The sequence below is a fragment of the Conger conger genome, chromosome 11, assembly GCF_963514075.1.
Source record: "Conger conger chromosome 11, fConCon1.1, whole genome shotgun sequence".
Taxonomy (NCBI): domain Eukaryota; kingdom Metazoa; phylum Chordata; class Actinopteri; order Anguilliformes; family Congridae; genus Conger; species Conger conger.
The window spans coordinates 43,345,187-43,417,275 of NC_083770.1; the positions used below are offsets into that span (position 1 = coordinate 43,345,187).

At 45.1% G+C, this 72,089-nt stretch overlaps 3 protein-coding genes across 5 annotated transcripts in view; 1 reads left to right on the forward strand and 2 right to left on the reverse strand.

Moving 5' to 3' along the window:
• Window positions 1–26,682: 26,682 nt before the first annotated feature.
• Window positions 26,683–31,542, forward strand: LOC133139971 (nucleus accumbens-associated protein 2). The gene is made up of 6 exons (XM_061259462.1): window positions 26,683–27,484; window positions 29,004–29,180; window positions 29,781–29,886; window positions 30,166–30,263; window positions 30,850–31,226; window positions 31,447–31,542. Exons 1-6 carry the CDS (start codon window positions 26,683–26,685, stop codon window positions 31,540–31,542), a joined length of 1,656 nt encoding a protein of 551 aa, XP_061115446.1.
• Window positions 31,543–40,332: 8,790 nt separating this feature from the next.
• Window positions 40,333–55,133, reverse strand: LOC133139972 (solute carrier family 53 member 1-like). Its single transcript, XM_061259463.1, has 15 exons — window positions 55,065–55,133; window positions 53,076–53,127; window positions 51,531–51,584; window positions 50,225–50,320; window positions 49,421–49,638; window positions 48,865–49,014; window positions 47,744–47,824; window positions 47,498–47,579; window positions 46,777–46,964; window positions 46,127–46,306; window positions 43,627–43,795; window positions 42,804–42,983; window positions 42,301–42,458; window positions 41,203–41,339; window positions 40,333–40,546 (listed from the first exon to the last, which is right to left on the reverse strand). Exons 1-15 carry the CDS (start codon window positions 55,131–55,133, stop codon window positions 40,333–40,335), a joined length of 2,028 nt encoding a protein of 675 aa, XP_061115447.1.
• Window positions 55,134–64,735: 9,602 nt separating this feature from the next.
• fam78aa (family with sequence similarity 78 member Aa) overlaps window positions 64,736–72,089 on the reverse strand; it is an 18,495-nt gene continuing 11,141 nt past the window's right edge. For all 3 annotated transcript variants that reach the window (XM_061261129.1, XM_061261128.1, XM_061261130.1), the window contains one exon: window positions 64,736–70,080. In XM_061261129.1, coding sequence (XP_061117113.1) covers window positions 69,555–70,080 — 526 coding nt within the window. In that variant the 3' untranslated portion in view covers window positions 64,736–69,554. The remainder of the gene's footprint in view (window positions 70,081–72,089) is intronic.

Genomic DNA, 72,089 nt, shown 5'->3' on the forward strand with positions numbered 1-72,089 from the left:
GCACCAGGCTGGGAAGCCTGAATCTGCAATAGGTAAGCAGCTTGGTGTGAAGAAATCAACTGTGGGATTACAGGCCTCTCACCTTTTTAAGTGGGAGAACTTGCACAGTTGGTGGCTGACTAAATACTTTTTTGCCCCACTGTATATGTCAAAGCACTTTCCCGCATACAGCCAAATTTTCTGTTTTCAAACATGGCATTTTTTTAAACATACATTAATTCATATAATTATAATCATTATTATATTTTCAAAGTCCATATACTATAGTATACTGTATGTATTTACAATAATGTAGTATATTCAGGTTCCATAAGGGTTTCATAGCTTGGATAAACCTGAATATACACTGCCATCTTGTGGTTGTAGGTTTCAGAAGCACAATAGTATCAACACAAAGGCATGCCCATGTTTTCTTTCTGGACTAATGTGAGTGGAACTACAACCTTTAATAGAGAAGCACCTGTGTGTGTGAAGGACATCTCAATAAGTGAAGATGGCATATTTGACAGAGAGCCTTGGCTGAATTTAGAGGATGATGTTTTTTATGTTCCTGCACAGGAACCCTATAATGAAGAGTAGGCATTTAGAACTACTAACCTTTGGAAGAGAAGAACCTGTACGTGTGTGAAGGACATCTCGATAAGTGAAGATAGCATATTTGACAGAGAGCTTTGGCTGAACTTAGAGGATGAGGTTTTTTATGTTTGTGCACTGGGATGAGGAGTGAGTAGGCATTTAAAACTACTACCTTTAATAGAGAGGCACCTGTACGCTTGTGTGAAGGACATCTTGATAAGTGAAGATGGCGTATTTGACAGAGAGCTTTGGCTGAACTTAGAGGATGATGTTTTTTATGCACAGGGATGAGGAGTGAGGAGGCATTTCGCTCACATTCAGAGAGAGCCGGGGGCGGGAGAGGCTGAGGGTGTTCTCGTGAGGAGCTCCTCCTGGTTTAATCACTATCAGTGAGCTGCCCTCCGTCTCTATGGCCAGTCCAGTCATCCGTCACCACTCGCCGGCGAATTATTGCGCCATTAAGTAAATTAGTAAAAAGCCATCATAATCCCACAGCAAGTGAATGTGGATCATTTATTTAGCCCCAGTGACAGCTTTACACATGTTTGATTAAAGTGTTGAAAGGTTTGTTTTTCTTATTTTGCATAATATACCTTTAAATTTAGCAGTGCGAGTAGGTGCGCCGTTAACAGCTGTAATAAACTCTTTTTAAAAATGCCTATGTTTATGATTTATCCACACTCTGCCATCTGGCCAGCGGGCCAGGACCGGCCACACGACTCAGCCGCAACATAAATCCCAGTGGAGAAGGTTGTCTGGACAGCTGGAGAAGTTTGAGAGGCGAACCTCTCGAGAAATGTAACAGGGCAAACTCCCTCTGCGCAGTGCAGAACAGTTAGATATGAACAGGGTGCAGTACTGTGGTATGCACTCTCAGTTTAAATATGATGATTTTTTGCTTGTTGGTTGTGTATCACTGGCTGAAACCTAACCACAAACTAAATTATTGAAGGTGAAGTTATGTCCAACCCAAGTAATGGCTAGGCAAAATTATTACCAACCCAAAGTTATGACCGACCCAAGTTGGCTGACATTAGACCTGGGGAGTCTTTCCGGCACAGGTTAGCAATATATTTTCCAGGACACGGAATTAGAGTCTCAGACTACGTGGGGTTTGCTTCTAAAGCCGTGTTCTGTCTCCGTGCCACTCTATTTCCATGTTTCTGCTGAATTGGAGGATTCAATTTGCTCACATCACAGACCATTGAGCCCTATGACCGTCCTGTCATTTCAGACCATTACAGCCGTGATTCGGTGCTCAGACTGTGAGAGGCGAAGCAGGCTGAGGTTGACAAACGCACGTCGGAAAGCCTCTCCTACCTTGGAAAGATTTGAATTTTCTGACAGGTCATAAGAGATGCTTCAATTTCTGACTGGGGAACGGTTTTCAAGGGAAGTGCAATCAGCAAACAGCAGTCTTCCCGTTAAGAGCTAATACACATCAATGCCATTAAACTGCTTTATGTGTTTCTGGCATTTGTTCTTCTACCTCAAATTCACTGGTGCCAGGTTTTGATAAAGAATACTCCCTATAGTTTCATACATCAACAGGCAGGGCAACATTTGCTCCATGCTACTGTCATGTTTCCGGTGAGTCGCATTCTCTTTCAGTCAGATAAGAGAATTGTATCTCTCTGTGCAACTCATCCCCTAGACATGCTGAATTTTGGAGGAAGATCTACCGTCCAGAGCCTGCGATCATCAAAATGTTACCTCCAACCACAAGTGGCTGAGTCCGTTCTGCTGCTGAAAAAATGTTTTATACACTAATGGCATTTGGTAGACACTCTTATCCAGAGCGACATACAGTTGATTAGATTAAGCAGGAGACAATCCTCCCCTGGAGTCCCCTGGACTGTGCGGATCTTATTGTGGCTACACCGGGATTCGAATCACCAACCTTGCGGGTCCCAGTCATGTACCTTAACCACGACGCTACAGACCGCCCTGCATCTTCTCTGCTTTCCACCCTACAATTACACCTTCAATTAAAAAAGCAACATGACTCACTGAAAAGAGTCGCACAATGACTCTTTCAGCGCACTTATCCCTGGTTATGGGTATGCACTTTGCACTTTGATGTACGTTGCTCTGTATAAATGTCTGCCAAATGCCGTTAATGTAATGTAATGTACTGTGATCCAACCTCTCTCTGTAACTGTTAATTCTTCTTCCCATTGGAACAAAGTGGTCAAATAAATATGAGGATTGCCTGCCCTCCTTTAAAAAAAACGAATAAAATTGTTTAGTTGATGTATATATATCCATATATTGGAGTTAAACAGGATGCAATTTCCCCATTTAACCCTTGTGTAATCTTAACATTCTGCATACTTCCCTTGTCCTAAAAATGACCCGCTTTCACTCAACCCCAAAAATAAAGCAGCATAATCAAATTTTTTAAATCACAAATTTGAAGTTGGAAAAGGGATCATTTAGGGGGTTTTCTGTGCTGTTAAACATAGTGGCGGGTCATTTTTTACCCTTAAGACAGCACAAGGGTAAACAAGGGTAAGCTTGGTGGAAATGCGGGAACTCAGAGCAGCAGTGTGAGAGACAGAAGACGTTCGGGAGCTTCATCGCTGTCACGCAGGGCTGCTGGAAGCCTGGCTTTTTCAACTAAAAGACGCAATTCCTGAAGAAAAAGCGCCATTGTAGCGAAGCACTCAAAAAATTACGCAACACTGCCACCGACTGGCCGACTGAAGTTATGACAATAATGTCTTCCTGAGCAAGCCTGTTCAGGACTGATTTCACGAGGGAAAGGGTGAAGTTTGAGTTGTATACTGAGCTGTATTTGCTTTAGACTTTTCCCCACCCATTCCACACATTCCACATGGTAAGAGACAAGGGGTCTGTTCCACAAAGCAGGATTGCTGTGTTAGCTGGATAACTGCACAATGCAAAATCTGGAACAGCTCTTTTACTACTTTATGTTCCAGGTTTGGATGGTTGGTTGGTTTTACTATAACTGCAGTTATCTAGTTAACTCAGTAATCCTGCTTTGTGAAACAGGCCCCTGATCTCCTACTCTTGTACGATAATGTTTTACACAGTGTATGAAATAAACTAAACATTGGGACTCAGCTCATCAAAGTGATTTGAGGAACAATAACTAGTTTCGCATATCATTATAATTGTATCAAATAGTTACTTGCTTCACCTGTCTTTTTAGTTGTATGCATACTGTGTATATTTGTCAATTATAATTGTAACAAGATAATGAATGTTATGAGAATTCAGAGATAATTACTATAATGTGATCCAGTGGGTAACATTAGGATAAGTAAATTAAACATGTAATTCTCAACCTAAAAAAAGTGTTCAGGTCAACATTTTCAAGCGTGTCGTTTACACTTTTTAAGTCTCCATTCTACCCATGGTAAATGGTTGGCATTTATATAGTGCCTTTATCCAAGCGCTGTACAATTGATGCTTCTCATTCACCCATTCATACACACACTCACGCACCAACAGCGATTGGCTGCCATGCAAGGCACCGACCAGCTCGTCAGGAGCATTTAGGGGTTAGGTGTCTTGCTCTGGGACACTTTGACACAGCCCAGGCGGGGATCGAACCAGCAACCCTCCGACTGCCAGACGACTGCTCTTACTGCCTGAGCCATGTCGCCCCTCCATTTTTAACATCTATCCAGGATGATATCACTGGCACTAACACCGGCTGCTTATTTCGGTGTTATCTCTTCAGATAAGTGTGTTTTCCTGGCACGGTGAAACACACAGCTGTGTTGAGAAGGGGGAGGGTGGGGTCAACAGCGAGGACAACCCACATCCTGTGGGCTTGATTTCATACTCCTGTCTGTAATCCTCTCCCTGCGGGCGTGGATCTTCCAGAGAACCAGCTGCTCTGTACCAATTACAGCAGCCTCAGCCTTTAGCTGAACTCCCATTGGATGCTCAGCTTCATCTGTCTGCCTCTCCTGTTCACCTGCAGCCTGAGAATGCCCTCCCTCAGGCTGGAGCCACCAGACTTCTCCTGCCTGCAGCAGGTTGCCATGAGCAACTGTCCGTCACCCTGTTGCCGGGACACGTCGCCTGGGTTTAAACCACCAGCAGAAGCCCCTAATCTGGTCCTGTGATACCACAGAGTTCCTGCAAGCCTGCACTGTGACCAGTAGTGGGTGCTGTGGTTCACGTATGTTTGCGGCAGGATGTGTTCTGCATCGCTAAACCCCTGGCACGACCGCTTGATCGAAGGTATCGTAGGGCAGGGACAGCAGGTGTTAGTCCAACATCCCCTTGAGGTCCAGGTTAAAATTAAGCATATGGCGGTGCAAAATTTATCGAGGGGGTTGTATCAACCAGACTGAGGCTCTGTTGGGTCATAGCTTTACTGCCGATGGTGGCTCAAAGCCAGATGAGCATTTACATTGAACAGATGCTACTGCCCACAGTGACTTACTGCACGAGGAGGTGCATCTAACAAGGATGAAAAAATGTAAATGCATGCCCTCGGAAATCACTTTTTAAAGTCACACATTCCATTTTGTACACTGGAAAAAGTTCCATTATAAGTTTCGGTATACATATTATTTAGTTTGCTTTGTATAGACTGTAGTGTATGTATTCCTTGACTGTGATTTTTTCCCCTAAAACTTTGAATGCATGTATCTAAATTACATCTTTCTGTTGTGCTTTGCACACTGCTTGTGTGCAGGGAGCCAAACTGAAGGCCGTTTGTTTCATTGATTAACGGCCGATTCATTCATTCAGTGGTTGATTAAAAACAGACCTGTGCAAACCATAGCAGGCTGCGGTTGCTATAAACCATGTTGATCAGAAGAACACACCTCTGCTGCGGTCACAGCTGTGCACGTGTGCCAGGCATCGGTGCACTTAGCATGGGCTTTAATCATCGTGTCAGCCTGGAGCTGCTAGCCAAATGATCATTTATACATACCGCAGTTGTGAGGATGTGAATTACATTTCCCCGGTATTCACCCCGTCCCAGGGTGTTTGAGGATATGGTCGGGTGAGATGGAGTCTTTCAGACTAATGTTGAAAGTTTATAGATACAGTGCAGTAGCCAGTCAAAGGCTAGGAAGCACTGTAGTGTGTAGGTTTCTGGAAGAAAAATGAGTTCACACTGAGAGGCATTAAAATAGTATAATTTCAAAAAGAATTATATATAATTTAAAAAAAAACATGACAGTGTTACCAACCCTACTCTGCTCCTTTTGGGATGTCGATAGAATTGGGCCAATGCATAGTTGTTTCCCCCTCTCCAAAAAAGCTCTGTTGGAATAATCAGTATCTATCTGTTTGGCACTCACTCCAGCATACACTGGCCCACTGTGTTTCGAGTCCAGCTTATGTGTACAGAGTACAGTAGCACATCCTGCAAATGATTCTCATTACCCTTCACCCTGTGTCCCTGCCTTCAGATATTAACTGTCACTGGCCTGCTCATTTCCGCCAATCATGGCTTCTAAGTTTGTGCGATGAAAATGAATGATAATGATAACATGCAGCTCTGAAGTAATGTGTCTGAGTGAAAATGTTGTGTTTTGAAAAAAGCTGGGTAGAAGTCATTCGGTGTCTAGAAAAGGCCAATGTTACTTACCTGAAAAATACATATTTTGGGCTTAATGTATGGGTTTTAGAGTTTGTTTTTAATGCATGTGGGTGTATTTCCTGTCAGAATATGAGTGTAAGTAATGTACTGACTGGGACTTTTATATACAGTCACCATAGAAACAGTGAAGTGCATTCTTCTCTCCTGCATCATCATTGTCTGGGTCTGCTGTTTTGATTAGCCCAAAACACCGACCATACATCAAGCTCTATTGAAGCTTTGGGTCCATAATCGTCAGGCTCACTGTCCCTCATGACACTGGATAGGTGACTACCACCTTTGAATTAGAAATACAGTGCACACCATATTATGCCAACTATGCATTGCTGCAAACTAGGGCTGAGCAATGGTTTGAGGTCAAAAGATGTACATGAGATTACAGATCTGAGCATTGCAGAGAGCCCGGAATGTCCTGATAAAGAACAAAACCGCTGACGTATTGAGCAACAGACATCGAACAGGTTGACCAAGGAAACAACAGCAGTTGATGACAGAAACATTGTGATCTCCACTGGGCAGGGGTGAAGGTGTTTCAATCAACCGTTCGAAGAAGACTTAAAGAGCAACAATATAGAAGCTATACCACAAGATGCAAATCACTCATCAGTAGTATATGTAAAGTAAAATACCTCCATTCTGAATTATTGTGTTGATTACCAAAAATTTAATAATTTTTGTATCAGATGCAAATTTTGAGTTTATTACTTCAATAGCATTTCATTGCTTACAGTGTGTTGAATTAAATATATTGCATCCATATATTTTAGAGTAATAAAGTAAAAATACCATAATATTCTATAGACCAAATATAAAATATTCCTGAAGGGAATTATACCAGTGTGTTGGTTGGGGTCGGGGTCGGGGGTTGGCAGAAGAAAGATTACCCTCCACCAGCCCAACTTATCGCAGCATCAGACACTGGAGGTCTCCCACCCACGAGGCGCCCATGTCCACAGCAGCTTCTGCTGGCACGACTGCAGACTCTATGTCATCTCATTTCATACTTTGGCAGCCAGGCACTACCTCATTCTGATAAAGTAGCACTACATTCTGCTATTGACATAATATGGGTCTACTTTTTGATATGCAGTGGCATGATATCTCATGTTGGTGGGCGGCTTGTAGTGTAGTGGTTAAGGTACATGACTGGGACATGCAAGGTCGGTGGTTCAATCCCCAGTGTAGCCACAATAAGATCTGCACAGCCGCTGGGCCCTTGAGCAAGGCCCTTAACCCTGCATTGCTCCAGTGGAGGATTGTCTCCTGATCAGTCTAATCAATTGTACATTGCTCTGGATAAGAGCATCTGCCAAATGCCATGAATGTAATGTAATGTAATGTAATGTAAAATGGTGAACTTTTGTGTTTGTAACCAGTGTTCACTTTATTCTGATCAAGGGATGCCAACTGAGGACACAGAGCGTGTGGATCACCTGGACAACATGTGCTCTACATGTGACAACACAACTTGAAAACATAACGTGCAACATGGAACATTTTCATTTTAATAATGTGGAAAGTGGTGAACAGGTGAACCACATGTAATTATATTATGTGGATTTAATGTGTTTGTGTGTAAGGGTGTACCTGTGCCTATAGTGCCGTTTTGGTGCAAGTGCAATGACTTTCCAAAAACAAAAAGTGTTTCTTTAAAAGTCGAAGCAATGCCTTACGAGCGGCACTCACTTCCTGTAGAGAGAGAGAGAGAGAGAGAGAGAGAGAGAGAGAGAGAGAGAGAGAGAGAGAGAGAGAGAGAGAGAGAGAGCGAAAGAGAGAGAGCCAACAAGAGTAGCGTCCTGGGAAATTCAGACTCCACAACTTCGCATGACTGCATCCGAAGAAATATCGGAACGCCAAGGACAGGAGCTGTTTGCTTTTATGGAGGAAAGACATAACGGGTAATTCCAGAACTGCATTACGTTCTGCCGTGTGCATTCACTATAGTTTAATTGTATGCTGATATGGTGACTGAATAATACAGGCTTTATATTTAAAGCATATGAATGAGATTGTTGAAAATTTCTATATATCATTTGTTTAGCGAGGAATAAGCGCAGCCCATTGTTCTTTGGATTAGGTATGCTCTGCGGTGTTTTCTCGCTTGACATTGATTTGGTAAACCAACTTTATTCGAGACCATAAAAAGCGCCGTGGATGAATTAAAATATGGGTAGCGATGTTTTGTAATCTGTAAAGAAGCGATATTGTGATTTATCGATTGGTTTATTTTCATGAAGGTGAAACGAATTGCCGTTTTACGTTTTAGACTAATGCACCCCTACTGTCGCTCACAAGTTCATGGAAACGTCAACCTCCACACGATCTCTGTCCTGCACATAGTCTAAGCACTACCCATAGGCATATGCACGCAGACACAAATAGCGGAGATAATCTCAAAATCAGTGCACCGACGACAAAGCCATTTTAACGAGCAAAAATATTTGCAATACATTATAAAGTTAACTTAATCTCTTCGTCGAACTGGAAGGAAGAGTGCTATTGTGCGCCTTGCTCTAAGTAACCTGCAATGCTGCATCCCGATTGTCCCAAGGATGGGTTTAGGCGGATCGCTTGTCTCGGGGAACACTGAGCCACCAAATGTAATGTAAAGTGAAATATGGTTGTAGTCCTATTCCAAGATAAGCTAATGCATGAAACAAGGTATGCAAGGTATCACTGGAAAATACTTGAGCACATAGAAGACAGTGCCAAATTCGTACAGGTATATGGAGAAAATAAAGCACAATTAATTTGGAACATTTTTACCTTAAAGGTTTTATAAGGTGTACAATGTCCGAAGCCCTGGACAAACTGAAACTATAATTGGTATAAATGATATCAGTGTACTTACAGTAACAATAATCAGTAATGTATTTCTTTATCAGAACTTGAAATATATTGGCTTGAATATGGTAGTTGAGACAGGGTAGCCTATGCCAGCATTATTTAGCCTTCAGGCAAGTTCAATTCAGGTGATTAAAGTGCACGACTCTGAGTAGACAGACTCAGGCTCAAAACTTGCAAATATTGTTGTAATTATTCATTCCTTTCTCCTTTCACACTGAGAGTGACATGCAAATAGCTTCATTTTTATATCAATTGTCTTCTGAGATCCTCTTCAATGGGATTATACTTCACATCTGGATCCTCTAGCTGCAGAAATGCCTTTCGCAGCTCCAAAGTCATTCTAATTGTGCATTTAAGTTTTAAATTATTTACACCGGCGATCCACACTCTTCTTCTGTGCTTTAGTGAGGAATTTGCTGTGTGGATTCAGGGGGCTGAAAGGAGAAAAGGATGGAAAGATAGCCAGGGAAGTCTCCAGAAGCTGGAGGGAGCCTGGGGAGGTATGCTCATGTGTGTCCTGGAGGGATGGATGGGTCTTTGTGTGGCCTGGATTGACAAAGAGTCTGAGTCTGGGATGAGTCATGCAGGAGCACATGAAGATCAGTGACTCAGCTTTTCTGTGGGGAACAGACCCTTTGTGAAAGTGCCTGTGCTCCAGATTCACAGGTTTAATTCATGAAGGTAAATAATTAGGCTACAAGTATACGCTCTCTTAAAGAGAATGAATGAAATGTATGTTATTTTATTTTGGTTCATAATTAAATGCCACACCATGGTCTCGTTCGAGCTTTGGAAAAAGGTCAGAAATGATTTTCCAAAGGTGCGAATTGATCGTATCTGTTCTGTTGTAGGAGAGCGTATTGCCATTTTAATATGTATGCATCTGCTTCTGTATACAGTGGTGTGCAAAGATTTGAGCATCCTTGGTCAAAAAGCCTATTACAATGAATATGTAAGTGAACAGAAGCGAACCTGACTTCAAAATGAAAGTTAAACATGACGCATTTCTTCAAATTTTAAAGCAAAATTACTTCTTTTTTTTTACAGTTTCAAAATAATTTTAAAAAAGGGAAAAAAGGCCCTGTGCAAAAGTTTGGGAACCCTGTCAGTTAGTAGTTCGTAACTCCTCCTCAGGCAAATATAACAGCTCAGCTAACAGTCTTGCAATTCTGCGCTCCGTGCATGTTGTGAGGACAGGAGGGAATGCAGACAGGGAACAGCTCCATGCATGTTGTGAGGACAGGAGGGAATGCAGACAGGGAAAAGCCCCATGCATGTTGTGAGGACAGGAGGGAATGCAGACAGGGAAAAGCCCCATGCATGTTGTGAGGACAGGAGGGAATGCAGACAGGGAACAGCTCCATGCATGTTGTGAGGACAGGAGGGAATGCAGACAGGGAAAAGCCCCATGCATGTTGTGAGGACAGGAAGGAATGCAGACAGGGAACAGCCCCATGCATGTTCTAAGGACAGGAGGGAATGCAGACAGGGAAAAGCCCCATGCATGTTGTGAGGACAGGAGGGAATGCAGACAGGGAACAGCCCCAGTCCTGGAGCCTGGTGTGCAGCTGCATTCTCAGTTCTGCTGTGATCAGTTTCTCTCTCCCCTCCGTTTCATTATCACTGGGTTTCTGAATCTCTCTCTCTCCCTGTCTGTCCTTCTCTCTCTCACACGCACACACAAACATGCACACGCATGCCCGCGGCAAGATAAGTGTGCGCATACAGCTACACAGTCACACACGTATTAACTCACATGTTTGTGCACGCATGAGCACACACATGGATGCGTACGTGCAAGCACGCGCGCACACACACACACACAAACACACACACACACACACACGCATTCACACTAGCAGTCAAGCACCCTCACTTGTTCTCAGATGCCTGCAGCATCTGGCTCGAGTCTATGGAAAGTGAAAAAAACAGTGTAAGGTCTTGAGCTGATTGTCAATTTGCTTAGCGCTAGACAGGCATGCTTTGCATAACAAATCTGGCGGTAACTCTGACGATTCCCTCTGCTTCCTTACTGGTCGGTGTACCGTATCTCCCCCTCTAACCACTAGTTACTGGCTGGCACCCTGGCCTGGTCGCTGTCCCATTGACAGTGTGCAGGCAGGCAGAATGGGAGGAGCCATACAGCCTGGCATGGGGGGGGGGGGGGGGGGGGGGGGAGTTTTTATAAGAATTCAAACATTCACTGTCACCCCTGTATCATTGTGCTGCAACCTCATTCAGGGGCAATATTGTATTGTTGTAATTCACTTCAGTCATGAATAGCATTTTAGTTATGCAAATAATGTTGAAAAAGTATTGCAAGTTAAGTTTTGTTTAAATACTCATTTAATATAATTTGCCTTTTTTAATTTAGGGATTGATTGGCTGTTTTCTTTCCACTGCTACAAGCTATTTATTAATGTCGATTTATATTAATTTACAGCCTTTATCGTTCCTTCCTCCTTTGTTATGCTCATGCGTCAAATTCTCTCTCACCCTTTCAACTGCTTGTTCAAAGAGGAGCGTCGCTTATGCAAAGGATGCGTATGTGTCCTTCACTGAAGGATGTTAATGAGGGCAGATCAAAATCATGTCATTCATGTCTTAAACAATGTGACCATTCCTTGTCCTGGCAGCCAGTTAGAACCTCCGCAGTCCCCAGGAGATGCGGAGACTAGGGTGGGAGGAAGGCTGCAGCTCCAGAGTGTTCAGACACAGCCAGAGCACCAGCAGGCTAAGCCTTTTCCCGGAACTTTAAATGTCTAGCCTCTCCTTCTGTCTGAAGTGCCGGGGCAGAAGTAACAGTATTGCCATGGAAACAGCCTTTAGAGAAGTGTGCGCGAGCCGAGGACAGACAGGGAGGCTTGTGGGATAGGGCTCACCTCTGAGCTCTGACCCCCCCCCCCTCCGTGTACCTCCCGACACGCCGCTGTCTGTTCTGGTCCCGCGCCCTCAGTCTGCGCGTGTCTAATCCCGGCCGGAGCTCGTGCCCCTCTGCCAGGGCGCGGGGCCACACGAGGACAGGCCCTGCGTGTGAGACGTGTAAACAGGGCCGCCTCGTTGGCCACCTTCCCATATCCAGACCCCGGGGGAACCGCCAGGCGATGGTTTAGGGAGTGCGGTTCCGCAGCCTCAATGTCACGCTTTCCTGTTCCCTGGAGTACGGCTCTCGTGCTTTCGTGCATCAGGAAATATTCGGCTGTGTAAACGAATGAGATGTATGTAATGCACTTGCTCTGGGGTTGTTTCTTGCACTATATTTAGTGCCTTTGTCTTTTCTCCCTCTATCTATTTCTCTCTCTCTCTCCTTATTTCCCCTCACCCTATAAGTGTGCCTTATTATCAGTCAGACAGTCTAAGAGATTCAGGATAACCTCAAAGGCACGGCGATGTAAAGTACATTATTGCCACTGTAGCACCACCAATTGAAAAGTAGAACATGAACAATACAGTAACATCAAACAACAATGAGAAAGCTTCACACTGCAGCGTGCAGAAACAGATTGGCAGATGTTTCCCCCCCCCATCCTCTTCTCAGCTCAAGATGGTGTGGAAGTCTGGCACAGCGATTCCCCTACATGGGGTTAATCTCTCTCTGCTGCCTGATGTTCACAGTGAATGTGCTTTTTTTCAAGTGTGCTCCTTGTTAAAATCCAGAGTTTAGTTTTATCGCTGATGGAAGGTTCTGATGATGTGAAACTTAATGTTTGTGAGTTTTTTAAAGTTTGCCCAATTTCCAATGTGTTATAATTTTTTATTCTTTTATTGATAGTTTTGGGGAATTTTTCATTAGTGTAGTGCTTTATATCTTTAGATCTTGGCATAAATCTCTTCCCTGCTTTAATGTGAGAAGAGATTCAGCCTCCCCGTGGAAAACAATGGCTGACGACAAGTTTTGTTTCTTCCCTGAAAATACGACGGCTAGACGCATGACATTGGTCTCATGTAAGGTTTCATTTAAATGTGTTGCTAAATGTCACACAGAATTAGGCAGACTCACAATAAAGCGACAGTTAAGGTTTTATCACCACCCACCCTGCTAAGCTTCTGCTCTAGCTTCTCCCTCACAGGGCTGGTGTTAAGTCTGTTCTCTTCTCACAATCTCATTCTCCTCCTTGGTATCGCATTCGTTTTATTTTTTATTGTTTTAGACGAGTAGCCAGCGGGAAATGTGTCACGCCAGCGGGTTTACAAGAATATTAATAATCTGTGAGCATAGTTCTCGCAGGTGTGCCATTACCTGGTGTGCCATTTCGGTGTGCATTTAATTTTTAAAATCTAGACCACTTCATATTCTGTCATTATATGCACGCAGTGCACTCTTGAGTATGGATCAGCGTGTTGGTTCCTAATCTGTGACTTGCCTTAGTCTGGCCCCTTGAACAGGTCTCCCGTCTCTTGAACAGGTGAAATACTCTTGGCGGACATAATTTTTGTTGGTTTGGCTCGGTACTCCAGCACATTGGATTCGAAGTGAGACAATGAATATGAGGTTAAAGCACAGACAGCCGGCTTTAATTTGAGGGTATTTGTTTCCATATTTGGTGATCTGTAAGAATTACAGCCCTTTTATTTGTAGACCCTCCGTTTTTGGGGACCATAAGTAATTGGACAGATTAATGTAATTAATGTGAATGTGAAGTCGTCATATGTAGTACCGAGTACTTAGTTGCAAATCCTTTGCATTCAGTGCTCTGCCAGACCTTTGCTGCAGTCATCTTCTGTTCCTGTTTCTTTCTGGGGATTTTTGCCATGAGGCTCGTATTCAGGATCTGAAACACATGTTCAGTTGTATTCTGATTTAGCCAGTCAAGAACCCAAAATCTTTTTGGCCACGACAAACTAAATTTGGTTGGATCTGACCAGGCAAGACATTGATGTACACTTCAGAATTCATCCTGTTGCTGCTGTCAGCAGTCACGTAACCAATAAAGAGAAGTTCCAGTGGCAGCCAAATATGCCCAAGCCATAACACTGCCTCCACCATGCTTCACAGACGAGGGTGTCCTTTGGATCATGAGCAGTTCCTTTCTTATTCCACACTTTGGTACAGGTTACACCCGCACTGTGAGTTGAATTCTCAAGCGGAAATGCGTGAATGTTACAATCATGTTGTTGATTTATTTTGGGTGGTGTGGCCTCACGCGGTGGTCAGGGGCATGTGCCCACACGGGGTCCGGGAGGGATGGGGAAGTTGTGGCGACAGTGGGAGAGGGTCACGACGCCACGTTCATTATTATTTCCTGTTTCCTGTGGGCAGGCGGTGTGTGAACCACTGCAGAACAAGCAGAGAAATCCACCCGGGGTGCCATTTGAATTCTGGCGGTCATTTGAGGCTATGGCTGTGTTTGTGGTATTTAATTAAGATCAAAGAATAATGTCAAGTTCAAGTTTGCTTGAATATTTTCGTACTTTTTTTTGCCGGGTGTTTTATCTTTGGTGCTTCTCTGTGATAAGCACAAGTTACAGTTGAAAATAAGTTCAAATACGGGGTGTCTCTACTCTGCCACATATTGCTCTTTCAGTTGCAAAGTAACAGTAAATATTCCCTCCCTTACTCCCTGTTAACAACAGTGCCCACATACCCATGTACATACACATACAGGCAGTGACTCTGTGACACATGAACACACTATATAAACAATAAACCTTCAAACAATATAAAACAGGAGGCAGCAACATAGCCGGGCCAAATGGGGGTATTACTTATTCTGTAAATTTTCACAGTTTAGTTTCTTTTTCTGTACTGTTTGTACAGACCGGTACCCTTCCACCCACTGAGGTCTGTCTCGTATACAATATTTCCCATCTGGTGTACAAACATGATTCATGGTGCATCTTTTTTCTGCTTGAAGTAGCAGGATAAAGAGCCACTATCACTGCTGAGCAGCTTCAAGAGGAAAAAGACTGCATGTTGCCTGGCAGAGGACTCGTGACTAACACACGACTGCACTACACAACCAGGGGGGAAAGGTTGTGCAAGGATAGTTCAGATTAACCTTGTGAATGCACTGAAAACATGGGACCTTCGCATAGCGAATAATCAAGAAAGGGATGTCAATAATCTCTGTAAGTGTGTATGGCAGAGCTAAGCAAAGAGACAGACAGACAGAAAGAGAGAGCGAGAGAGAGAGAGAGAGAGAGAGAGAGAATGCACATGTATACACTGGAGAGTGGGGAACAGATTGAGTCAGCTACAGACAGTGATGGTGCCACCTAGAGTTGGAATTGGTGGTACCGAATTTGTGCGTGAACGTGTCTGTGGGCGTTTGTGGTGCGCAGGTCGATCCAAAACACACGGGTACGCTTAGGACCAGTTTCATAAGCAAAGAAATAGACTTGCTAAGGCTAAACTTTTACTGGTGGCTGACCCATTCAAATGCATCACAGCTAAAAGTGGCCTGGAAACAGCCTTACATGGTTAAAGAGACTTCAAAGCAGCACCTCATCCGTTTCCAAAAATTATGGAAGGATTTGCCAAATTATCTCCTACAGATAAAATCAACCACTTCTTATATCTCAGATACATTTTGAAGGCAGAAGTTTTTCTATTTTTGATTAGCAAATCCCCTCTTTCTTTAGCCAGGGTTTAGCTTCTTGAATTTTTTATTATAAATGGATGCAAATGTACCCTTAAATTGCAGTTTGATGAGTTAATTCACACTTCACGTTTAGTTCATTGCCATCGCTGAGCTCATCAAGTTGTATTTTGTGAGAAAACAATTAACACTTGCAAGTACGACTGTGGATTGAATCCATTTGTTTCCTCATGACAGAGACATTTGCGGCAGCGAAGGTGCATGACTGGGACCTGGAAGTGTGGCGGTTCAAGCCCCGGTGTAGCCACAATAAGAGCCGCACTGCTACTGGGCCCTCAAGCCCACATTGCTCCAGGGGCGATTGTCCCCTGCTTAGTCTAATCGGCTGAAAGCTGCTTTGGTTAAAAACGACAGCTAAATAACAAGTTATTGTATTATTTGGCAGAATCAGAAATGGTGATGAGACTTGATATGAGCAACAGGAGACTTATTATCTATTTTCAGCCTCTGGGCTAGTCTGGTGTTGGGGACTGACACACCCGCCAAAAATTGCATTGCACAGGAAGGGGTTTACATATTCTGTGCAGCAGTAAATGCAGAAAAAGGCAGCGGGTTGCCCTATTTCATGAAGCAGGATTACTATGTTAGCCGGATAAGTGCACTGAGTAAAACCCAGAACCCTCCCAAATCCAGAACATTGGCCAATGTAAAAAGAGCCGTTCCGGGTTTTACTCACGCGCAGTTACTGTGTCCTGCTAACTCCGTGATCTGCTTTGTGAAGTACTCACCCGGATCCTCAAACCAGTAAAATAAGAAGTAAAGCCAAGCAATGATCTGAAGGCAAGCCAGCCAAAACAACGTGATCAGGACAATAATTTAAATTTTCAATTGGTGGAGGAGTTTTAGAGGAAGAGAAGAACATATGGACTGATGCGGACATAATTTGACCACATTATCATTTGGCTATTATTTAGGGTCTACTACTGCTTGAGCTTAGATGATAGCCCAGTTAGATACGTTTTATCTGCATGTTGTGATTGGTAGGGTGCATATGCTAACCCCGTACCTTTGTAGAAAACCAAATTGATTTTCCTGGAATAAACATCAACAGCATGTGCAAATCGAAACTTTAACCCCTTAGGTATCGCCCCTTTTCTTGACACAAGCTTAAAAATGACATACCAAAAGTAAAATAGTTACTATTCTTGAAGCATTTTGAGTACAGGCATAATCCTGGTCGCTTCTGAAGGATAACCCTTTGGGGCTTGTTTTCCAAGAGTCAGAAATATTACTGAAACAAAGTTACAGGGGCTGAAACACGGTGAATGTGGAAGTTTGTTTTTCTTACTGATTTTCTGTTTTTGACTGGATACAGATTATTGTAGCTGTGACTTGTGTGCTTAGAAACACAATGGAGCCAAGTCACAACACTGGACAAATTTAAGGGGTTATCATTTAAGGGGTTAAACATAATTTGTTAGCCACCAATCACGTCATTATAAGTCGGGCTAGCCCTGATAGGGGAGGCTTCGGTCTCATTGTTTTATCATTGAAAAGCTACATGGGATTTGCAGTGTACAGCACAAACGCAAATGCCACTACAACCACAAATGAGAATCTTACATATTGCCACTTTACTGAAAGAAAAAAAAATGGTAGTACACAGACCCGCCATCCTGTTGTCGAAATAATTATAATAATGATAATAATAACAATAATACTAATATTACATATACAATGATACATACCCCATATACCATGCAGTACACGTGTAATTTTTCACTTGTTTACCGAGTATCTTTCCCATTCTCTCACTCTCTCTCTGCAGTTGTGCTGACTCATGTAGGAAGTGGAGAGCCGTGTCCTTTAAAGGCATAGCGCTGCAGGATTATAAATTCCCTTTTTATGGTGTTGAGTGGCAGGGGTGTACAGTAGAAGTTCCCCGCTCTACCCCCCCCCCACCCCTGTGTGGAGCACACTTCGCCTGGAGAGAACTGCCACTGACAGGCCGACTGCAGACACTGTGGGGCTGAGTTTGTCCTGCTGTCCCCCGCCGACCCCCGACCCCTGACCCCTGACCCCCCCCGGCCCCTGGGGAGGCATGCCCCACCAGGCCTGGCTGCTCTGGTCCTGATACAGAGAGTCTGTCAAGGCCTGATTTAAATGAGGGAAGTCATTTACATTGAAATATGAAATATTCAATATTAGTAGAGGATGTGAGTCTTGCGGTTTTGTGTGTGTGTGTGTGTGTGTGTGTGTGTTCGCGCGCGTGAGTGAGTACACTTTGAAAATGGAGCCAGTGACAGTAAATTGCATATGAGACTTCAGTCCCCATACTTTCTATTTAAATCACTCATTGTGTTATTTTTTTATATAATTATTCATTATAATACAGCAGTGGGTTCTGACATCGCAATTTAAATTGGCTGAGAGACATTCAAAGCAGTGGCTTATCACATGATGTGTCACTCCTAACTTAGCAAAACCAAACTGATTTGCTTAACTCTGCCTTTGGCCTTGTGCCAGCGAATGCATTTCACAGCAAATAATAATTATTAACCCTTGTGTCTATTCTGCCACTATGTTTAACAGCTCAGACAACCCCCTAAATTATCTTTTTTCAATTTGATGACAAAGTTTGTGATGAGTGACAAGTGGTTTCTTCATGCAAAATAGAATGAATGTCAATAAAATTCTATTAAAATGCTTTCTTTTAGGGGTTTAGTGAAGGCCCTTTTTGGTAATTTTTTACCCTTAGGACAAGGGTAATTCTTTACCCTTAGGACAAGGGGAGTATACAGAATGTTGACTACACAAGAGTTAAACGAAAAATTATTATTATTAGGGCGGCCTGTAGCATAGTAATTCTAATAATATTATTTACAGACAATCTAATTGAGAGAGCCTTTCATTTATATTGTATGTTGGTATTAAAAAGTATCTTCTTCAATCTATAGCTTCTTTCAATCTATAGCAATTCCTGGTAGCCATTTCACTACACCATAATTCAAACCTGCAATCATTTGGTCAGGACAAATATTTTAACCACTATTTGATAATTATACCCAAATGGCTGCACATAGAGTTAAATGCAAGATGATTGGGCCAGTGCATAATTTCTGCTGTTTCATACACATTAAAAAAGAACAGTACAGACTGTCAGCTTTAATTTGAGGGCATTTGAATCCATATCAGGAGATTCTTGTGACTGCCGCCCTTTTTATTTCTAGTCCCCCCATTTGTTGTTGAAAAGTGAAAGGAGTTGATTTCAGGGCTGTGTCTGAAATTGGTCACTATTCACTGTATGGTGCACTATTTACAGAATCGGCCATTTTGTAGGGTGTCTGATGGAAGTAGAGGCATACCCAAAACATTGGGTGTGTCAAAATCAAGAACACACTGGCGAGCTGACAATGGCAAGACTTTGCCATAAAGTCCTGGAACAGTCTTGTGGACAAATGACAGATGAGTCCTGAGCATTAACCTGTGCCATAGCGATGGAAATGTGGAGAATTAAAGGAGAAATCGAGGAAAAGAGAATGCTCACGATCTGTTAGATTTGGCTCCGGAAGCAGATTCTCAGCCCCTCCCGCTGGTGGAGAGGACACACGTGCCTGGGTTGCGTTCACTAACCAGCCCAGGTGCTTAAAGTGTGCTCGTTTCCACAGTACGGGGCCAAGGCCGGGAGATCACTCAGAGAGAGACAGGTTGCATGGTGGAGGTTTAGTTCATTTTGTTTATCCTTCAGCTCATTTCACAGAAGGGAGAAGACGGTCGGCTGAAAAGTGAATCTTTTGTCTTTTTTATTTTGGTCTATTGTGTTCGTTTATTATTTTTGCCCGGAACCCGTGGGAATCCGAAAACTTTATATTATTTATTTTGTGTTGGTTTTGGCGCTCTCTCTCTCCATGTGACAAACCACAACAGCGAGAATCCCGCAGTTACACTCCCAGGGAAGTCACACAGCATGTGAGCCAAAGCACCCCCCCCCCCCCCCCCAATTGCTGGCTGCATCCAAAATCAAACACTATACACTGCTCACTATATCACTATACACTCTAACACTGAGCACTTTATTAAGAACAACTGTGCACTACTTATTCATGCGATTATCTAATCAGCCAATCATGTGGCAGCAGTGCAGTGCATAAAGTCATGCAGATGCGGGTCAGGAGTTCAGTTACTGTTCATATCAACCAAGAGAATGGGGGTGAAAATGTGATCTCAGTGATTTCTACCGTGGCATGATTGTTGGTGCCAGACGGGCTGATTTGAGTGTGTCTGTGATCTCCTGGGATGGCGCTTGTTTAGATCATGCGGGCGGTCGTGCTGCTCTTTCTCCAGCTGCTCCTGGCGCTCCGATTCTGCCTCCTGATCAGCCCACAGCTCCTCCAAATCCAACATCTCACATGGGCAGCCGGGTCTTTCTTCGTTATGCTGTCTGGTACTTAGTTATACTGCCACAGCTGGGGTTTTGACTCATTGTGGCGACCCTAAAACTCATTCCGGGGACGCATCATTTAGGTGGTAAAAATCGCCCTCTTTATGCCAGGTTTCAGTTAAACAAACTATATTTGGGTGGTCAGCGGTTATAAAATCATCTACAAAAGCCAGTTTGTTAGATAACGGCCGAGTGTTAACAAACACAATACGAGCAGTACTTGCAGGGGCGGTGATGTCCACACGTTTACACGACGGTAGCAACAGACTGTGATATACACCTCGAGGTAAGCGATAGGTAAGCGATGCATGCGACATTATGGAATTGATTTTGGGATTACAGTTTGGGTTCAAGCTGTAGCCAATGGCGAGAGACCCTGTGCAAATGTTTTCATCTATAGGGGATCCCATTTTTGCAATGTTGGGCGGAGTGTCAGGAAGCGAGCAGCATGGAGAAGGAAGCCGTGGTAGTACCTGCAGCCGAGCCCAGCTGAAGGCAAAAGATTGAAACCGGGGCGGGGGGCAGGAGGTGTATGTATAAAAAAAAAGCTGTCATTCCTACAGATCATATATAAATACCCTGAAATTGAAGCCTTATGCTCTGCACCATAATCTCATATTCATTGTTTTATTTCAAATACAATTGAAAATTGTGTCACCGTCCCAGTAATTCTGCATTTAACTAGTATCTAGCTCTCGCATTTAGCTCTAGATCTGAAACTGCTGCGTCTCTTGGGCCAGCGACCTGTCGTGACCCCTGAGTACGATCATATCAGAAGAGTACTCACACAGACACACACTGTGTTTAATACTCTTTATGTTCAGCCCAGGCGTGCCTAGCGGTTGAGATTCCGTCACACCCATCACAATGCTGAGCATGTTCTGATTTGCTGCATCGCTATGAATATTCATACGCGTTTCGCGGTCGTTGTCGGCGAGCTTTCTCACCGCAGTTTCCTTCTGTGCGCGGCTGCTATTCCCACGCTGCGCCGTGTCTACAGACGAGGGAAGGGAAGAGACGAGGCGTGCCCGCGTGTCTTAAAGGGGTAAAAATTCTGATGAAATCTCTTCACGTATTGGACACTGCTGCCCAGCCCTGAGAGAGAGCTGTCTGCTCCCTGCCTCTGTCCGTCTATAAAATGAAACAGGTTCTCACACTGTTCCTCTCACCCGCTCCTGGCCCCTCTGCCCCTTTGAGCAGAGGAGAGTTGCTGTTGCAGGCTGCAGTAGGCTGCAGACAGTTTGATACTCCCCCTCCCCTCCCCAAATAATCCACAAAGTTTTTATTTGGCTTTTCTTTCCAGGCAGTTTTTTTTTTTTTTTTCTTTCAGTGAAGAGAGCAGAAAGTATGCTGATGCAGTCTGGATAATTCGCCTCAGGTCTGGATGCTGGAGGCGGTTTTTGTTCTTGGGGCGGGCGAGGAAGGGCGAGAGAGAGGGGGTTCACCTTGAGGTGCGCTTTGGGGCGCGCGCCAGGATCGAACCTCCGACCAAAACAGAAATTAATGTTTCATCCAGGGTATCAGATTCGCTCTCTTTATTTATTTATGTTGGTCTCTCCGTGAGCCTGAGACGGTGACTGCCGCATTGCGCGGGCCGGCGGGCCTGTAACCCAACCTGCACTGGAGGAGAGGTGGGTCTGAGGGCCCAGCCAGCCCTGGTGCCTTCGTCCCCAAGCGCATAAATAGTGCTCACCCTGAGTTGACTTTTCTCGCTTTAACTGGCTTTAAGAGCTGCCTGTTAGAGCAGCCGATTGTCCAGTTACTTTTGGTCCCATAAAATTATGGACATGGGGGCTTTGTATAAATGGGGCTGTAATTCCTACACACTTCACCCATGGTTGTGAAAAACCATCAAAATTTCGGTTTTTATTTCGACTTTTTGTTTGCTGGAGTACAGAGCGAAAACAACAATGTCACTGTCCAAATACTTATGGACTGCACTGTACATCCAAGACGCGTCACTGCAGAAGATAGGGGGCAGGGTCTCTCTCAGCCCTGATCTGACACTGATGTGATCCTGAGCATGGCCAGAATAAGCCAGGTGATGAGACCGAGTGTTTACTGTGGAATGATGGATTTGATTGTCGTCCTTGACGTGTCTAGATGGCACAGACCAAGAAATCCAGTCTCAGATCTCATTCTGAATGGCAGGATGGTGGAATGTGGTTCCATTACATTACATTACATTAATAGCATTTGGCAGACAATGTACAGTTGATTAGACTAAGCAGGAGACAATCCTCCCCTGGAGCAATGCAGGGTTGAGGGCCTTGCTCAATGGCTGTGCAGATCTTATTGGGGCTGCACTGGGGATTGAACCACCGACCTTGTGGGTCCCAGTCATGTACCTTAACCACTACACTACAGGCCGCCCTGGTTCCATGATTCCTCATGGGGAAACTATCCCTATCCGACACTGCTGTGTAATTCAGCTAGGGCTAGCGTGATGGATGAGAGGGCACGGATACTCCATGGCCAATGGTGCTGACCGTTGGACTCCAGTTTGATCCGGAACTTGTCTATCGGTGTGTGGCAAAAATTCAGCTTCCAAGTCCAAAAGTTGTTTTTCATCTAGACTCACCTGTGCATGATAAGCCAAGCAGACCTGGGTCAAATACATCATTGTTTTTGATTCAAATACTTTTCTGTGCTTGATTGGCCTTGCCTGGTGCAATTGAGCCAACTAAGACGACCAGAAGATGGGGTTTGCATTATTTGAGAGTAGTTCCAGTACAGCAGACCAGCTCAGTAAAGCATAGAAAAGTATTTGAACAATTACGTGTCTTACCCAGGTCTGAAGCAAAGTGGATAGCTTTGGATTTGTATGCGTGATTAATACCGTTGTCATTTTAATGGGGATGCTGCAGAGCAAAAAATGGAATTGGCCACGGATGGCAGATCCTTAAATGAAAACTGACATTTTTTTAAACAAGTTAAGTGCTGGAGGATCTCTTCCCTATGCAGCTGCAGTCTCAGATTTGAGTTTGGAGCCCCTGTCTTTCTGGTACAGACTACAGCCAGTGTGAGGCAGAGGATCCTGAGTCCTGATTGGCTGCCCTGTTTCTAGGGAGCCTGGGCGGAATGTGTTGTGTCTGTGCAGTCAGACGCGAGCACAGCAGCAGCATTCAGATAAAGGGAGACAAATGCTGTTCCAGAGACAACTCTTCCTTTCTTTCCCCCCTCTTTGTTTTTTTTTTGTCTTTGCTTTACCTCGTTTAGTGCTATGTATATCATTCAAGGCTTATCTTGATCTATGTCCACTGCATTTCAAGCAGAAACCGGCTTTTCAAAGGTGCACTCCCCCCCCCCCCTCACACACACAGACAGACACACACTCACCAAAAAGGTCCCAGTAACTGCTGCGTGGACTCAATTAGCTCTCGTCACCCACACCTTCAAGTACGATTTACGCAGCACAAAACTGGTGGTGTGGGTGGTGCGTGTTTCGCAAGATAGCGTGAGGTGTTCAGTTTTAACAAAGGCTTGTTGTTTTCTGGGATGTGTAATTTCCTATAGGACAGTGTCTAGTTGTGCAGGGGTGTGTAGTTTGGTGGTGCAGCGCAGGACGATTCGTTTTTTGGGGTCTATATTTAGCGTGTTGTTCCCCGGGCCTGACTCATCACACCCCTGCACCACGGCTCCTGGCGATCCGACGCCTCACACATACATGTCTGCGGGCGCCCTTCCCAGCATGCCGAGCGGCAGCAGGGACTGCATTGCAGCGTTGTGCACTCATTGGCAGAGAGGCGGCAGCCTTGGGAAAAGAAGGGGGGAGGAGTTGGAGGGGGGAGGGGGGCTGTGGGCACATGGCTTGTTTTAGTGCGCTGGAGCAGGAGAGGATGGAGATGCAGTTTTTAGCAGGAGGGTGGCAGTGCCTAGCAGAACCTGCCAAACACACAACTCAATTAATTTCTTTAAAGATTCAAGTCTTTCATGTCTGTTCTTAGTATCTCTTATGGCAGTCTTGGGGTGGTTGTTTATTGGGGTGGCTGGAAGTGGCACTTTAAGGTGTGACTGGGGAGGGTGTGTGTGAGCTGATCTGAAAACACACCTGAGTCGGGTGGCGCTGGGGAAGTTACCAAATTCAGCTCTGAAACTGTCAGCTCTTGGTGTCTACTGTCCTCCCATGGTCGCACGCACACACACACACACGCACACACACACACACACACACACACACACGCACATGCACATACATATGCACACGCTCACACACAAATAAGCCTCATAGAAAGTTGCTGTGTTAAAATGAGCACTCATACTGCATCATGTCTACACACACACACAAGTAGACACACACTCATTTTCCCTTTCAAGCATGTCATCAGTAATAAGACTCTAAAGACTGGTATTAGACTGGTATTAGATGCAGCCTCATTTTAGTCATACTCATGATATTGTCATTCTTTTCAACTTTAATCCTAGTTCTCCACCTGTCTCTCTCTCTCTCTCCCTCCATCTCTGTCTCTCTCCCTCTCTCTCCCTCTCTCTCTCTCATTGCTATATGACCCACTTCCATCTCTGTAGGGCAGCTTTCTCTCTGTCCTTACATGACTCTCTTGTGCTGTCTCATGCCCCTCCCCTTCCTCTCTCCCAGGCTCTTGTCAGGCAGTAACTGTAGCCTGAGTCTCTCTCTCTCTCTCTCTCTCTCTCTCTCTCTCTCTCTCTCTCTCTCTCTCTCTCTCTGCGACGTATAGCTGCTGCATTGATTGCACACAGACCCCCCCCCCCCGCCCCCCCGTCCCGTCCCTGATATGCTCTCAGCTGCAGAACTTCTTAATTTCAGCCTTGAAAGAAGACAGAGGGAGAAGGAGAGCAAGGAAGAGATAGACAGAGAACAGGAGAGCGACAGAAGACTGGAGAGGGAGGGAGGGAGGGAGGGATAGATGGTGAGCAGGAGAGAGAGACAGAGAACTGGGGAGGGAGGGAGAGATAGACAGAGAGGGGTAGAAAGGGGGGGGCAAGAAACCCAAAACTAGAGAGAGAGGAGGGTGAGAGAGACAGAGAGGGAGGGAGAAGAAGAGAGGAGTGAGGTATGCTTTTCTGGGGTGCAAGAGAAATCTATATTATCTGTGCCTGCCGCTGCATCATCCTGCAAACTGAGGACCGCAGGTACAGCAATTATGATGATGATGATGATGATGAGGATGATGATGGTGATGATAGTTCTGATGATGAGGATGATAATGATGAAGGTGAGGGTGATAGTTGTGATGATGATGATGATGAGGATGATGACGACAATGGTGATGATTATTATGATGATGATGATGATGATAATGATGAAGGTTGTGATGATGATGATGGTGATGATGAAAGTGATGATGATGATGGTGAAGGTGATGACAGTTGTGATGATGACAATGAAGAAGTTGACAGAGAAGTTGTAGTGGTGATGATGATGAGGATGATGATTTTGATGAAGGTGGCAATAATTGTGATGATAGCTAGGATGATGAGTGGGATATTAGTTCTGATGTTGGTGATGATGAAGGTGGTGATGATGGTGATGATAGTTTTGATTATGATGGTAAAGGTGATGATGAGACTGATGTTGATGAGGAAGGTGATAATAGTTTTGTTGATGATGATGGTGAAGTTGATGATGATGAAGTTGATGATAGTTTTGTTGATGATGGTGATGATGATGATGGTTTTGTTGATGATGGTGATGATGATGGTTTTGTTGATGATGGTGATGATGATGATGGTGATGATGATAATAGTTTTGTTGATGATGGTGATGATGATGATGGTGAAGTTGATGACAGTTTTGTTGATGATGGTGATGATGGTGATGGTGATGATAGTTTTTTATGATGATTATGAAGGTGACAATAATGGCAGTGGTGATGATGAAAATTTAGTTGATGAGGAAGGTGTTGATGATGATAATTAGGATGCAGGTTGTGCTGGGGAGCAGGGTTTCTGGGAAGGGGAGAGGGAGAGCGAGTGAGCTTCAGCTTGCTGGGAGCTCATGGGAAGCAGGAGCCACAGGGATGGTGTTTCTCACTGATACTGAGCAGTGGTTTTCCTCTGTCAGTCGTCTCATTCAAAGCCCAAATCTAATGCACTCTAAAATCATTGGATGATGTTCTCATGGGATCATACGGGGCTGGGCCTGGCTGTTTCACTAGCTCAGTAACTGACTAGGAGTCAACTTGGGACTAGGGCGATTTGATGGAGGCTTTTACATTCATAAGAGGGATTAACAGAGTGAACTACTGGAGATTCTTCTGGTTGAGTTCTGTTAGCCGAAGAAATGGGGCATAAGTGGAAATTAGCAAAGGATAAATTCCACACAGACATTAAGATGTTTTTTTTCACACAGAGAGGGGACACTGTGTGTAATAGCTTGCCAGGTTGTCTAGTGGATGTCTAGTTGTCTTGGTTTTCAAGATCAGGTTTGATAAAGTGCATGATGCTATCAAGCTGTTCGGTAAACTAAGCATTCAGTACACTATAGTGGTAGAGAAAAGTGAGTATTGCTGGGGGGTGAATGGCCTGTTCGTCATTATATTATTATATAGTCTAGATCAACTGTAAGTCGCTTTGGATAAAAGTGTCAGCCAAAATGACATGTAGTGTAAAATTTCCCACTTCTCTCCACCCTCCCCCCCCCCGCTGTTTTCCTCACAGCCTCCATAGATCCCCCCCCAGCCGCTCTGGTCCCTGGTGAAACCATGTCCCAGCTCCTGCAGGTCGAGATCCCGAACTTCGGGAGCACGGTGCTGGGCAGCCTGAACGAGCAGCGGCTCCTGGGGCAGTACTGCGACGTGTCCATCGTGGTGAACGGCCAGAGCTTCCAGGCCCACCGCGCCGTGCTGGCCGCCAGCAGCCTGTACTTCCGCGACCTGTTCAGCGGCAGCGCCAAGGAGCAGTTCGAGCTGCCGTCCTCGGTGGCGCCCGCCTGCTTCGCGCAGATCCTGGCCTTCTGCTACACGGGCCGGCTCACCATGGCGGCCAGCGAGCAGCTGGTGGTGATGTACACGGCCGGCTACCTGCAGGTGCAGCACATCGTGGAGCGGGGCATGGAGCTCATGTTCAAGGCCAACTCCCCGCTCTGCGACTCGCAGAGCGCCGCGCAGGACGAGCCGGGCTCCGAGCCCCAGAGCCCCCCCCCGGCGACGCTCCTGGGGCCCCCCGGCTGGTCGCCGCTGGCGCTGGCAGGCGCCCGCAGGATCAAGCAGGAGGCGGCCGAGGCCCCCGTCACGGCGCAGGGGCCGGGGGTCAGGCGCGGCGAGGGGGGCCCCGGGGCCCGGCTTCAGAGGAGCGGCTCGCTGTTCTACACGGGGGCCGGGGGCCTGCAGCCGTACCCCCACACCCCCGGGGACGGCTCCAGCCCGGGGGCCTCCAGCCTGCCCCCCACCGACAGCCCCACCTCCTACCAGAACGAGGACGAGGAGTTTGAGGAAGAGTCGTACGACAGCTTGGCTGAGGACGTGTACGGGCAGATCTACAGCCGCTCTGCCAGCTCGTATGCCAGTGAGTCCTTCAGAACGAGATCGATTGTTTCCTAATGCGACATTAGGCATGTTAGCTCGGGGGCGGCAGAGGAGTACAATGGTTATGGCCATTGCTTATTTTTACCTCCTTGCATGCTTTTCTCAAGTTATTTCTTAGGGCTATAGCTCCACTAAAAGGAGGACTCAAGGAAAGACTCGTGGATTGAGGAATTGAGGGAACATTTATTTGGAAAATGGAATGACCTTGCTCTTAAACCGTCTGTTTGTAGCCACATCAGTTACAGACTAGGCAGATGGGGAGAGGTAGATCCCCAGGTCGATCCTGAATACATTGCACATTTTGAAGCAATACTTTTGCAAAGGATGTGCTCATGTTTCCTTATAAATAAAATAAAGCTATATTCCACTTACTCAGTGCAATCTATCCATCCATTTAGTTTCACTGAGTTTTGAAGGGTTTCCTAGATATCTGCTTAAGCTCACCCTGATGGTGCCAATGTTTGTGGCACTCAAAGCCCCAAAGATTTAGATTTGAAAAACTCAACAGCAAGGTCTCTTTCCAAGTACAATGACATGGTTGCTCAAAAACATCCACCAAGATTTTTGTGAATGGTTTCATCAAAAACTACTTTCTACCAAAATATGCCATCTTTGTATATCCGTGCAAAGTATCAACAAAAGCGCACCAGTACCGGTATTTTGGGGTGCAGTGTTCATTTTGTTTTAAAACATTGTTTCAACTTTGTGAGTTAACATGTCATTACATTTGGAAAGCTATGTTGCTATTCAGTTTTTAGAATATACATTTTTGAGCTGCAGCAAATGTCTAGAATCTCAGCGAAACTATCTGGATGGATAGATAGCACTGCACGTAAGAGGCTTTGTAAGATGGCTTTATTTTATTTTTGGGTGGACTTGCCCTTTAAATTGAGGTTGCACACTCTAGTTAAAATTATATTTATCTTTTACAAGCCAACATTAGGTTAATGCATCCGCGCCGAGATGGTCTTTTAAGAGAACCCTGGAGCTTATGAAAAGGAATTTAAGACAAAAGTGGTAAAACGGCTTGGCTCCTGAATTAAAAAAAGAATTATGTATTCTAAGATCATATCGGTGTGAGCACACGGTTGAAGTATGAACAGTTGCGCTCTCAGTTTCTTCAGCCTGCTCATTGTCTATTCCTGTGATGAATCTCCCATTTGATCTGGAGACACCTGGTCACTACAGACTGGGACGGAGTCATCTCCACACCTGTGAAGTGCTTCATATTTTGGGCACTGGCACAGGTTCTATTTTTTGCCTCTTTGGACGACTATTTAACTTGAACCTGTGTGCAAAGGTATGGCTCACACATACATTTCTATCATATCAACAAGATTGATATAATTGGCTGTCAATGTATCTCTTAAGACACTATGGTTCTACAGTTTAAGTGTTGTTTTACGGGTGTTGTGTGATTAGCTGCATTTTTAGAGTTGTTGGGAGAGATGGTGTGCGATGGTGTGTGATTGGCTGACGCCTGCTCTCCTGTCCTGTAGTCCAGGACAAGCTGGAGGTTTCGGGCGTGCCCCTGTCGCTGGAGAGCCGCTCCTGTGTCCTGCTTCGCCGGGACCTGGTGTCTCTGCCTGCCAGCCTCATCAGCCAGATCGGTTACCGCTGTCACCCCAAACTCTACACCGAGGGGGACCCCGGGGAGAAACTGGAGCTGGTAGGAGGTATGGTGCAGTGCAGCGTGCTACAGTGGTCACGGTACGGTCAGGCTGAACGGTGCAGTACACGCAATGCGGTGCCGTACAGTAGTGTGGTGTAGTGCACGCAATGCAGTGAAATGTAGTAGTGTGGTGTAGTACACTCAATGCAGTGAAATAGGGTATTGTGGTGTAGTACACTCAATGCAGTGATATAGGGTATTGTGGTGTAGTACGCTCAATGCAGTGATATACAGTCATGTGGTGTAGTACACTCAATGCAGTGATATAGGGTATTGTGGTGTAGTACACTCAATGCAGTGATATAGGGTATTGTGGTGTAGTACACTCAATGCAGTGATATACAGTCATGTGGTGTAGTACACACAATCCAGTGATATTAGCACACACAATGCAGTGATATACAGTCATTTCGTATAGTACACACAATGCAGTGAAATACAGTAGGTTGGTGCAGTATACACAATGCAGTGAGATACACAAATTGGAGCGGTATGTGTATCATTTCATACTGGAAAGAAAGTAAAGCAACTACCCTGTACGGTGCACAGAACAAATGATCATAAGTTAAGGCGAGTCTGTAACATTTGTCCCTCTGTGTCTCAGGCACTGGCGTGTTCATGACCCGGGGCCAGCTCATGAACTGCCACCTGTGCGCTGGAATCAAGCACAAGGTGTTGCTGCGGCGACTGCTGGCCACCTTCTTTGACAGGTGAGAGGAACACCTGTCTCAGTCGGAGGGGGGGGGGTTCAGGACTGGGTTTTGTTAAAGAGAGGGCCTCCACCTCTGTTTGTTAAGTTGGGTTAAACCAGGCATGCAGCTCCACTGTGAACAGTCTAAGTCCACTGTAAGTCATCTCTGGACAGGAGATGTTTGCGTATGATTGAGTGTTTATGTGTGTGTGTGGGGGGGCTTTAGCAGTGAGGGGGTTCTAAAGGGGCACAGGCAGAGTCCCCTGGTGGCTGATGTTCTGGGTACTGCCCCATGCAGGAACACGCTAGCTAACAGCTGTGGGACTGGGATACGCTCGTCCACCTGCGATCCCAGCCGGAAACCGCTGGACAGCCGTGTGCTCAACGCTGTGAAACGTGAGTCTCCTCTGGCCCGGGTCTAAGACATGTATGCACGTACACATACACATGCACACGTACATGTACACACACACACAAACACACACACAGACATACAAACACACACACAAATACACATACACACGCACACAAACACACATAAGCATACACATACACACACAAGCACACACACATAGTGACACACACAGACATATGCACACACACACAAATACACATACATGCACACAAACACACATACACAGTCACACACACACATATAGTGACACACACGGACACACGGACACACACAGTCACTCTCACACAGTCACATGCACACACACAGACACACATACACAGTCACACACACACATATAGTGACACACACGGACACACACACACACACACACACAGTCACTCTCGCACAGTCACATGCACACACACACAGACACACATGCGCAGTCACACACACACATATAGTGACACACACGGACACACGCACACACACACACACACACACACACACACACACACAGTCACTCTTGCACAGTCACATGCACACACACACACATTGAAAGCCCCTCCTCTCCCCTCTCACCGCTCGCAGTGTACTGTCAGAACTTCGCCCCGAGCTTCAAGGAGAGCGAGATGAACGTGATCGCGGCGGACATGTGCACCAACGCGCGGCGCGTGCGCAAGCGCTGGCTGCCCAAGATCAAGTCCATGCTGCCCGACGGGATGGAGGTGTGCAAGGCCGGGGCCCCGGCGGGCGTGGCCCACGTCCTCGCCAGCCAGGCCGGCCTGGCCCTGCCCTTCGAGGCCGACTTCAAAGCCCTGCTCCCGTCCGGCCTGAACTTCGAGCAGCACCTGTACCGGGATCGCAAAGAGACCCACAGGACTCACCTGCAGCTGGCCGGGGCCAGCCCGGGGCCGGGGCCGGGGCCCGCGGGGGACGGGGCGGAGCCCGAGGGGGGCGCCGCCCAGGCGCCGGAGGAGGAGGAGCCTGAGGGGGAGGGGGAGGGAGAGGGGGAGGCCCCCCTGGAGAACGCGGAGGGCACGGTGGAAGAGGCGGGGGACAGGGCCGGGGACAGGGCCGGGGGCCGGGGCTGCCAGCCCTCCTCCCCTGAGGGACAGCAGGGTGAGAAGACTGGGGAGGGGCTGAGGGCGAGCGGGCAGTGAGCACCCCGTGTCACTCCGAGCCCAGCCCTACACTGTTCTGCCCTTCAACCTTATACATACAGCCGACACGCTCATAACCACGCCCCTGAACCCAAGAACTCATATGCACATGTACGCATGAATGCTCTCACACACACACACACACACACACGCACGCACACATACAGTCTGGCGGGGGGGTTCTTAGTTTATGAAACACAAGGCCAGAAAGACAGACAGGACAGGACAGTAGCCAAAATGGATTGGAGCTTCTAAGATTTGTAGTTGCGACCTCTGATCAGTGGACTTGCAGTATCCATGCATCTACACGCACACCATAGTGTGCTCATCAACTCTGGCCCTCGAATCCAAATCCAGGCCTGGTCTTCTTTTTCTCCCAGATATTTAGTGCTACTGATTGGATCGACTGTCTTCACACCTGACTCCCAGGTAAAGGGGAGGTGGAAAGCCAGCAGTTCTCAGCCCTGGTGGACAGTGAGTTTCTGATCCCTGCCATAGCGTGTACAGGGACAGAAACAGCTATGGCAGGGATCAGCAACTCACGGTCCTCGAGGGCTGAGGACGGCTGGTTTTCCTCCCTCATTGACTGTTAACATTATACTCAAATGCAGTAAACCGGGCAGACTGAAATGAGGGGAAGAAGATAGCATGTTTACAGAACAGTGCATTCAGAGGTAAGGAGGGAGAATATTTGGCTTGGTGGAGGATGAGGAGCTGGATTTGGATTCTAAAGCAGAAATACTCTAAAGGGGAGGGTTTTTAAACGGTCTTCAAAGGCATGCCAATGCTCTGCATGTCAGACGGCGAGAGACAGCTGCTCTTAGCGTTCCCTCAGCGGACTCTGCCTTATCGCGTGTCGGCTTTTAAACTTTGATGCGATGCGCAGAGGACCTGACTGGCAGCTTCCGTGTGTTAAAATCGCTTATCGGTGAAGCAGCGTGTCAGTGTGGAGAGCGTTAATGATGTTAGTATGTGGAAACCTCCCCCACCCCCACAGACAGACACACACATACACTCTCTCACACACACACACACACACTCGCACACTCATGCCTAGGGATTGGAGAATGAAGCTTTGAAAAATATTCAGAGCGACCAATTACTATCAGTGACTTGCTGATTTTAAACTTTTAAAATCATTGTGTGACCAGCACATTTTTTTTTGATTGTCTTAAATGAGCCAATGAGTGGCGAGGTGCAGTACTGTAGCCCCGCCCCTTCATGGGGTTAACAAAGCCTCATTCTCCCATCGCTACTCCGACCCCCAGTGACCCACACGTACACACAGGCTCCAGACGACACACACTTGCATGCAAAACTAATCAAGAATAAAAGAATCAAGCCATTAACTAATGTGCAAGAGAAAAGATAAAGTGCTGCAGCTGCCTGAAGATGTGCTATTAATTATTATAAATCACCACAATCCCCCTTTTTTTCTGTTGAAGCTCAGAGATGAGGACTGACTTGGCTGAGAGAGCTCGGGTTCAGTGTGTGGCGCAGTGTCAAAGAGCCGGCGATGGAGCCGACTCAGGCTTTTTAAATTGAGAACGCTCAGTCTGTCTGAATCCATGCGTCGGACTGAATTGATGAGGACAAAAAAAACTAAACAAACTGATACTGTTGGCCAATAGCATTTGCACTATGAGAGCTGAAGTCTGCGTGACTGGATTGTGGGGCGAAGCACTGATCTTTACTGGTGAAAGGTCACCTATGGTTTCCTGCCCGCGTGGATCTGTACTGGCGTGGAAAACGTTTGTAAAAGAGTGTCTTTCAAAGGCGTTTCTTATTTTTATATTTATTAGAGAGGTATAGTAATACACGGAAGCTTAACGTCATTCGTATCACAAACGTCGTTCCTGTGTTCTTTCTCTCGTTCTACCCCCTGCCCCCACCCCATCTTTAACCTGATTTAAACTTGTGGATCTGTACCTTGCTTTTTCCCAATTGCAGGCTGTATTTATACTGTATTTATAGAGTATGATTTCTGCTCAGAGAGAATGACCCAGTAGCTGTTTTGCATTGAGAATGCTTAAATTTGCACATTTGCCTTCCATTTACAAGGAAGTTACGCATAATCTCACTTATCGCAAAGTTATCTTCAGATGGAATGCATATCATTCATTTTCTGAAGTGTGAATGGAATCTCGTATTTTTTGGTGAAGTGGTAAAGTGGTACTGAAGAAAATGGCGAACCATTAAAACGGCTTGTTTCATGTTATTCTTAACATGGAAGAAAATATCTAGTTCTACCTGAGCTGAATTCATTTTTCGTTAGAAGGGATTATGTTGTTTGGGATACAGCAAATGTGCTTGGGTATGTGTGGGTATGTGCATGCGTGTGTGTGGGTGTGTGTGAGTGGGTGGGTGGGTATGTAATGATCCAGCTATGATATTCCTGATTGTTAAATTCCATAACTTGATGTGTGATGTGAATGATTGTGTTGAAAATGTGCCATATTATCGGGCCAGTTGTTTTCCTGCTGTAGGAAGTAGCCCTGTCATGTGAAGGACAGGTTTTTATTGCACTGAGGGAAAAAATATCTATCGCAGTGTCAGAGAAATGACATTCTAAATATTTGTTGTAGAATTCTGTGTGTGTGTGTGTGTGTGTGTGTTGTTTTGTTAACATACCTGCATACAGTGCCCTCCAAAATTATTCATACCCTTGATACAGATGCACAAAAAAGGCAGTATAAAATGAATAATACAAGAACTGAGCTGTGTATAAGTCTCAAACATGGAAAATATTCTACATTATTTATAAAATAAAAGTAAATGTATGATTTAAATTGTACATTTATTTATAAATCTTTCACAAAATATTCAAGGCTTCAGTGGGGTAAGATGCACTTGTGTCCTCTAAGTTTATCACTTTTCCAACTTAATTAAACTTTGTTCATTATAGATCCCATAGCACTCATTGCAAAGAGACGCCCTGGTGTCCCATTTCAACTCTCAATCTGGCTTTCTTAACCGGCCTCCTAATCATCCTGATTTAATGTGCTCTTCCTCTCCACCGTAGCTGGTGTGTGGTTTTCGTACTGGTGCAAAGTGCATGTGCATGCATCGCCCAGATGGGCACATCACGTTGGTGGTGGTTGAGGTACATTTTCCCCTCATCACTCTAAAGTGTGATATAGTTGCTTTTTTCATTTTATTTCTTTTTAATCATCCCAACTCGCACTGTTCAACAACCTTCTGTTTCTTCTGAGATGTATTTATCTCAGATGGATAACATATGGATTGTCCATGTGCTACCTTATTTGTTATGCCCCAGTGGATCACAGGAAGCCACAGACTGAAATATGTAATGTTAATGCTGATTTACTTTACTTCTTTTTATTTTATTTCAAATAATTGACAAATATATTTTTGGAAAATCATTTTACTTGTAACAATGTGTAATTGTGTTAGTATAAAAGAATATACTTCTTCCCATTCCCTTTTTAAGTATACAGTATAGCTCATTTGCATATACTGTTTATTTTGTATAGCTGTGAAACATATGAATAATTTTGGAGGACACTGTTTGTTGCCTGGGTGACAGAAGGAGTGCTTCATTGCCAAAACCCTCCAGAGGTAGGTAGCACTGGATGGAACATTCTTTCTTTGGAGCTTGTGCTAAATTGCCTGTGTGTTTTTAGTTGTTGTCAAGGTAGCAATGAACAGGTCTTCCAGTGTAATCAAATGTGTCAAACACAGTGCTTATGATGCTCTGCTTCCATACCTCCAGTCCTCTTCTATTCAAAACTAAACCAAAACTGAACCAAATTAACTAAGACTCAAAATAACACACTTGGAGGGACACTAGTCTACTATACTCTTAATCATACTTTCTATTTAGGCTATTTAGTATCACAGAATGTTCTAGCAACAGAAAGAGGCGAACCAACCTTTCTGCCACCCACAGGCAAGCGTGTGTGTGCATGAGTGTGTGTGCATGTGTGTCTGTTTTCCCTTGGGCTGTGAGTGTTTTAGGAGAAGCATTGGTCGAAGGAGAACCATCGGCATTCAAAACATATTTATGGATTACACGCTACAAACTGCATGAGATTAGACTTGAGACAGACTTGGCAGGCTGCAGTTATGTGCTGAGTCCCATGATGTTCTCTGCACGAAATCACAGTTTCTCACCAGCAAGTGTGAAAGGAGCTAGGCCTTGTCACCTTGGGATGCATTCTCAGTTGTATGCCCAAAATAAAAAGAGAAGAGAAAAGGGGGAGTCAAAGAGAGAGTAAAACATTGCAGAATTGCTTCACTGTCACTCCAGGCCTTAGACCTGGGACCCCGAGTTAGAGAACTGGTTGTACTTGGGTTTTATTGCTTGAAAGGGAAGTGAAGCACTTGGTAATATGATCGCTATGACCGACCGGTTCATTTGTTTCTTACCTTAAATAAAGTATTCAAATCTGAAATTGACCCGTATTTGCTCAAGTTTGCTTCTTTGCAGATAGTAGCCTGAGGCTGCAGCCATCTTGGAACAAGCTAGGTTGTTTTGGCTGCAAAACAGCTCAGTGATGAATTGTGAGGAACGAACAAAACAGACAACCCATTGTTATCCCCTGGGATGCTAAAATGAGCATTACTGTGTAAATGGCTACAATAGTTGTCATGCTAGGTAACCAGCTATGAGCCAGCCAGCTTGTATCTTCTATGTATAAACCCTAGTTGTTTTACCCTCCCATCCAACCATAGAGTCTGTCATAGGTAGCTTGTGGTCTGAAGAGCAAATAAAAAGAGAATAATTAAGTGGTCCCACGCCCCATCCCACAGTTGACCATATCAGAGTAGCCAGCCAGTGGTGTAGTTGTGGTCTCGTCAGAGGCAGGTCAAGCAGATGAAGCTGTCATATCACTGAGTGCTTCACATGCCCTTTAAGGCAGCAGAATAGCTCATGGGTTTCTGGGAAGAGTTGCAGACAATTCTGGGAATTGATGTTGTTGATGTTGTTGCCTGCACTATGTCCAGATGTCAGGATTTATTGGGCTGAAATTACTGACAACCTGGCATAAACCACCCAATGCGAAATCGAGTGTAAATGCAACATCAAGTTCACACAGTTCACACAGTCATATAAGCAATTGAGCGTTGGGGTCCCAAGTAAGAACACAGTCCTTGTACAGAGAACCACCAGGGATACAGAGACAGTAAAAGACTGAGCAGTAAGAATGTATGGATGAATGTTGGCGTGTGTGTATGCATCCACGTATGTCTCTTAACGTGCACGCATGCATTTCTGTGAGAGAACTTATCTTATTTATGTATGTATGTATGTATGTATGCATGTATGAATGAATGTACAGTGCCCTCCATAATGTTTGGGACTCAGACCCATCATTTATTTATTTGCCTCACTACTCCACAATTTGAGATTGGCAATAAAAAATGTGATTAAAGTGCACATTGTAAGATTTTAAGAAATGGCATTTTTATACATTATACATTTTGGTTTCACCATGAAGAAATTACAGCAGTGTTTATACATAGTCCCCCCCCCCCCCCCCATTTCAGGGCACCATATTGTTTGGGACAGAGCAATGCTATGTAAATGAAAGTAGTCATGCAATGCAATGACTGCTTGAAGTCTGCGATTCATGGACATCACCAGTTGCTGGGTGTCTTCTCTGGTGATGCTCTGTAAGGCCATCTTTAGCTCATGCTTGTTTCAGGGGCTAGTCTCCTTAAGTTTTCTCTTCAGCATATAGCATATTTTTCAATGTTGTCTTTATACAGCCTGTTCTGTATGTCAACTCCTCCTCCTCCTCCTCAATTTTTTTACAGAGCAAACAACAAACAATAATAGTGAACAACTGTTAACTCCTAAATCCGTTTTAATAAACATTTTAATGTTCGCAAAGACAAGACGTTACAAAGTAGCTGTAGCACACAGTCATATAATGATAGAAAGAAAAAAAAAACAGATCACGTGTCGACTACACAGCATTTTAAAGAAAAGTTCTTTCAAGCTTTCTTGGCCATCTTTTAAATTGCCTGAAATTCAGTTCCGTGGTTCTCATAAGGTGTTTTAGGGGCGTCATTTTAAGCTGATCATAAGTTCAGTTCGCATGGTTTTTGTTTACAATGGATTTGTATTTATCAACATACACGTGGTTATGGAAAAAGATGTGTCTACATGGATTTGATAACTCTGGCGGAATTTGTTAGTTTGGTTTCGATCACACAAAAATTCCCACACAGATTTACGAAAATATTGATAAATGAGGCCCATTGCACGCCAATGATATGTGATTAAGTCCTGAACATGACTGCTTTCATTTACATAACAGTAATATGGCCCAAAAAGTGTGGTATCTTGAAATGAAGGGACTATGTATAATAAGTTCTATAATTCCTACATGGTGAAACCAAAATACCCTATAAAATATAATAAAAGTAGAAAAAATCTACTCTTTGATTGCAAATCTAAAATTGTGGAGTGCAGAGTCAAATCAAGAAAAAAAAAGATGTATTTGTCCCAAAACAAAATGCAGCTTACTGTATGTATCCTCTTCAGAAATCACAGGATGAAGTCCGTATTGAACGTCAATAACAATGTTAATGATAATGCACTTTACAGTTTTTAGTGAGGGAGGAGAGTATGAGGGGAGCCATGGAGAAGGTGCTCAGAGCGACGACAATCAGTAGCGGGAAGGAGGCCCTTTTTGGGCCGTGCAGCTGTGAACAGGATGTGACAGGCAGTCTGCTGACTGCTGCCGTTCGGGAGATCTCTGCACCCGCAAGGCTTGGTGGTGTCATTGTGTCACAGTCACCAGGAGATTGATCCTCGCAGTCACTCGGGTGACCCGATAACGAAGAGTGAGAGACTTTCCACTTTTGAGTAAGACTTGCTCGAGGAGACTTTCGAGTTCCTGGAGGACCGGAAAAACTGGCGTCTTTGGCCGATGGACAGTGAAAAAAAAAAAAGAAGCAAAAATTCAACCGGACACGTGTCATAAGTACAGTGCAGTTTACTGTTCTCTTCTGCCTTTGTGTTCATTTCAAAGAAGCCTTCGGCCTCTGTGGTTCAGTCATGGCGTGATGGGGGTGAGAGAACAGCGTATTATTTCAAATGCAATACTCATTTGCTTTCTAATAAAACTTACTGCACCAGTTAGCTCATATTTCTTACTGTCTGTTCTCTTCCATTTCAAAATGACCTTTGACCTTTTCAATTTATCACTTCATGTTAAGCGGCATGGATGGTGCAGTGGGTAGCACTGCCGCCTCACAGCATGGAGGTCCTGGGTTCGAATCCCGGTTGGCCGGGGCCTCTCTGTGTGGAGTTTGTGTGTTCTCCCCGTGTCTGTGTGGGTTTCCTCCCGGTACTCCGGTTTCCTCCCACAGTCCAAAAACATGCAGGTTAGGCTGATTGGAGAGTCTAAATTGCCCGTAGGTATGAGAGTGTGAGTGAATGGTGTGTGTGCCCTGCGATGGACTGGCGACCTGTCCAGGGTGTATTCAAGCCTTTGACAGGGCCAAAGCAAGATTTGATTTGTTATATATACGCAGTGACCACTTCATTCATTCAATTCATTCATTTATTATTATTGTTCTGCTTACCGCTCTTCAGCTGCAGTTGTGTGGGCTTGTTAAGGCGAGGACAGAGGAGAATGGCCAGACTGGTTCAAGCTGACAGTAACTCCCAATAACCATGCGATGCAACAGTGGTATGCAGAAGAACATCTCCGAGCACACATGTTGAAGTGGATAGGCTACAGCAGCAGATCAGCAAGTAAAAAAGGTGTAATAAATGCTTAATACTGTATATACATACATATAAAAGTATTGGGACAGTGACACATTTGTTCTTTTGTCTCTGTACTCCATAATATTAGGAAAAAAACCCCAATGAATATGAGGCTAAAGAATGGACCATGAGCTTTAATTTGGTATTTTACATCCATATTGGTTTATCCATGGAGGAATTATAGCTCTTCTAAGCAGTCGCTTATTTTGTTGGGCTGGCTCTGATGATGGGGTTGAAACTATGCACTTTATTTATTTCAGTTGCTTCAAAAAGATTTATCACATTTGTCATTTTTGTTAATGTCACATGATGTAGTATGTCTTCATAGGTTGTGATTAAACCTTTGTTTAATGTTTCCTCAAAAGCTCATAGAGCCTTCCTCTCATAGGCCCCTGAGCACAACATGCCCTCCGTGGTTTTATACGGAGAGCTGCCAGGTTTCCTCTAACCGTAGGTTCATTATGCTGGGATGAGTCTGAAAGCAGGTGTGAGGTGTGTGAGACATCGAGGAGGACTTTTGCTCCTCAAGCAGACACACGGCTCTCCTCTGCACCATCCGATGACACTTTTGTCTTTTTGGACTTTTTGGTTCTGAAACCAATTAGGAAATAAAGAGGGTAGTATCAGTATCAGGAACAACTGGCCAAATAAGACACAGAACAAAACTAAAGAGAAGTAGAACTATATTTTAACCAGAAGTGATTCACTTTATAGTGACAGGCAGTTTGTGAACAAACAAATCTTTTCGAACAAGTCTTTCAAATGAATTAACTGACCTGAGTCTACTCCGTCAAAGATTTGTTTGTTTGGCTTTCTCCCCAAACGCTGAGCTCTGCCTGCCCCCCACCCCATCTCCTTAGTGATTTTAGTGACTTACAAAGTGTCCAATAGCTACTTATCAGGCCAGCATTTGTGTGAAGGCTGATAGGATTAACAAAATGCCAATCAAACAACCACAAATTAAGAACCGTACGTACCGAAGTCAATGAAACCAAATCACAGCTCTGTTTTCTATTATAGGGTCTGTAATCATGATTAAGTGATAAGTGTGATACAAGAGCATGTCTGTTTCCCTAGTCTGTAGTCTTTATGTGGTTTAATTTGGGACAATTACGAAGTTCTTAGCTTGCCACCACACTCAGAATACATGCTTCCGACATGGCATCACCTTGGACACCAGAGCGTCAAATTAGGCTTCCTCTTCACCGTACTACATTTCCCATGATCCTTTGCCAGGTCTTCCTGGTCCATGATGCTCTCCAGGAGGGAGTGGTGGTTCGGGGTCAGCGGGGTCAGGTGAAGTTCTGGTACCACCCGCAGATGGTAGCAGTTGTTCAGGTGCTCGCATTCCACCCGAAAAATGTTCCATATGAATCTCCTGCATCATCACAACAGGTGAAATTAAGCCTGAGTAAATCCATCCATCCATCCATTATCTGAACCCGCTTATCCTGATCAGGGTCGCAGGGGGGCTGGAGCCTATCCCAGCATACATTGGGCGAAAGGCAGGAATACACCCTGGACAGGTCGCCAGTCTATCGCAGGGCACACACACCATTCACTCACACACTCATACCTACGGGCAATTTAGACTCTCCAATCAGCCTAACGTGCATGTCTTTGGACTGTGGGAGGAAACCGGAGTACCCGGAGGAAACCCACGCAGACACGGGGAGAACATGCAAACTCCGCACAGAGAGGCCCCGGCCGACGGGGATTCGAACCCAGGACCTCCTTGCTGTGAGGCGGCAGTGCTACCCACTGCACCATCCATGCCGCCCCTGAGTAAATCGAATGTGGTAATGTTACGTTTTAGCTTTGTGTGGAATTATTTTAAATGCTCAACAGGCGTCTTGTTAATCATGGAAAAAAAAGTTAAAGAAAGGAAAATCATGGAAAGTTAAAGTTATGACAGTTTCTTCTAGCTACACCTTCCGTTTTCACCACCGATTCTGAAAGGAACCAATCGAAGGATCCTAGCAAATTATGCAATTCGACAGTAGGTGGGTGTGCGGGGTCAGGTATCACGCTCACCTGAAGACCTCCAGAGGGGCCAGCAGGGTGGAGAGAGTAGCCACAGAGTCTGAGTTGCCCATCTGGGCTAGGACAATGTTGAGCGCCCAGGACACCCTCAGGATAACGTCTGCGAGCATGGCGCTGTAGTAAACGGCCTTATGCCCCAAAAAATGTAAAAATTGACATGACAGTTCCTCAGCGGTTTCAACCTACAATCCTTTAGGGCCACAGTGTCTCCTAGGTTTTGGTGTGCTTCAGCAGGAGTAAGTAATTTAAGCCATTCATTGGCTAAAGAGTACACACCTTGTTCTCAAAGGAAACCACAAATACTTGAAGGCACTGTGGCCCTCCAGGACTGGAGTTTGACACGCTTTCAGTACCACAACAGGCCAAGTTTCTATTGTGGAGTGGTAGGCAGCTGTCTATTTGGGTGTGCAGACGTGTGTGTTTGGGGGTTCAGATGTGTGTGTGTTTGGGGGTGCAGAAGTGTGTGTTTGGGGGTGCAGATGTGTGTGTGTTTGGGGGTGCAGATGTGTGTGTGTTTGGGGGTGCAGACATGTATGTGTTTGGGGGTTCAGACGTGTGTGTGTTTGAGGGTGCAGACATGTATGTGTTTGGAGGTGCGGAAGTATGTGTGTTAGGGTGTGCAGATGTGTGTGTGTTTGGAGGTGCGGAAGTGTGTGTGTTTGGAGGTGCAGGTGTGTGTGTGTGTTTGGTAGTGCAGACGTGTGTGTGTTTGGTAGTGCAGACGTGTGTGTTTTGGGGGTGCAGATATGTGTGTGTTTGGTGGTGCAGGTGTGTGTGTTTTGGGGTGCAGGTGTGTGTGTGTTTGGTGGTGCAGATGTGTGTGTGTGTTTTGGGGTGCAGATGTGTGTGTGTTTTGGGGTGCAGACGTGTGTGTGTTTGGTGGTGCAGATGTGTGTGTGTTTTGGGGTGCAGACGTGTGTGTTTTGGGGTGCAGACGTGTGTGTGTTTTGGAGTGCAGACGTGTGTGTGTTTGGTGGTGCAGGTGTGTGTGTTTTGGGGTGCAGACGTGTGTGTGTTTGGTGGTGCAGGTGTGTGTGTTTTGGGGTGCAGACGTGTGTGTGTTTGGGGGTGCAGGCAGGCACAGGTTACCCTGCGGCGGTAGACCATCTCTTCTCGCAGCAGGCCGTACCCCTGAAGAAGACCCCAGTCCATCCTCAGGTCCCAGGTGATGGTCACCAGTACGCTGAGGCAGGTGGCAACCGCCCACAGGTACAGGTACGTCCTCACACTCACCAGGTGAGGGCGCTCTGCGGTGAAGAAAGCAAGTGGGAAGAGTGAGCAGAGACGTTAAACAACGAGGGTAGGCTTTGAGGGTTATAGACTTAATACCGCTTTGAGGGTTATAGCCTTCATACTGCCTTCACCCCCCATTCCCAGTTCTCTTCCCTGTCCTACCCCACATGCAAGCCCTGTGGTAGAGCAGGGAAGGCCCCCACCCACCCAACTCCCACTCCCACTCCCTTCCCTTAAATCTAGCCTCTTTTCTCCTCCTCTGACTCCTCCCTTCTCTCTCAATACCTGCCCTGGCCCACGCCCCATATTTCTCCCCCAGTAAACACAGCCCCCTTGGAGGAGGAGGGGGGGGATTCCACCTCTGGCCAAACTGTAGAGTCCAGCGAAGGCGACCATGAGGAAGACAGTGGAGTATTTTCCGGCGTTGAGGAGGTGTGGGGTGGCGTTGCCGCTGTCCCAGAATTTGCGCAGGCACTGGGTGAAACGCAGCCAGGGCGGGAGGCACTGAATCAGGCACGTCAGTCTGTCCTGCAGGCGCCCTGCACCACCAACCACAGACACACGGACAGAGAGGGGCAAGAAGTCACACATGTCAGTCTGATTTGCAGGTGCCCGGCACCACCAACCACTGACCACAGGCACACGGACAGAGAGGGGCAAGAAGTCACACATGTCAGTCTGATTTGCAGGTGCCCAGCACCACCAACCACTGACCACAGGCACACGGACAGAGAGGGGGAAGAAGTCACACTTGTCAGTCTGATTTGCAGGTGCCCAGCACCACCAACCACTGACCACAGGCACACGGACAGAGAGGGGGGAAGAAGTCACACACATCAGTCTGTCCTGCAGGCACCTTGAACCACCGACCACAGACACACAGACACAGAGAGGGGTACGAAGTCACACATGTCAATCTGTCCTGTGAGGGCAGAGAGAACAAATCAGGATATGCTTCAGAATCAGCATCACCCTTTCCGTTAGTGTAAAGAAAAATGGGTCCTTGGGCTGTTGTTTGGTGAGTGTGCTCTTATAGCAAGGGCTACAAGTTGCTAGAGGGCAGCTTTGCCTCTTTACTTTGAGGTTTAAGGCACTATTAGGACACAGATTTCTTATTATTTGTAACCTGTCTTTCTCACCAATGACACAGACTTCTTATTATTTTGAACCTGTCTTTCTCACCAATGGGGGGCGAGTTGAGGGTGGAGGGGTCTCCCCAGTCCACTTCACATGTGTAGAAGTAGAGAAGACCCCACAGGTCCAGGAGCAGTGGACTCAGGCTGTTCAGCTGATCGGCCAACCAGGACTCGGCAAATGTGACGGGGTGGAACGGGGTGAAGAGTAGCCTGCACTGTTTGGGGTGTGTGAGAGAGAGAGGGGAGGGGAGGGCCAGGAGGTGAGAGGGAAGGAGAGACATTTAATGGGGAGATAAAGAGGGCAGACAGAAGAACAGTAATTAGAGGAAGACAGAGAGAAAAGTGGAGATGGAGAGGGGGAAGGTGTGTGACATTTTCAGGGTTGCCTGGGTCACTTGCTTCATTGCTTCATTGCTTGCTTCAAAATCCCTCTCCTCTGTCCTCATCTTCCTCGACCTGTCGGCCGCCTTCGATACAGTCAACCATGAGATTCTGCTCTCATCGCTGTCTGGGATGGGTGTCACAGGTTCTGCACTCGCTTGGTTTTCCTCCTACCTCTCTGGTCGCTCCTACCAGGTGACTTGGAGGGGCTCAGTCTCCGACCCTCAACCCCTACGAACTGGAGTCCCACAGGGCTCGGTTCTTGGGCCTCTCCTCTTCTCGCTATACACCATGTCTCTTGGTTCTGTTATCTCCTCCCACGGCTTTTCTTATCATTCCTACGCTGATGACACCCAACTCTTCATTTCCTTCCCCCCTGACACCCAAATCACCACACGGATCTCTGCCTGCTTGGCTGATATCTCTGCGTGGATGACTTCCCATCACCTGAAGCTCAACCTTGCCAAAACTGAGCTTCTCTACATCCCTGCTAAGTCCTCTCCGTCAATCGACCTCTCATTGACTGTTGAGGACTTTGTAGTTTCCTCCTCCCGTACGGCAAAGAATCTTGGGGTGACTCTTGATAACTGCCTCACCCTGGCTCCGCAAGTATCCTCCACTGCCAGAACCTGCAGGTTCTTTCTGTATAATATACGCCGTATCCGTCATCTCCTGACTGAGAAAGCCACCCAGCTCCTAGTCCAGGCGCTCGTCATTTCCCGCCTGGATTACTGCAACTCCCTCCTAGCCGGTCTCCCAGCGTGTGCCATCAAGCCCCTCCAGCTGGTCCAGAATGCTGCAGCCCGCCTGATCACCAGTCAGCCCAGGTCGGCTCATGTCACCCCGCTTCTCATTGGCCTCCACTGGCTTCCTATTGCCGCACGCATCCATTTCAAGGCCCTAGTGTTGGCATTTCAGGCTGCTAAGGGGACTGCCCCACCTTACATACAATCCCTGATCACTCCCTACTCCCCAGCTAGACCACTCCGGTCTGCCAGCTCTGGTCGCCTTACGGTTCCCTCTCTACGTGCACCTGGCGGTCGAGCTGCACGTTCACGCCTGTTTTCCGTTCTGGTTCCTCAGCGGTGGAATGACTTGCCTACCACTGTCAGAGCAGCAGAATCCCTCCCCCTATTTCGACACAGACTCAAAACCCACCTTTTCAAACTCTACCTTAGTCCTCCCTCCTGATTTCCCCTGCCCCTCCTTTCTGATATCCCTATCCTTGTCTAACCCCCCCCAAAAAAAAAACAAAAATGCACCTCTGATGACAACTATGTTTAGAACTGCATTTCCTGTGTATTTTGCTAGTTTCTGGATGTGATGCTCTGACTTATGGTAGAACCTATGCACTTGTAAGTCGCTTTGGATTAAAAGCGTCTGCCAAATGACTAAAATGTAAATGTAAATGTAAATTGCTGTATATTTAAGCTTTTACTTCACAGTTCTCAGTTTATCTCAATCCTCAAATGAACACCATGTGCAGTACACTTTCACCCAGTCTCCAGTTGAAAGGTTATATATATTTTGTCATACTTTTTTTGCCACAGCCCACCTACATGTATACCCCTCTGCTCTAGTACAAAACCCAGAAGTTTAGTCCTCAGAAAAAAAAGTGATGCTAGGGCAGGTCATGGAAGGAGGGTGGGGCTGTGGAAGATGAGTGTATGGTGGTGGATGTGGAAGATGAGTGTATGGTAGAGGAGGTAGAAGATGAGTATGGTAGAGGAGGTAGAAGATGAGTGTATGGTGGAGGAGGTGAAAGATGAGTGTATGGTGGAGGAGGTGGAAGATGAGTGTATGGTGGTGGATGTGGAAGATGAGTGTATGGTGGAGGAGGTGGAAGATGAGTGTATGGTAGAGGAGGTAGAAGATGAGTATGGTAGAGGAGGTAGAAGATGAGTGTATGGTGGAGGAGGTGAAAGATGAGTGTATGGTGGAGGAGGTGGAAGATGAGTGTATGGTGGAGGAGGTGGAAGATGAGTGTATGGTGGAGGAGGTGGAAGTTGAGTATATGGTAGAGGAGGTAGAAGATGAGTGTATGGTGGAGGAGGTGGAAGGGGAGTGTATGGTAGAGGAGGTAGAAGATGAGTGTATGGTAGAGGAGGTAGAAGATGAGTGTATGGTAGAGGAGGTGGAAGGGGAGGGGCTGTAGCGGGCCTCACCAGCAGCGTGATGAGCCAGCGGCGGGCGGAGCTGTGGAAAGTTGGCGTGGGGTTCAGCAGAAGCAGGACGGGCAGAGAGTAGAATACCAGGGGCTGGAGCTGCAGAGGTACTGGCAGGAGGGGGGCGTGCAGACAAGCCAGGAAACTGACACCCCAACACAGCGCTAAGCACCCTGCGATCTGCATCACAAAATAAGAACAGTACAAGCGGTAACTATTTTCTCACATGGTATATCTGGCCAGGAATGGCCCAGAATCACCATACCTGGCTGGCTTGTTTGGATGGTGGACTCTTGGATCCCTTATATTTATGGCACAAATTGAACTCCTGGTGGTGCTATAATGCACATCACAAAATGTTGACATTCACAAACCCATCTGTCCTCGAGTCACAAAATTTGATGCACTGATCCCACTTCTCTCAATGAACACATTTGCTTCAAATAACTATTATACCAACCTATTCGGTTTTCCACCATTTTCAATTTCCGGAAAAAAATCTAATTTATATTGAATAAAATCCAAAACTAGACGGTCATGAACTAGAACCAAAAATACTGGTGCCTCCAAACACCTCACTATCACATGCAATATCCTCACCAAGAATAATAATTATTTGACTGAAGATCATGTTTGTTTCACACACTGACCTCAAAAAGATGGTGGTTTGAGAGATGGTCCCTTGGGTCCAGCTCAAATATGAGGACGTAGTTGACACCCGCCTTCTTCCAGATGTGCATGTTGACCCCCAGCAGGAAGATGAACTGGATGAGCAGGAAGCCCCCTTTGTAGAGCTGTAAAAAGGGCCTCAGGGCTGTCCACTCAGGTGCCTGTGAAACTGGAACAGGAATATTTCTGGAAATTGGTGTCCATGATCTGGAAATATCAGGCTACATAAAGTGTGTGGAGGAACTCCCATTAGGTAATGGCTGTTAATTGTGTCCAACAGTCAGGCACTATATTTACTGAGAGGTTATAAAAATTCTGAAAGTTTGCATGCTGGAATTCTTCTGCTGAATCACAAAGAAAACGCACATGCCAGTGAAATGATTCAGCAGAAGGGGCATGTTAATGGCAGGCATTTAATGGCAGGCATTTATATAGCGCCTTTATCCAAAGCGCTGTACAATTGATGCTTCTCCATTCACCCATTCATACACACACTCACACACCGACGGCGATTGGCTGCCATGCAAGGCCCCGACCAGCTCGTCAGGAGCATTTGGGGATTAGGTGTCTTGCTCAGGGACACTTCGACAGAGCCCAGCGGGGGATCGAACCGGCAACCCTCCGACTGCCAGACGACTGCTCTTACTGCCTGAGCCATGTCGCCCCCAAGCCCCCAGTTGGCATGTGAGAAAAGGCTCTCACCTTGGACAATAATAAGGAAGAGGAGGGCTAACACCAGCCCGCAGATCACCCCCATCCGAAAGGCGGCCCACCCTGGGACAGGCTACAGAGAGATAAACATAGCCTATGTCTCATGGCCCATGAGGATTTGCTTAATATAACAGTTCAGACTGAATTCAATTAAAAAGTGCTTGGCTCAGGCATTAGATTGCAGGGAAGGAACCCCAGTAATGGCTGGTTTTAACTCCAGAAGATGGAAAGGCTCACCTGCAGCCCCACAGCAGTTGGCACCTGCAGCCTCTTCATGGCTTCCATTCGGTCCCCTCCGGTGAGATGGCACATGAGAGACTGTCCAATGAGATATCAGAGCTGAACGTACCAAAGACTGGGATATACAGTGCAGTCAATGGGTATTTGGACAGTGACACAATTTTTGTTGTTTTGGGTTATATTATTGAATGCATCAATCACCTTGCAACAATGCTGCCCATAATTTGTAAGTGAGCAGGGCTACATTTTAATATAGCATCTGCTGCTTCCACTTTCATTACATCATGCCTTAAAATCGATCCCAGTCTGTAAAAATATCCACAATTCACTCAAACGCCTCCCCCTGCTCTCTTGGAGTCCCATAAGGCTCTATATTAGGGCCCTTGCTTTCTCTTTTGTATATTAATGCGCTTCCCAGATGCTTGTCCAAGCTCAAATTGCCTTCTTTATGCTGATGATACAGTTATATACACATCTGATGAGACCCCAACACGTATCACTACAGAACTCAACGGTGACATGACCACTCTCCACTCCTGGCTCAAACATAATCATCTGACTTTAAAAATGAAGAAAACTCATCTGTACAAATATCTAGGTCTTACTCTTGACACTGACCTGACTTTTAAACCCCATATTAGAGGAGCACTGTTACGCTTTTTTCAGTTGAGCTTATTTGGATTATATGCTTCAATTATGTGTGTAGGCATTTTTAAAATCTCTGTCAGTGTAGCTGTTCCCTAAATATGGAGCAAAACTTCTCAGGGCAAATACATCCGGTGATGTCACTGCAAAGTGCAAGGATGTTCTATTTGCCTAATACAGAATTCCTCAATTCCTGTCCTTGTGTCCTAAAAGATTGAAAAGGATGCATGAAACTGTACTTTAACCTCATTTTCATTGTGTTATTTCAAATGCAAATGTCCTGCATGAATGAAAACGACACAAATTGTGTCACTGCCCAAATATGTATAGACACCCCTGTATATGACTGTGTATATCTGTGTGTGTGACAGAGAGAGAGAGAAAGAGAGAGAGAGAGAGAAAGAAAGAGACTGTCTGTGGACATGTGTGTATGCAAGCATATGTGCGCGCTTGTGTGTGTTACATGCCCAGACCTCCAGCTCAGAGATCAGCTGGTTGGGTTTGATGTCACTGTGGAGAGGAGAGACATCCAGCTTCTCGTTCCTCCATTTCAAACCCCGAGTGGAAGTGAAGCTGGCATCATGTTTCTTCATAATCTTACAGAAAACTGCATAGTTCAGCTCCTGATGCAGTCAGGAGACACAGCAGACAGATTTCGCTTCAGACTTGGAGGTCACACAAGGGACTAACACAACACACAGGTGATGAAATTACTCTCTCACATCCCCATACAGTTCAGTTCTGCTTTAGTGGCAAAACTTTATTAATATATTCCAATGTATTGGCAATATATCTAGAGGCAAATATTTTGAACATGAGCACTGGGGGGCCCTCGGAGGGCTGTCTCTCTAAAATCTGCTGCAATGTCTGTACATTTTTGAGAAGCCTGTGGGGGCCTACATCTCCTCAGCCTCTAGAATTGCCTCTGAATACATGCAATGTCACTGTTAGTTAGAAAAGATACACAAGATAAACTAGATTTTAAAAAAAGGAAGAAGATGGGTTTGGTTTAAAATAAGCTCTACTCACCCTGTAGTTCTGCAGCAGAACCAGACTGAGGTGCACGTCTCTAATGGCCTGCCTGAGTTCTCTCTCGGCCTGCCGTCTCCTGGTCTGTCTGTAGGCATGCAGCAGCCCCCCTGCAGTCCACAGCGAGCTGCACCCCGCCCCTCCTCCCCGGCTCTCCGTCCCCGCCTGCACCATGTCCCTCACCGAGCACAGCCACCTGTGAGCCTCCGTCAGTTTCTCTGTGGAACAGACACCACGGAAGGGAGAACAGATCACAACACAAACACCGCAGAAGAAGAGTTCACTACACACACACGCCACAGAAGAAGAGATCACAACACAAGCACTGCAGAAGAAGAGATCACTACATGGCTCAGGCAGTAAGAGCAGTCGTCTGGCAGTCGGAGGGTTGCCAGTTCGATCCCCCGCCCGGGCTGTGTCGAAGTGTCCCTGAGCAAGACACCTAACCCCCTAATGCTCCTGACGAGCTGGTCGGGGCCTTGCATGGCAGCCAATCGCTGTTGGTGTGTGCGCGAGTGTGTGTATGAATGGGTGAATGGAGAAGCATCAATTGTACCGCGCTTTGGAAGAAGGCGCTATATAAATGCCTGCCATTTACCATTCTTCCATTTTACTACACAAACACCACAGAAGAAGAGCTCACTACACAAACACCGCAGATGAGGAAGAGATCACAACACAAACACCGCAGAAGAAGAGCCCACTACACAAACACCACAGCATACATGTTCAGCATACAGGTCCATTCAGGCCCACTTCAAGCACTGCTGCTAACTTTTTTGCTTTTTCACTCTTTTCACATACCTGAGTAGAAGAGGTTGACTTTAACCAGCTCTCTATCACAGGCCTGGAAGAAACCATCCTGTGCAGCCTGACAATGCCTGTGAGAGGCCTCCACATCTGTGGGCAAGAGGGCGAGGTTTGAGTGGGGGTAGCCTGTAGCCTAGTGGCAAAGGTGCAAGACTGGAACTTTGAAGATCAGTGGTTCAATCCATGGTGTAGTCACGATTAGATCTGCACAGCTGTTGGACCCTTGAACAATTAAACAGGGCTTTGTGTGGGCTTAGTGTAATCAAGTCGCATTGGATAAAATAAATAACAAATAAGCTAATTTATGTGTATCTGACTAGCCATGGGGCCCAGCACCTGTAGTTGGTGTATTCTGTATTCTTATTATAATACTAATAATAATACTAATAATAATAATAATAATAATCATAATAATAATTTGATATTTAGCTGACGCTTTTTTCCAAAGCCATTTACAGCAAAAAAAGACAAGTTTCTATACTCCCTCTATATTCCCGATATATCTTATTCTGCTTCAGTTAGGAAAGAGTAAGTACCAAATGAAATAAAATGTCTCATGTGCAGCAAAATAGTTGATACGAGCCAGGGGTGTTCATGAGTAGGTAATAAGTGACACTGACAGTGGTGCTGACGGCATATTAGTTCTGCCAGATCTTAGTGCTGCGTTTGCGTTTTAATAACTCTTTATTGCTGGATGATATGAAGCACTCAATCTTCATCTCTGGCACTGGCCTGGACTGTCTGCTCAAGTTTTTCTTGATGAATAGATATACATTTCTTAAACTTGCTGCCTTCAAACGTTCCTGGCTCCTGTCACCCAGGGTGTGCCCCAGGGCTCTGTACTAGGACCACTGCTCTTCCTCATCTATATGCTTCCACTTGGTGAGATCATTCGAAGGTATGGTCTTGGTTTCCACTGTTTTGCAGATGACACACATATTCATGTCATCACTTCTCCTTCCAGTCTCCCTCCCTCATCACTATCCAGTTGCCTCCGTGATTTAAAGCATTGGTTGACCTCCAAATTAAACTAAACTCAATCACTTCACAATAAATATTGACGGTTTTACTCTTCAAGCCTCAAATGATTGGTTCGTAATTTAAGTATCATACTCGATCCCCTGCTGTCTTTTCAACCTCATGGTGATAATATGGTCAAAACATGATTTCTTCACCTCAGATATATTGCATGCCTAGTCCCTCACTATCCACCTCCACTGCTGAATGCCTCATTCATGCATTTGTTACTAATGACCTTCGTTAATTAATTGCTCTATGGCCTCCCAAACACCCTACTGACCTATCTCCAACATGTCCAAAACTCTGCTGCCAGACTGGTAACCCACACTAGATCCTAGAATCACATCACACCCACTTTAAAAACCCTACACTGGCTCCCAATCAAGGTACGAATAAACATCAGAATTCTGTTGCAAATATATAAAGCTCTACACGACCTGTCCCCTCCCTACCTCACTCACCTGCTAACTTTCTACACTCCCGCTGTTGCTCCTCATAAACTGGCACTCTACTGTCCGCCCCAAAGACCCGACTCAAATACAGAAACAGAGCTTTCATTGGGGCTGCTCCCACCCTGTGGAACGCCCTCCCAGTGTACATGACAGAAGCAGAGACTGTTGGCATTTTTAAACCCCATCTCAAGATTCACCTTTTCACCACAGTTATCTTTAGCTCCACCTTTGCCTTGTTTTTATTTAACCGTAGTATCTGCAGGTTTCATTTCAATCATCATCCAATTAAGGTCTTAAGAAAAAGGTTTATGGATTATTTTGACAATCAAGGACGTATATGAATCACTGGGTCTGAGACACACTGAAAACCATAAACCCGATATCTTGGCCATCCAGGACCTGAATCTTATTCAAATACGACTCCCATCTTAAACTATGGCTAAATGAGAATCTTTGCCTTAAACGATTCAAGGTCAATGGAGAGGCTTATGCTTATGATATTTACAATAAAGGATGCTCTAATTTCATTCATGCTGCATCATGGCCTGTGGCTAGAGGTCATCCCGTGTAGCATTTATAATTCGCAGGAAAGTTTGGACTCCCAAACAAATGCCTGAATAATTAATGTGGTAATGATTTGTGAGGATAAGCAGATGGGGGTTTGTTTTTGTGTTTCGGGGCAGTGTCCCAGCATACGTCACCTCCTCTCGCTAAACAAACTTCTTTCAACCCGCCGTGTATTCAATTATTCATCTCCCCTGTTCTGCCTTTACTTAAACCAGACTCGCCGTCCCGGGCAGATAATATTTCATATCAGCAGCTGCAGTGTTGTGTTACAAAAGGACTAATAGAGTGTATCGCAGGCTGTTTGGATGGCCGCACCTTCACCATGCCCTTCCCCCTCTGTGTCCTTCCCCCAGGGGGTCACGACACCCCGCTTCACCCAGAAAACTGCGCAGAGCAGTGGAGGTCTCACAGGCCTACACACAGTACGTTTTCAGTGTTCTGGTATCACCACTGCACCCTGAATGTGACCGCGGTGTTTAGCGTCCCTGTTCTCCATTTCATAGAAATGAAGTCGCAGCTTCTGATTGAAACATCAGAATGCCCTGAAAGCACAAAGACTTTCATGTGTATCTGTCACATTCAGACATTCCAACTCCAAAGAACCTTCAAAACAACCAGACCTTAAGTCCCCACATGAAATACCAGGTGGCATTTACTATTCTAAACAGGAAGAGACAGAGAGAGAATGTGTGTGTGTGTGTGTGTCTGTGTCTGGCAGTCACAGTGTAGAAAAAGGAAAGGCATGAAAGGGAGTGCACTGTTTTCATCTGGTTTCCTTGAGATTCTTTATCATGGCTGGCACTCACCTTCATTCCAGTGTGCTCCTCTCTCCCCCGCAGCCAGCATGGTCTTTAATACCTGCAGGACCAGAAGCTGGACTCAGATCAGGTGTACAGGCACAGTCCTGATCTCTTGACGAAGGTAACCTTTGGGAGTTGCTTTTCCAAAAGCCGGAATTACTGTAAATATTACTAAAACAAAGCATATTCTCAAGCACAGTGGAGGTATCTCACTGAATTTCTGTTGTTGTATTTGAGTGAATACAGATGCTCAGGTCTGTATCTGGTGGACTCTAGAAACACAATGGAATCACTACAAAAATGCTGGACAAATCCCTTTCAAGTTTGATGACAGTATCACCAAAATTAGCATTCTGCATTGTCTTTTCTAAGCTATGTCTTGGCAGGTTTCCAAAAATAATACTTGGAGACTCCAAAAGGACACATGTGACCAAAATGATACTACGCTTCATGTATGAGGTGTAAAATACTCTAGACTAAATGGTAAAACACTTTTTATCCTGAAAAATGTGTTCTCACTTCTCCCTTGCATGTTACCCTTCTTTTTTCTTACTCTTCCTATCTGGTAACAGCAGGTCCAGAAAAAAAAGTACAATAAATATCAACCTTTTTCGGCATAACTTCTCAAGAACAGTTTTTTCCAGCATGTAACTGTCTTAGCGTGCTTACGGAAAATGAAAGGAAAATGATTATGCCTGATTATGATTAAATCTGTGTTGTTTTACACAAGCCCAACAAGTAATACAACTTTGGAAACATAATTTTGTAAAAATGCTACTCAGACATCACTCCTACCATAATATCATAATCCTAACTGGCTGTACAATGAGCAGAAGTTACATTGTTTGTGATTGCTCATGGAGAGGGGCGTTGTCTATAGCATGTGACTGCATTACTGGGACTGGTCAGAGAACCTCGTAGTTCCGGTGATTGTGTATAAGAAATGTAGGTAATAATATTCCAACGTATACATTACTTTTGTACACGTACGCAGCAGTGAAAATTATAATCCCCCCAGAAAAACAATGGGCATTCTATCAATGTTTCTCAGAGTTTGTGGAATTATAAACTATAATGGATATGTTCACTGGGTCCTCACCATGGAAAGGACACCAACATTGCCCTGATTTGTGTAGCTTGTGGATTCTCAAAATGTAGAGAAGGTGAGGCCCTCCTCGCTTGTTTTTCCACCCCACTTTTGAAAAATAAAAAACTGTTGTTGCTAAAACAATGGCATCATGAAATTGTTAAGGCAGATCGAACTGTGAGTTTTAATGGTACATGTTGTGACCATATTGACTGAATATTGCACCATGAGTTAATGGCCTATTGGATAGATATAATTCATTAACCTCTACATTCCCCCAATTTCTGAACGTTTACTCTCATCACTGAAACCTAAACAAGTTAATGCTTTATTTTACAGCCCATTAATCACCTAGTATTTACCGGGTAAATACCAGGTATTTACTGTATGTGTAATTAATTTATTAATTTATTTATTATTAACTATGAAATTGGCTGCAAAACATATTTTCATAGTACTTCACAAGTTTGTTTCATTGTACTTACCTCTGAAATCAAAATATTTACCTCATACTTACACAAGTAGCTGTATATTTACCCAGCAAATACTAGACAATTAACTAGATAATTAACATACAGCATCACCCTGTTTATGCCCGCAGTGAAATTAATTCCTATTGTATTTAACCCTTGTGTTGTCTTAAGGGTCAAAAATGACCCTTTTTCCAACTTGAAATTTGATGACAAAGTTTGTGATGAGTGACAGGTTGTTTCTTCATGCAAAATAGATTTGGGGTTTAAAATCCAGCTTTATTTTAGGGGTTTAGTGAAGGCCGATCATTTTTGACCCTTAGGACAAGGGGAGTATACAGAATGTTAAGACTACACAAGGGTTAACACAACAGCTTTGCAGAATGAAACGGGAAGGCCTGTGAAATGTGGCGGGGTGCAGCGGTCAGCTCAGCTCACCCCGTAGCGGACGTACTGCTTCTCCCACTCCGAGATCCTGAGGGTCGCGAGGCTGTGCGAGGACTTCATGTGTGGGGCAAAATCGAGGGGGTCCGAAAGACGAATGGCGCACCCAAAATGGAATTATGGAAAATGGAATTAGAGTGTGAACCAAACCACTCCTCTGTCCTGGGATGTGGATTATCAGGCGTGGGTACGTCTGCATACGCTGAGCGAGACAGAGAGCGAAAGAGAGGGTGAGGGCAGTTGACAAGGCAGCCGGTCACACTTTAGGAGTCACAAAGAATTACTTCCCTCATTTATAATTTAATGAGTCGCGCAGGTTCATTATGATTGTAAAATATCTCATCTGCAGGGTTCTAATTGTTAGGGGCACGACTTTCCTGATCGCACTCGGAATAGAAAACTTAAATCTCAAGAGAATGTTTATAATCTTATCTCAACAATGCACTAATATCATGGGGAACATGGATACATTTAATAAAAGCCAAGACTCCATGCGGAGACCAAGGCTATATATTTTTAATCAGGTGTTTTCCCTTTGCGTGGTAGCTGTAGTATTTGAGTGTTATTTACTTGTGATTTATCATTTCTCATTTATTAAATACACTCCTCGGGAATGCCACAGGGACATTATGTGGATGAATAGTTTTGTGGAGTTTTGTAGTTTTGTGTTTTTACTGTTTTTCCCTTTAGTACCTATGGTAGGAACACTCAAACTGGCTGTAATTTCATACCACTGTTAGGAAATTACCAATGAAATAATGAAGTTACCAATGAACAAATCGGACTTATCAATATCAGAATAATCAACCTGCAATCACTCACCGCAGAGTTCTCAGAATCTGAGAGCAATAAAAGGTTGATACTACAATTGCCATTAGGGGGTGCTATGGACACATTATCATAGTAGTCAGCATTAGTCTGAATACATCTTGACTATCTAATTAAAAATGTTCATATTCCCTGAAAGAGCAAAACCCCATTATATAAACAAAATGTGTCTTTCAGTTTCAGTAGCAACAACATGTTATCTGGTAAACACAAAGCTGTGTAATCTTGTGTTCTTAATCTTGTGTGCAGGTAAGGTTTTTTTAAATACATCTCCAAGTTAAGTTTCTAAATTTTCCATGAGATCAGACCAGACATTATGCAATCCCAAAACATCCAAAGAAGCCCTTAAATGCTACTGTAAAGCTCCCCATCTCTTTTTACACAGTGTAGTCTCTTCTGCCAGTTCTTCACCTTTACCCTTAAAATTCAATTCCTAGACAATTACATCTAATTCCCCATAGTCCCGTTTCGTCTTTGTGGCAGAGCATTCAGAATATACAGTATGCAGACACAAGAGGGCGATAGTGACCAGTGTAAAAGTGAGATGTATTCTTTTGTCTGCAGCTTTTCTCCCTGGTTGCAGCTGAGAAGCATGAACAGAGATCTCTGCACATTGAACTTCATTATTTCAGTCAGCAACAACAAGAAAACCAGTTCATGCCCTACGTACTGTGACTCATTTAAGGAGTTAAGAGTGCTCCAAGCCCAACACTCTACTGGTCGAAATCCATGCCATGACATAATTATTATTATAATGCAACAGTGGCATAATTTCAGAAGAGTCTTGCAGTTTGGGGGAAGATGCACATTTTACACCGATTGACCACATAGTGGCACTATACCAGTCAACTGATAGTTTCAACCCTGAATGCTTATATCTCCTGTCCTGTTTGACCAGTTACATGCACCTGCCTACAAAGAACAAGGTTTTCATTTTGACAAAAAAAGGTGTCCACAATCATGGATGCTCCTCCAAGCATCTGTTTGGCTCTGAGTTTAATGTTTAGTAAAGACATTTGCTTTAAAGCAATGTAAGCATGCTTATTCGGATGAAAGAGACCATAAAGCCATTCACTGTATGTTTGGATGTGTGAGTGCAGTTGCACAGCAGTCTTAGAAACTTGACCGAGAAAGTACTACAGTCGATCCTTCCCTGGCTAAAAATAGATTTCTATTTTTAATTTCACATGCTGACTGAACAAGTGGCAGAGATTGTGAGAGACATGACTCTTTAGCTTAATGATGCCTCTTAAATAATCTTGTCTTTCTTGATGTGCTGTCAAGAGAGAAGGGTTGGATTATGTCATAGGTTTAGAATAAGGTGGTTTGATTTTTTTTCTCCAAAGCACATGACCTTCTGTTGCCTGATGAACTGGGCTTACAGTATCTAATACATTACAATTCACAATTTAGGCATTTAGTAGATCTTCTTCACCAAAGTGGTTCATACAAGGTATATACACTCACCGAGTACTTTATCAGGAACATTTTTACTCTATTATGCCTACTTATTCATGCCATTATCTATCCAGCCAATTGTGTGACAGCAGTGCAATGCATACAATCATGTAGATACAGGTCAGGAGCTTCAGTTAATGTTCACATCAACCATCAGAATGTGGAAAAAATGTGATCTAAGTGACTCTGACCATGGAATTATTGTTGGTACCAGACACCAACAATCATTGATTTGAGTTTTGAGTGTCTCAGAAACTGATGGGATTTTCATACACACTAGTCCCGAGAGTTGCAAAAATCAAAAATCATCTTTGAACACACAACGCATCATAACTCTATTTGAATAGGCTATAGCAGTAGAAGTAAAAAAAAAAAAAGTCTAATAAATACTTAATAAAGTGCTCAGTGAGTGTATAATATGTTTAGAAAATCGCCACTAGAGATACTTTATACTGGAGATATACTGAATGTAATGCTAAAATTACATCAGAGAAATGTCTGCCACAGAATGGGAATAAAGTTTTTTTAAATTAAAATGTCAATAGACGCATATTCCGGAAAGGCAGGTATTCATTCCCCTGAAGAAAATAGCAAGTGCTTCTGCTGACAGAGACATATCGCAAAGATACAATGGAATTATTGGCACTAAGAGTCGGCATTTAAGAGTGGGCTTATCTTTAATTAGTTCAGCCATGACATATTCTCCCCAAAGATGTCTCCTCATCCACATGTCACGTTTTATTGTCTGACAATTCGAATCATAATGAAAGGTTGTCACCTCCCCAGCAAGGACCCGAATCTAAGATAGCTGGATGCCACATATTAAACATGAGCCTCTGCAAAAAGTGCAGAGTAGGTCTTATGAGCATATCGGAAAAGCTGATTTCTGAATACATTTTGAGACTTTCATATTCGTATTCATAATCAGTTTTGATAATGTCCAAGTTAATGGTGTAACTGAATTTGATTTAAACAATGGGGGCACCACTTTGGCTCCCTCTCTGGTGCTTGGCTGAGCCTTTAATGCATTATGCCAGCTGCTGGCTGCTCATTTAATCTCAATACATGTCTTATAGATCATCAGAAAGTCTGGTGTTTTCAACTTAATGTACTATAGGTATATCATCTGTTTAACAAATAAAATGTTGTGCATTATAGTCATTACTTAATCCTTGTGTAGTCTTAACATTCTGTATACTCCCCTTGTCCTAAGGGTTAAAAATGAGCCACCATCACTAAACCCTTAAAATAAAGCAGCTTAATCCTTTTGCTGTCAAGAATAACCTACCACTGTGTTAAACAGCACAAAAGATTTGAAATTTCACGTTTTTCAACTTGAAATTTGATGACAAATTTGTGATGAGTGGCAGGTTGTTTCTATTTTTCAAATCTATTTTGCATGACGAAACAACCTGTCACTCATCACAACACAAGGGTTAATCAGTGGTAAATCTGAGCATCATATTCATAGACCAGTGTAGCTAAATGGGCTACTATAGAGAACCTCAGAGAACCAAGTACCCGGGGAACGAAGATCATTGATCATCACTGATGTTTTCAGAACTCAAAATTTGAAAGTTTCACGACAATTTTAGGAAATTCAATATTTATTTATTTATTTGTTTTTGTCAAGTCATAATAAACCAATAACCTCAATGGAATTTGCCCAAACAATAACTGTCCTATAAAATGCAATCAAATAGGCTCACCAAAAATTTGGGTACTTTTTAACTTTTTTTTACTGTTTATGAATTATAAAAAAGAGGAAAAGGGCACTGTGTAAAAGTTTTGGAACCCTTCTTATTTGGGATTATTCTTTGTTACTTTTTAAACCAATTAAAATGTGAGGGTGAATTTTCCAGCCTACGGCCTGTGCACAAAATGAATGATGACTGAGGCCCTCACAAGAGGCCCCATATTTTCCTGTTCCTGCTTCTGAGTATAAAAGAAAATCTCCATTGCGCTTTTGCAGTATTGCTGTTTGTTTGGAATTTGCTGTCCCCATTGAATTATGTTTGTACATTGCACATTCATCAACCGTTAAGCTATTCTCCGTGCTACAACAAACCTCACCGGCACACACTACAAGAGACTGTGAAACCCAGCCCCTGTGTAATCCAATCACATTAACCTGATTTCATATGTGCCATCCTGCTCTCTGGCCTGACATTTCTTCTGCCATGAGAGCCCTGCCCCCTTATGAGACTTACCCTTGGGGGGACGTGGGGGGATGTGGGGGGTCGTGGGGGGACGTGGGGGGAAGCAGGATACTGAATGCGGGGTGGCTTGTTGTTGGGAGGGCTTTGTTGCACTTTGTTGCATGAGTTGTGCATTTCCATGAGCTAGCTAATTTAACTTGAGAGTAATAAAAGTATCAACAAGCTAGCCAGCCACATACTACTAACCTAATATTGTTTTTGTTTTAAATGCAGTGCGTGTACTGTATATTATTAGCATGCTTTACCTGCTTCAGCATTTTACCAAAAAATAATTAAATTGTTTGTGGTTGTCTTACATTCCCCAGCTGCCTTTGGCCATAAAACCTAAATCCTTAATAGCACAGTGTAGAAATATACCGTGCATTTACATTTACATAATTTCACAGACATTAAGTTCAACTTCAACATAATGTAACAATGTAACTACTTTCCACACACAAATAATGTGCTGTCTACACACTTAGTGTTGTTTAAGGTAAGTATAATTAAGTAAGTAAGCAAGTATGATAAGGTTTAATTTTATTGAGAATAAATGCTAAGTCCAGGTGAGAGATGAGTCTTCAAGCTTCAGGAGAAGCTGACAGCCGTCTTCACTGTTCTGATGGTAGCGGGGAGGTCATTGCACTTATTCACTGCCACAGAAACAGAAGTGCTCACGTTGAATTCCCACTGATCCCTGCAGGGACAGACTTTTGAGAAGCAAACCTGCGTTGGCTGAATGGAGTGGCTGAGTCAGTGGGTAGGCCTCACCAATAGCCGGCGTAGGAGGGAGAAGATCTTTGCCCAGTAGTTCAGCAGTTGAATCTAGTGAATACCGGGACCTTGAAGGGGTGCAGAGCAGGGTCACGTGTGCCAGACGTTCAGCGTTTTGCTACTGCGCTCTGAGATCTATAGTGTTGAGCATGTGAGGGGGCTTAGCATTTCCGTGGAAAGGATTTGTTAATACTGATGGCTTACTTATCTGGATAAAACCGCAATTTCACAAAGCTGCAGATTCAGAGAATATACTTTAAAAGCACTTACAATACTTTAATCTGAACAGAAATGCAAGTTCATGCCCTGACTACATCACATAGTATAGATGCTATTTTCAGCTTATTGTTTTACAGAAAATCTGCTGGGCAGTAGCTTCCCTTACAAAAGAAAAAATGGTAAATGTGGAAATCACCATTTCACTTGTGAATGAAACATTTTCACATATGAATTAAAATATTTACAGGTGAAATGAAACAGAACAAAACAAGTGACATAAAATCATGTGAAATTCCATATTTTCACATATGACTGACAAAGCATGTGACTTGAAATAGGATAGGTTGCTTTAGCCCACTCTCAACATGTCAGTGATTCATATCATTTTTATAGGGTTCACATGTGTACTCTTCACATGTTGAGTGTTCACATGTGGTTTTTTAACACAATACTTTTTCATATGCAATATATTATTCTATTACTTTATAACGGAGGCTCAGTGTAGAATGCGCTTCCTTATTTGTTTAGAAATCATATCAGTCATTATTATGCTTCTGATTTTTGACAGAAATTGTTAATTTACTCCTCTAGTTATTAGTTTCCATGAGTTCATTTTGACTTCTGTCTGCCAGTGTGCTTGTAAGGGAGTATGTAATCTATGAGCTCATTTAAAAAGAGGAAATGTGAAATGAGATAACGGAATGTTTGTTTGATGAAAATGAATACAAGGACATCTCACACAGGAAACGTGGGAAAGGCTCTCCTGATTAATCATAGGGGTTGAATGGAAATCACAAAGTACACAAAGTCTGCTGCTGTGGGAAACACTCTTCCTGGGAAAGTCATTATATTAAGTAAACTCTGCCATTTTCTTTACTCTTGTATTTCTGTAAAAGCCCTTCTTGGCAGACTGAAATGCCTTATGTGTGTACATTCTCTCCTCTGCATTACTGCCATCACATGAGAGCCTGAAGCTATTTTGGCTTAATGAAAATGCAACAGTAAGTAAGTTCAGTTATTTATAAGGCTGGGAGCTGGTGTTGAATTAAATGAGTGATATGGAACAAGTGCTGGATTATCGGGAGCCTTGTCAGGAGAAAGGAATGCCATTGATTAATATTACCCAGTACTGCCAAAGCTCTCCAAGGAAAATATCTGAATAATTCTTTGGAGGCCTGTAATTTGAAAAAAAGGGTGGGGAAGGAGCTAGAATCGGCATTCAGTGAGGGAAGAATTTTTTAATGAGAGCAACCAGAGGCATTCAGCAAGGCACGCGCCTCCCTCATCCAGAAATGCCCGTCTTGGTTTTGAAAGAGTGACCCCTCTCATCACAGTCTTTGTGTCCACCCGATGGGGTCAAAACGCCCAAGGGGCTCTAAGCGCAAATGAAAATGCATTTTAGCTGACATAATAAAATACAAAGACAATACTTCATGTTGTATATGATTTCCACTCCAGGAGAACATTTGAATTTATTTAATGGATCCTCTGAGAAATGGTGGAGCTTGGGTAGTTGTTTATGGGTACGCAATTCGTAGTGGTTACTATTCTTTTATAAAATATACTTAAAGATGCAAATTATAAATACTGTATATGCAGTCAGGTCACTGATTAGATGTGGATAACTGTGGGGATAAGTATTCTTTCCAATGGGTTGGTCACCAATGCTGCAAGCTTTTGCAAGCTGCTGCAAGTCCTTCCCTCAGAAAAAATGGTTATAAAAGGAACCCTGTGATTCCATAGAAGAACCCTATCTAGTGCGAGGGTTCTTTTGTCAGGCAAAATGGCTCCCTGTTTAAAAAAGGTTCCTTTGTGGAGACAAGCCAAGAACCCTTTTTTTCTGAGAGAGTATGTATATTATGTAGGAACAGGTATAGTCAAACTTATACGTCATATGTTACATTTGTTTGCCATACATGCCATTTCCTCATTCAATACAATAAACGTCCAGGTTTTTTTTTTTTTTTGATAAGCCCATGAATTACAGCTGAATACTTATTTTTATATCTCGCAATTAATATTTTGCTGTTGCCTAATCTTCTATTAGAATATGGAGCTTAATAGCTATTTTATCCTGGATAACTGGTCCTGCATAGCCTCCTTACACACTGGCTCTCCTTGAATGTAATTACCCTCATGTGGACAAGAATCAATTCACATATCTATGATGTGCACTGCGTAATGTTGGTTTGCAGAGAAACCGATTGCCTTAATGTGCTCTGTTCAGTGTCTCACTGCCTCTGTGAGACTGTCATTTCTCAGTTACAGATGTCTGCAGAGATGTATTTCTGATATGTGAAAGCTACACCTCTGTTTCTCACAGGTAGGAAAAGAGCAGATCTTAGGTTGAGTGAGAGAAGGAAAGACTGTTTGGTTTGTTGAATTATCAGGCCTCTGCAGAGGACATTTCTAACAGCAGACTAATATAGACTGAGTCCTGGTGCCTGGAGGGAGCCTAAGATTGCACAAAACAAATGTGTTTATTCATAGTTTCCACAGGTAATATACATATCTCTCATGAGCACCAGGCGAGATTTCTTTAAGGATTTATCTGTTCTAACTTGAGCAGAAAGATGAGAATGCAGCTTGAAATTGTTTATTGCAGCATGCACGCCCTGTTTATATGTAACATACTGTATATGCAATATGTTCTGTTGAGTGAGTACAATATGGCGGCCTCAGTGGGTATTCAAACCAACAACCTTGCCTGCCCTGTTCCAACAGGCCATATCTGCTACATCTTCACAGTCATGTCATTGAGTGTGTAACATGTAACATGACCATACAGTCTGACACAGGAAGCACCTCTTTCCCCATTAGAAGCCTTTTTTACACCCTTGCATGTTGACACTTTAACATTACAGATAAAAATAAAATAAATTAGCGTCCATGCCTGCCAGGAGGGGGTACACCGGACGTTGTTGGAAGGTGTGGTACCTCACCAAGGGCTCTGGCCATCCAGTGTGTAAGGGAACAGCTCCGTTTCCCTGCGTGGCCAGCAATGTCTTCACCTCCAGGAAGTTCTCCCACACATAAACAGTGCCATGAAAAAGTATTTGCCCACTTCCTGATTTCTTCTATTACTGCATATCTATCACACTGAATTGCTTCAGACCAAAACCTTTCCAAAGGTACAACAACACTCCATTTGGGAAGAACATTCAAGGAACCGCTGGCCTCTCTAGCTAGCTTAGCTCAGCTAAGGATGGTATTCATAACTCAAAGAGACCGGCCAAAAAGGGGGCAACTACTTCTTCACAGGGGTGATTTTGGGTGTTTGATAGTTTTCTAAATAATAATAATAATAATAATAATAATAATAATAATAATAATAATAATAATAATAATGTGTTTGTGTTTACTCAGGCTCCCTTTGTCTAATATTACATTTTGTCTAAAGATTTTAAACCATTTAGTGTGACAAATGGAAAATAAACGAGGAAAAGAGGAAAGGGGCAAATACTTTTTCACAACACTGTACATATTCACACACATGCATACTCACAGACAAATACACACAGTCACAGAACCCCTAATGAGCACTTAAGGTGCTCCTCTATCTCATGACGGGCTATATTTATCCAGCATTAGCCTCTGTCCATGGCCTCTGCCCCCCCCATGTGATCCCCCTCGCCTGGAGGCTCAGAGTCTGGGCCAGCTAGAGATCATATGTATTGCAGTAAGGAGTTTGTCTATGACCAGCACTATAGATAGACCAGGGGACACAGCTGGGAAACACTGTGGATAGCAGGGATGCTGTGTGTTTTTACACACACATACACACACACATACAAACATAGGTGTGCACTCAAACACACACTGACACTCATATTTGACACCCACACACACACACACACACGCACATACATACATACATACATACATACATACAAACATAGGCATGCACTCAAACACACACACACACACACACACACACACACACTGACACACATATATTTGACACCCACACACACACACACACACACACACATATTTTACACATACACATACACACACAAAGCACAAAAGAAGGGCGATCCTTAAACTCACACTGGCACATATGGACTAATGCATACAGCCGCCACACACAGCCGCACTGTAAATAGCTCCAGTGCTATCGCCCAGGAATGCTAAGAGTGTACTGAGGGGCCCACGGTGGCCTGTTAAGACACTCCGGTCTGACCAGACCAGGCTGATGCAGAGAGACGCCACCAGGCTGACAGCTGGGCTCGTAGAAAAGGCACTAGTAAACGAACCAGGTCAGGTGACCTGAATTAACTGTGTAATCAGCTGCTTTAATCGATCAATTGCAGTGCAACTGAAGTGCAGCCTGCAGACTCTGCAGCTCTCCAGGACCAGGATTGAGGACCACTGGTGCAAAGACGTGCTTTTCATACCATACTTCCATCCAGGTTCACTTGCCTTCCTGATTCCCCCCATATTAGATCAACTATTGTTTTCATAAATGTCTCAGAATATCAATTGCATAATTAGTCACTTCACTGTGCTGTTGGAGTGCCAATGGGTACCCTGGGAGGATGAACATTGAAGTTTAAATCCATGCAGGTCACATGGTGGAGTCAAACTGGTGGCCCTAATTATAAGATGCTCTATTTGTATACCATGAATGCTTCATGGTATACACACAGAGCTTACTATACGTACTCACTTTAATAGGTGAGTAAGGATACTCTGGGTGACATGGATGGTACAGTGGGTAGCACTGCTGCCTCACAGCAAGGAGGTCCTGGGTTTGAATCCCGGTTGGCCGTATGTATGTGGATGTATATATACCCTTCAAATTCTGCCATCAACCATGATTTCTTCTGTTTAGTAATAAGCTTAGTGCAAAACACACAAAAAACATTTTTAGTGCTTATGCTGACAAACTCCCACGTATAATTTTTTTCACCTGTTTATTCAATAAAAAAAATCTTTTTTTCATTTTCTGGTATTTTTGTGGATTTTCACAAGTTAAAATGATTGCCAGTGAAGCTACATTTTCAAGTTTCAATGTCGATGAAAAAAGGTAAATATTAATACTGCAGGATTTGATAAGTAGAAGTTAGCTTCCCATAAATTAAAAACAATAAGAACAAAAACAACAAATAAATAAATAAATAGGCATGGCTTACAATATCCACATTTTGTAAATCACACTAAAAGGTAGGTTGAAGCTGTATGCATGGACACTGTCTCATGTGCCGTGTTGTGTTGGAGGCTGTGTCCTCTGTGCCGTGTTGTGTTGGAGGCTGTGTCCTCTGTGCCGTGTTGTGTTGGAGGCTGTGTCCTCTGTGCCGTGTTGTGTTGGAGGCTGTGTCCTCTGTGCCGTGTTGTGTTGTGTTGTGTCAGGCACTGTGTTCTCTGTGCTGTGTTGTGTCAGGCACTGTGTTCTCTGTGCCGTGTTGTGTTGGAGGCTGTGTCCTCTGTGCCGTGTTGTGTTGTGTCAGGCACTGTGTTCTCTGTGCTGTGTTGTGTCAGGCACTGTGTTCTCTGTGCCGTGTTGTGTTGTGTCAGGCACTGTGTTCTCTGTGCTGTGTTGTGTTGTGTCAGGCACTGTGTTCTCTGTGCCGTGTTGTGTTGTGTTGTGTCAGGCACTGTGTTCTCTGTGCTGTGTTGTGTCAGGCACTGTGTTCTCTGTGCTGAGTTGTGTTGGAGGCTGTGTTCTCTGTGCCGTGTTGTGTTGGGGGCTGTGTTCTCTGTGCCGTGTCGTGTCAGGCACTGTGTTCTCTGTGCCGCGTTGTGGGCTGTGTTCTCTGTGCCGTGTTGTGTCAGGCACTGTGTTCTCTGTGCCGTGTTGTGTTGGGGGCTGTGTTCTCTGTGCCGTGTTGTGTTGGGGGCTGTGTTCTTTGAGCCGTGTTGTGTTGGGGGCTGGCTGCTCTCTCAGAAATGTGAGGCAGGTTGTTGTCCAGACACAAGCTCTTGCACAGGCCAATGGTTCACTACAGGCCAGTGCTCTGGACAACAACTCTGCAAAAGAGCAGCGCGCACCATGGGGTGGGGTTTAAATATAGAACACACCACAGCAAGGGGAACTGCAGAGGCAGCAGAGACATTGAGATCCGCAGGCGTACCAGTCAGACACCATTACCACATCGAGGTAACCGTGTCCGAGGAAATGGCTCGCATAACAAAACGGATCAATGGCCGAGCAGGCTTTACCCTTAAATAATATTTCTGCAATAAGGAAATAATAAATGATGGATTCCACAGAGAACGCTGCTAATGGATACTTGAGTTTGCCTTGTGCCCGGGTGGCGAAGTCAGCCCTGAGTTCGGTTCAGAGCGAGAGGGAGAGAGAGAGAGCGTCTGCACAGGTGTTGAAAATGAGTGGGGGTGTACATCAGTATTTGTCTGTCAAAGGTCAAGGTCAAAGGTCATGTAGCTTATCGGTAATGTACACACACATATTCACATACCCACACATCCGTCTGTATGCGCATGTACGTTTGTGTCTCTGTTTTGCAGCGTTGCTGCTGAGCCTGCTAGCGGTTTGCAGAGCTGCAGTCAGCAGAACGCCTGGAACCTTAGCGCTCGTTAGCAGAAACGCAGACGCGGGAATGCCCCCTGGGGAGTGCCGTTCTTCTGCAGACTTATTAAACCCCCCCTCCATCTCGCTACACCACAGCCTTTCATCACTGCTTATTAATAATTGTATTGATTGGGTGCTGGTACTGCTGTTGCGCTTAAAAGCTGTTGATGTGATGGTGAAGAACTAGAGAGTTATAAAAGTGTGCGCATGCGTGTTGACATGCATGTATGTGTGTGTGTGTGTGGAGGGGGTGGGAGAGCTATTCAGCTAATTCCCCACCACCCCAAAAAGCACATTCTGCTGGAAGAGTATCATTGTGCAGAGAATAGTATTTACTGCTCCTCAGCATTGCAGGAAGGGCATGGCTGTGCAGTCTGTAGGAGGTGCATGACTGTGTAGAATCAGCAGGAGGAGCGGGACTGTACAATCTGTAGGAGGTGCATTTTAAGTAATGGGTAAAGAACATTAAACATCACCCTAAGATCTATTTTTGATGGTAAATCCGTCTGTCCAAGAACATAACGTAAAAAATATAACAACATATCCCAGATAAACTTTTTGCAACACCAGGGCAGACATATTCCCCATCTCACACCCCCAAACCAAGAAGGGCAGCTTTCTGACGAGTACATAACATTTAGAAATTGATAAATAGCTTGCTGGTCATGCTAGTGTTTAGATAGCATGTAGCAGGTTTAGGTACCTAGCAAGCTAGGTAACATCAAAGCTTTCCCCAAGTTTATTTAGTATTATCTGTCTGCCTCCTGAAATGGTCAGTCTGTTTAATGATACAATCTTTGACAGCATACACCAGCATCTTGCATCACACTCTTCTGGCCTGCAACACAAGTCATAAAAGAATGCTAAGGAAAGATCAAGGTAACATTTATTATTCCAATTATAAAAAGCTTGTTTATTGAAAAAACCCTCTCATCCCATGCCAACCGCCTACTAAAGTCCAATCCACATATAACATAACTGAAAAGAGTCTAAGGAACTGAAGGTAATACGGAGGAGCAGAGTCCAGAAAATACATACCCAGACAAATATTTGAGGCTTCCAACAGTGGATTGATCGACAAGAAGCTCACATTAGGGTGAGGTTGCCCTGTATTTCTGACAGGGTCATAAATCCGAAACTCACAAAGCCGAAAGGTCCGGTCAACCGAACAGGGTATTGAATCGGAATTATAACATTAATTCAAAATGTCTTTAAAACGCAAACAAGAAACACAAACGAAAGACATTATATCAAAATTAGACAAGGGAGTGAGGTTGTAGGTTGCTAAAAAGTAACCTACAAGGAAAGTACCGCTTTTGACACCAAAAGAACCAGGACAAATTCCGCTGTTGGATGGAAGCGAAAAGAGGCAAATCATTTGAAATCCAGTAAAGATTGCTTCACATTGATGGCTACGGCTACGACTTTGACTTTCGTTTGCCTTTGGTGTTCATCCACAACGCAAGAGTGCGAAACCTTGCTGCTTCGCCAACCTAACGGTAAGGATTTGTTTCTGATTTTACAAGTTTAAAATTTAGCCTATTGTTGCTTATTTGATGCACATATGGCAGTCAACCTACTGTTAAAATTCCATTGAGGTTATTGGTTTATTATGACTCAGAAAATAAACTGAACTGAAATAAGTAATTAATTTGGTAAAATTGCTGTATTTCAACGTCACCTCCAAAAAACTGTACATCCCGATTGCAGTAGTAAGTGAGCGTAAGCTAAGGACAAGTTGGAAATCATATAATTGTGTTTCATTACATTGGTGTCCTTGTCATGCATGCATCCTCCTTAATCATCTTTGCCCCTTCACCTCTATCAAAACAGCTACCCCTTCCAGGTCAGTAAGAGAGGGGTACAGAGCTACACAATATTTAAGGCAAAAATCTCAATAAATAACGTCAATAAAAAGCTATGTAAATCTAAGGCCGCATGGGCAAAGTATTGCATATTCCCATTTTTTCATTATTTTAGGTTTCCAAGTACTGAGTAAAAAATGTTCCAGACCATAACATCTTCTAATGAAAAATAAACCACTCTGCGCCCCAGTCCCATAAATAAACATAATATATACTCAATGTGTACAGGATAATGTGATCCAGTAATGTGTCCAACAGATGCAATGTTCCAAAAAAAAGCGAAACAAAGCAAAAACAATTTTTTTTGGGTGTTTTTGCAATGACTTCATTTAGCACAGTGATGCCCGATGTAGTTTAAAGGTAGAATGGTTGAAATTACTGATTTCAGTGTGACTTTTAACACCTCCAGTGTGAGGAGTCCTGGTATTTCATAGCTTCTCTTAAAAAAAAAAGGTCTGTAAAAGCACCTGGTCAACCCTGGTAGAGGTAAGATGCTGGATGGATGGGGGTGGTGGCGGGGATAGAGGTAAGGTGCTGAAAGGATGGGGCAGAGTGGTGGGGGGTAGAGGTAAGGTGCTGGATGGGGAGGGTGGGAAGGTGGGAGCAGAGGTCAGTATTTGGGCGGGATGACCAGTATGGGCTCTCCGTCGTTCGGTCTCCACATGAGCACCTGGGCGTCGTTGGCGTTGGGCTTGACCAGGGCGTTGCCCGGGATGGGCTCGTTCCGGGGCAGGATCTGGGGCTGCTCCTGGGCCGTGGGCTCCGCCAGGCTGGCCCTCTGGCCCAGCGGCTTGTCCGGGTCGATGTGGATGCACAGCCGCATCCTCCAGCGGATGGTCTGCAGCACCAGCGTCTCGCCGCTGGCCTGGTTGATGGCCACCAGCCAGGTGGTGAAGCTCTGGTCGCGGCGGATGGCGGTGAGGAAGGGCCGGTTGCTGTCGCTGATGGGCACGCCCCAGGTCACGCTGGGGTAGAAGTTGTCGTTCATGCTCACCGTGAACTTGGTGTCCCTCCTGGAGGGCCCCACCACGGTGCAGGTCTCCGTGGTGTTGCCGTACCATGGGTAGTTCACGCCGTCCGAGTCGCTGATGGCCTGGATTTTGCCGTCCCTGAGGTCAGGCAGTTCCCAGCTCGACCTTCGGAGGAAAACCAGAAATCAGAAATCAGGCACTCAGCTCCACAGTATTGCTGAGGAGGTGCATGGCTGTGCAGTCTGGAGGAGGTGCATGACTGTGTACAATCTGCAGGAGGTGCATAAGTGCACTGAATCTGCAGGAGGAGCATGACTGCACTGAATCTGCAGAGATGCATCGATGCAGAAGATCTGCAGTGTCTGCAGGAGGGTGGGTCACTGCACAGTGGCTGCAGGTGGATTGGCTCAGAGACGTCTCTGGCAGCAATACAACACCGGAGCAGCCTGATCATCCTTCCTCTCCACATCGATTCACACACTGCGGGACAAAGGTGACCTCTCTCTGAGACCGCTGCAGTGTCAGTCAGCCCCCACACAGCACACATGCAGGGGCAGTCAGCCCCCACACAGCAGACACACAGGGGCAGTCAGCCCCCACCCAGCACACATGCAGGGGCAGTCAGCCCCCACACAGCACACATGCAGGGGCAGTCAGCCCCCACACAGCACACATGCAGGGGAAGTCAGCCCCCACACAGCACACATGCAGGGGCAGTCAGCCCCCACACAGCACACATGCAGGGGCAGTCATCCCCCACAGCAGACACACAGGGGCAGTCATCCCCCACACAGCACACATGCAGGGGCAGTCAGCCCCCACACAGCACACATGCAGGGGTAGTCAGCCCCCACACAGCACACATGCAGGGGCAGTCAGCCCCCACACAGCACACATGCAGGGGCAGTCATCCCCCACAGCAGACACACAGGGGCAGTCATCCCCCACACAGCACACATGCAGGGGCAGTCAGCCCCCGCACAGCACACATGCAGGGGCAGTCAGCCCCCACACAGCACACATGCAGGGGCAGTCGCCCCCCACACAGCACACATGCAGGGGAAGTCAGCCCCCACACAGCACACATGCAGGGGCAGTCATCCCCCACAGCAGACACACAGGGGCAGTCATCCCCCACACAGCACACATGCAGGGGTAGTCAGCCCCCACACAGCACACATGCAGGGGCAGTCAGCCCCCACACAGCACACATGCAGGGGTAGTCAGCCCCCACACAGCACACATGCAGGGGCAGTCAGCCCCCACACAGCACACATGCAGGGGCAGTCATCCCCCACAGCAGACACACAGGGGCAGTCATCCCCCACACAGCACACATGCAGGGGCAGTCAGCCCCCGCACAGCACACATGCAGGGGCAGTCAGCCCCCACACAGCACACATGCAGGGGCAGTCATCCCCCACACAGCACACATGCAGGGGCAGTCAGCCCCCACACAGCACACATGCAGGGGCAGTCGGCCCCCACACAGCACACATGCAGGGGAAGTCAGCCCCCACACAGCACACATGCAGGGGCAGTCAGCCCCCACACAGCACACATGCAGGGGCAGTCATCCCCCACAGCAGACACACAGGGGCAGTCATCCCCCACACAGCACACATGCAGGGGTAGTCAGCCCCCACACAGCACACATGCAGGGGCAGTCAGCCCCCACACAGCACACATGCAGGGGCAGTCATCCCCCACAGCAGACACACAGGGGCAGTCAGCCCCCACACAGCACACATGCAGGGGTAGTCAGCCCCCACACAGCACACATGCAGGGGCAGTCAGCCCCCACACAGCACACATGCAGGGGTAGTCAGCCCCCACACAGCACACATGCAGGGGCAGTCAGCCCCCACACAGCACACATGCAGGGGCAGTCATCCCCCACAGCAGACACACAGGGGCAGTCAGCCCCCACACAGCACACATGCAGGGGCAGTCAGCCCCCGCACAGCACACATGCAGGGGCAGTCAGCCCCCACACAGCACACATGCAGGGGCAGTCGGCCCCCACACAGCACACATGCAGGGGAAGTCAGCCCCCACACAGCACACATGCAGGGGCAGTCAGCCCCCACACAGCACACATGCAGGGGCAGTCATCCCCCACAGCAGACACACAGGGGCAGTCATCCCCCACACAGCACACATGCAGGGGTAGT

Excerpts from the sequence above, each read along its gene's own strand:
- LOC133139971 (XM_061259462.1), top strand. The coding sequence starts at position 26,683 with ATGTCCCAGCTCCTGCAGGTCGAGATCCCGAACTTCGGGAGCACGGTG. Across the intron at positions 27,485-29,003 it reads CTCTGCCAGCTCGTATGCCA|TCCAGGACAAGCTGGAGGTT; the intron begins GTGAGTCCTTCA and ends CCTGTCCTGTAG. Across the intron at positions 31,227-31,446 it reads CCGAGGGGGGCGCCGCCCAG|CCCTACACTGTTCTGCCCTT; the intron begins GCGCCGGAGGAG and ends CTCCGAGCCCAG.
- LOC133139972 (XM_061259463.1), bottom strand. The coding sequence starts at position 55,133 with ATGAAGTCCTCGCACAGCCTCGCGACCCTCAGGATCTCGGAGTGGGAG. Across the intron at positions 47,580-47,743 it reads CAACTGCTGTGGGGCTGCAG|CCTGTCCCAGGGTGGGCCGC; the intron begins GTGAGCCTTTCC and ends ATCTCTCTGTAG. Across the intron at positions 40,547-41,202 it reads GCCCCTCTGGAGGTCTTCAG|GAGATTCATATGGAACATTT; the intron begins GTGAGCGTGATA and ends GTGATGATGCAG.